The 72,089-nt window shown below is 43.6% G+C and overlaps 1 protein-coding gene across 1 annotated transcript; it reads left to right on the plus strand.

Annotated features, from left to right (window-relative positions):
- Positions 1–12,741: 12,741 nt before the first annotated feature.
- On the plus strand, positions 12,742–42,930 carry LOC114513473 (arachidonate 5-lipoxygenase activating protein). The gene is made up of 5 exons (XM_028532791.2): positions 12,742–12,967; positions 19,488–19,587; positions 26,444–26,514; positions 33,002–33,083; positions 42,448–42,930. The coding sequence occupies exons 1-5, from the start codon at positions 12,898–12,900 to the stop codon at positions 42,608–42,610; spliced, it is 486 nt and encodes a 161-aa protein (XP_028388592.1). The 5' UTR covers positions 12,742–12,897; the 3' UTR covers positions 42,611–42,930.
- The last annotated feature ends 29,159 nt before the right edge of the window (positions 42,931–72,089 follow it).

The following is a 72,089-nucleotide window of genomic DNA, read 5'->3' on the forward strand; positions in this document are numbered from 1 at the left end:
TCAGCTGTAGGTTTTTCATGGATTTCTCTATCAAGTTGAGGAAGTTCCCCTCAATTTTTAGCTTGCCAAGAATGTGTTGATAATTGAAAGTATCCATGTTGCATACCAGCCAATTGAAAATCTAGGAGAGGACCAGAGCATGTGGCAGAGCTTATAGAAGGTAGAAACTAGACCAGAAAAAGAGCTCGGTTCTGTCTTGGAGTTATGCCATTTACTAGCTTAAATCTTGAGCAAGTTACTGTGAGTCTCAGTTTCTATCTTGGCAAAGTGGACTAAATAAGATAATGCATGTAAAATGTTTAGCACCATTCTGAGTAAAAGGTGAGCCCTCAATAAATGTTAGCTATTACTGCTTGCTGTCTTATGGAGTATCAGCATGTCCTTTCCCAGTGCTCTCAGATCCAGGCTTAAGTAGAACCATTCCAATTCTCTCTTGTGAAGCCTTTTCTAATCAGTTCCTAACAGAATAAAGGAAACTGCTGTTAACTGATGTGCTCCTTCTCTGAGCTAATTTGTAGTTAATACCTTCCTTTAGCTTCTAGTTGCCTTTTTTCCTCCCCTCACTCTCCTTCAAGGATTTGGCAGGTAATCCAATCTCACAGTTGGGTGGCTTCTTGCTAAAGATAGAGGAGATCTGTAGCAATTTACAGCTATTTCATTGATTTTTTTTTCTGTAGAAGGGAAATCTATATGTTGTTTGGGCCAGTCCAGGATAACTGGTCACAGACCTTAGAATCTCAGACAGGTGGTCATACCACCTGCCTATTTAAAACAGAGGCCAAAGCAAACAATGGAGCAAGGGAAATATACTAAGATTCTAGTGTTCCTGCTTCTGGCCTTCATGCAGCTTAGCTGGTTTGTGAAAGAAGACTAGATTATGGAGATTTCTGTCACCTGATATTTCTAACCCATTTGAAATGCAAAGCGAGAAGATCCTCTAATTCATTGGTCATAGTTAATATAAATTCCTTTCTTGAAACTTTATTAAATAAACTGATTGTGTATTTCTATGCAACTTATTTTAACCTCTATGTGAAAAACACTACTGAGCTACTAAACCAGACATTTTTAAAAATGCTGTTTTAATATCAGTTTTATTGAGGTAGAGTTTACACACAATAAAAGGTACCCATTTTAAGTGTATGATTTGACAGATTTTAATAAATGTGTATATCCATGTAACCATCACCAAATCAAGATCTAGAATATTTCCACCACTCCGTAAAGATTCCCTAGTGTTCTTCCCCAGTCACTATCAGCCCAGGCTCAGCTCCAGCAACCACTACTTTACTTCCTAGCAATATAGATTATACTGTTTATCTTTTCTAAAGCTCCATGTAAATGAAATCATATAGCATGCATTCCTTTGTGTCTTTCTTCTTTTGCTCAGCATAATGGTTTTGAGATTCATGTATGTCGTGAACATCAGTAGTTTATCCCTTTTTCTTATCAAATAATTGCACTGTAAAAATATAACACAATGTATTTTTTCCACTCACCTGATGGTGGACATTTGGGTGGTTTCCAGTTTTGGGCTATTTTGAATAAAGCTGCCATAAACATTAGGCCATGTGTCTATGTGGAGTGAATTTGTATTCCACAAAAACTCTGGGCCTACCCTTGCTATGAAATTCCTCAGGCATCCAATAGTCTGAACCATGTCAAATTATATATTCCAAGGTGAAGGACAAGTTCTTACATCTGGCCCATCCTTCCACTAAGAAAAGTCATAATGTGTAGTAGGTCTTTGTGGATCTTAGAGGCAACATATCCCATATTTGGGCATGCTAGTCTAACCCATTTACCTAGTGCCCTAAAAAGCTGTCAATGTTGAGTAAGACTCTATAATAAGAGAAGGCTCTGTATACAAATTCAGGCCACCATGCCACTTGAGCCTTGAACAATCAGTAGCAGATGGGGATGCTGTTTGGAGCTTTCGGCAGCCACTATAGTGAACCCCAGTGTAGTTCCTTAGGATTTTGAAGCAAAGCTATATTACCCTCTGAAAATAATGATTTTCCTTTTGATAAACACCTAGCTTACTATTGATAATAAACACTGAACACTGTAACCATCAGCCATCATGCCATCTTGTGACCTGAATTGTCCGTAACAAATAGAATATCATCTGACCCAAGCCAAGACAATGGGTTCACACAGTAGCATCATCAAGGGGAAGGAATGTATGAATAAGACTGGACTCTAGAAGGCCCTGAAGACATGAAAAACTGCCCAAGCAAGAAGCACATGCCCTTGGCCAGTACCATTGCCAAGTTGACTGCTCCTTTCAATCTGAATCAATGGCTTCATGAGGAGTTCTCAGTGATTAGTCAACTGAGTAAGAAAAAAACTGAGGCATGGTTTACAAGTGTCTGTACAGTATGCTGGTATTACCCAAAAGTAGATAGCTGCAGACTATAGCTTCCCTCTGGGGACAGTAATAAAGGATAATCTCCTCAGTGGGTAGATGCTGAGCAGTGAAAGTGAATGTTCCTTTTGCCCAAAGGAAAAAAAATGGCCCTAAGCACAAATCTGCATACACTCATGGACAGTGTACAATGGTTTAGCTGGATTGCCAGGAACTTGGAAGGGACCTGATCAGAAGACCGGTGACAAGGAGATCTGGGGAAGACATGTATGGATCAATTTCTCTGAATACACAGAAAATGTGAGAATAGGTATCCTATGTGAATACTTAAAAAAGCAACTGAAGCAGAGGAGGAGCTTAGTAATCAGGCAGACATGATGAGCTCTTTTAGTGGCATCAGTTACCCTCTTTCCCTAGATACCCTGGTTCTTGCCCAGTGGGCTTACAAATATAGTGCCTGGGGTTGGGACAAGGTTGTGTGTTGATACACCAACATGGATTTCCAGTCATCAAAGCTAATATAGCTCTGGCTACTGCTAAGTGCTCAACCAACTGAGCATGAAAATCTATAAAAATATGGTGCCATTCCCTGAGTTACAGCCGGTGAATAGAAAGCCACCTGGTGGAAGGGTAGTTATAATGGACCTCTCCTGTCACGACAGGGGCAGTACTTTTTCTTCACTGGAATAGACACTTGCTCTGGAAAATGACTTACCTTCCCTGATCATAATGCTTTTGGTACACTCGCTATCTCTGGGTTTGATCCCATTGTCACAAAATTCTATCCATCATTGCTTCTGATCAAAGAAGTATTTTACAGCAGAGAAAATCTAGCAACAGGCTCATGATTATGGCCTTCATTGGCCTTACAATGAAGCAGTTGGCCTACTTAGAACTCTGGAATAGACTTTAAAGCCTCACCTATAACACCAGCTGGGTGGCCACACCTCATAGAGCTGGGGTTATGTCCTTCATGATGCAGTATGTGCTCAAATCAGTGGCGCATAAGTGATGCAATTCCTTCCATAGCCAGGACTCAGGGGGTCCAGGAATAGTGGGTTGAAAATGAGAGTGACTTTTCTCACTATCACCCCTGGTGGTCCAGCAATGATTAAGCTTCTTATCTTTGCAACTTTTAGCCCTGCTAGTCTAGAAATCTTAGTTTCTAGAGGAGCAAGCTTCCATTAGAGAACACAAAAACAGTTCCATTAAACAGGAAGCAGTTTACCATCTCTTCTTGCCAGTGAACCAACCAGCAAAGAAAGGGTTCTTTTATCTGCTGGGGCAATTGACTGATTATAAAAGGGACATTAGACTGCTACTATACAATGGGGGCAAGGATCCCGTATCCTGTAATTCCTGTCAGTGGAAAACAGCAATAATTCAGTACCTACAGGACTGATAATGGTGTGGGCTCTTCAGGAATAAAGATTTGGTTACCTGTCCAGGAAAGGAAACTGACCAGCTGAGGTATTTGCTGAGAGAAACACCTCAGAGAGCTGGGGTTATGGGTAACCCATATGGTATGGGCAATAGAAGGTGATTACAACGAATAGCCAACACCTACTACAATCAATTAAATAAATGAGGATTATACTAGAGTAGAAGATTTCTTCATCTTGATCTGAATGTAACTGTGTATATATTAATCAGTTTTTATTCTTCTATTCAATTCCCTACTGTATAACATAACCCATGTTAATAGTAGTTAACCCTATATCAGCATTTAGGTTGCCAGCTATCAACAGGGAAATGTGACTCAAAAGCAGAAAGAATGTCACCTAAAGATGAGCAAAAAGCTTTATACCATTTATTCAGGGGACAGGATTAATGCATTTTCTGTTTTATGAGAGAAAGCTTCATTGTGTTAGATGGAAGCATCATTTTGCCATTGTCTTTTTTAGAAGTTAACTTCTGCTTGGTTTAAAGGGGTATATATGGCTACCAAATTGACAAGGGGTGGACTGTGGTAGATTTGTATTGTGTGAATTTGCCTAGGCTGCAGCCATATTTTCCTCAGTTCACTTCTCTGCATAGTTCTGGGTTAGTGTGTGCCACAGGAGGTTTTCTACAAGGTCAGGAAGGTGGGAGCAAAGTAGCAGCCTTCTGCTTCTGCTGAGGAAGGCAGGCAATACCCATGGATCTGTTGCACACATGTGGTTGTTTATGCTGACTCATCCAGTTGGCTGAGCCCTCAGTTGTCCCAGTTTCTACCAGAAACCCCTTTAGGTTATCTGTGGTGAAGGCACCAGGTTCTTCTGCAGAAAGAATGGTGATTGAGGTTTGGGCTTAACATCAGGACAGACATGGGCTCCAGTCTGTCCTCATGGTTTCCTCACAGATTGTAGTCTCAGCTCATCCTTGTAGGTTCAAGTTTTCCCTTGCTTTCCTCCCTTTGTGTCCTTCCTTCCTTTCTGATGGCCTCCCTTTGTAGTTTAGGCTTCAGCAACAGTTGTAGAAATAGCAACTTCACTGTTATGGGCTGAATTATGTTCTCCAAAAATACATGTGAATTTTAACCCTTGTAGCTCAGAATGTCACCTTATTTGGAAATAGGGTAATTGCAAATATAATTTATTAAGAAAAGTCATCCTGGAATAGGGTGGAATCCTAATCCAATACGACTCTTGTCCTTATAAGAAGATGGCCATGTGAAGACAAAGGCATGAGTGTGATCACCACATGACCATGGAGACTGAGACTGACCTGGTGCAGGTACAGCTAAAGGTCACCAGGGACTGTTGGCTACCATCAGGAGTTGGATGAGACAACTCCTTGATTTCAGACTTCTGTTCTCCATACAATCAGCTTTGGTTGTTTTAAGGCACCCATGTATGGTACTTTGTTACAGAAGCCTTAGTAACCAAATACAACACTGAGACTGTTTAAACAGCTTCCACAATTGTGCTGGGTCAAATCCCTATTAAAGTTTTTATTAAATTTTTTAAAAGTATATTTTATTGGTTATGCTATTATAGTTGTCCCATTTTTTCCTCCCATTTATTCCCTTCCACCAGTATTCCCCCTGCCTGTTAGTACATGTCCATGGGTCTTGCATAGAAGTTCTTTGGCTTATCCATTTCCTATACTATTCTAAACCTCCCCCTGTCTATTTTGTGCCTACAAGTTATGTTTCTTATTCTCTGTATCCTTTTTCCCATTCCCCTCCCCGCTCCTGCAGATAACCCTCCATGTGATCTCCATTTCTGTGATTCTGTTCCTGTTCTAGTTGTTTGCCTGGTTTGTTTTTGTTGTTTTGTTTTTTAGGGTTGCTTGTTGATAGTTGTGAGTTTGTTGTCATTTTACTGTTCATATTTTTGATCTTCTTCTTTTTCTTAAATAAGTCCATTTACCATTTCATATAATATAAGCTTGGTGATGATGAGCTCCTTTAACTTGACCTTATCTGGAAAACACTTTATCTGCCCTTCCATTCTAAATAATAGCTTTGCTGCATAGAGCGATCTTGGATGGAAGTCCTTGCCTTTCCTGCTTTTGAATACTTCTTTCCAGCCCCTTCTTGCCTGCAAAGTTTCTTTAGAGAAATCAACTGATAGTCTAATGGGCACTCCTTGGTAGGTAACTGTCTTTCTTTTCTCTTGCTGCTTTTAAGATTCTATCTTTAATCTTGGATATTTTAATCATGATGTGTGTTGGTGTGTGCTTTTTTTGATCCAACTTGTTTGGAACTCTCTGAGTTTCCTGGACTTCCTGGAAGTCTATTTCCTTTGCCAGATTGGGGAAGTTCTCCTTCATTATGTTTTCGAATAAGTTTGCAGTTTCTTGCTCTTCCTTTTCTCCTTCTGGCACCTCTGTGATTTGGATATTGAAATGTTTAAAGTTGTCCTAGAGATATCTAAGCCTCTCTGCATTGTTTTTTGAATTCTTTTTTCTTTGTTCTGTTCCTGTTGAATGTTTATTTCTTCCTTCTAGTAGAAACCGTTGATTTGAGTCTCAGTTTCCTTCCCTTCATTGTTGGTTTCCTGTATGTTTTCCTTTATTTCACTTGTCATAGCCTTCACTTTTTCCTCTATTTTGCAAACCATACTCAACCATTCTGTGAGCATCCTGATTACCAGTGTTTTGAATTGTGCATCTGATAGGTTGGCTATCTTTTAGTTGCTTAGTTATTTTTGTGGAGTTTTGATCTGTTCTTTAATTTGGGCCATATTTCTTTGTTTTGGCACACCTGTTAGTAGTAAGGGATGGATCCTTAGATATTTGCCAGGGTAGGGCAACCTACATCGCTGCTTTGTGGTGCTGTATGTGGGGAGGAGGGTCAGAGAGGGAACAATGCCACTTGCTTGGCTCTCAGCTGGCTTTCAGTCACTTCTCTTGCTACCCACAAGCAAAGTGGGCCCTTCTGGTGCAGATTCCTGGGTGGGTGGTTTTGTCTACATTCTAGGACCCTAAGGGTCTCTCCAACAAAACTCCTCCTGTAAGGCTAGGAGTTTCTCCCACCTCCACAACCCCCACAGGTTTTTACGGCCAGAGGTTTTTAGGCTTCTTTTCCTGCATTGGACCCCTGGGTTGCATGGTCTGTCTTGCTCCTCAGTTGTTCTTCCTCGTTTTTCCACATGCAAATGTGGGACTGCCACCCGCTGCCTCACCCAACTAGTCCTCCAGCCACTTGCCATGTGTCCTATCTGCCCTTTCTACCAGGCTGGATGAATGTTTCTTTAACTCCTTGGTTGTTGGACTTCCATACAATTCAATTTTCTGGCAGTTCTGGTTGTTTTTTGATTTTAAATTTGTTGTCCTTCTTTTGATTGTGCTAGGAGGCAAAGTATATCTACCTACACCTCCATTTTGGCCAGAAGTCTAAATTTTTAATGTAGATATAATCTTTTAGTGGTTTTGCTTCTTTGGTGAAACCCTGGCTGATACAGGACATGTGTTTTCATTTCTTTTGGAAAACTGCCAAACTTTCTCCAAAGTATTTAATTTATATATTGCCATATTTACCTCTCACTAGCAATAGATCAGAGTTCCACTTGCTATACATCCCTGCTAACCATGTTCAGAGGTTTACAGTGGGACCTCATTGTGGTTTAATTTGTATTTCCCTGATGACTAATGATGGTGAGCATATTTTTGTGTTTTTATTGGCCATTTTTATATCCTCTTTCACGAAATGCTTGTTTAAACATTTACTCATTTTTTAAAATGGGGTTATCTTTGTATTATTGACTGGAAATAAGTTCTGTATATTGATATATTCTGGATAGAGGTCCTTTGTCAAGATTTATGCATTACAAATATTTTCCTTCTGTCTGTGGCTTGCCTTTGTATTTTCTGAATGGTGGGTTTTTAAAAAGATTTTATTTATTTTTAAAGAGAGGGGAAGGGAGGGAGAAAGAGAGAGAAATCAATGTGCAAAAGTTACATCAGTTGGTTGCCTCTTGCATGCCCACAACTGGGGACCTGGCCCACAACCCAGGCATGTGCCCTGACCTGGAATTGAACCAGTGACCTTTCAGTTTGCAAGATGATGTACAACCTGCTGAGCCACACCAGTCAGAGCAATGATGCCTTTTTAGGTGCAGATGTTTTAAATTTTGATGAAGTCTAATGTATTCGTTTTTTTCTTTATAAACTTTTTGTGTCTTATCTAAAAAATCTTTACCTTCCTCATGGTCACAAAGTCTCTCTCCTATATTTTCTTCTAGAAGCTTTATAGTTTAATTTTTACATTTATGTTTAAGACTCATTTCTAGTTATACTTTGTGTGAATTTTGGGTATAATTTTCTCCCAGTCCCTGCATATGGATCCAGTTGTGCAAATATTCTTTGTTGATAAACTTTCCTTTCCTCATTCAATTACATTGTCAAAAATCAGCTGAGCATATATAAGCATCATGATTTTTAATCTTATTAGAACTAAATGTTCCCATATCAGTCTGTGCCCACTGCTGGCCTCCTCTCCTTAGAGAGTCTGTAAGACAGATCAAGCTGATACTCAGCGAAGGAAACTATGTTTAACATCTGCTGTTGCGCTCAATACATGGCATGATATTTTCTGCACTTGCGGATTGTTTGCTTTATTTTCCTTCAAACTCATAACAATGTACTGTGTGGTGTGTCTTTGTGATAGAAGAGGGAAGAGGCTTTCTGCATACTGTTGTGACTTCTTGCAGTTTGTGTGACTGTCTGTGGACCTCTGCTCATATATGTATGATATATATTCTATATATATATATAGAAGCTGATTATTATTTATTATTATTATTATTATTATTATTATTATTATTATTATCAGCTTCCAGCTTGAGATTCTGGGGAATAAGGGTCATATCTGTAAATATTGTTTAGATTTGTAAAGTACCTAACTTACGGTCCTGAGCATGGTGTGAAATTTAGTCAACAGCCTTGAGGTTACAGTGAATTCACCATCCCTCAGTTTCCTTATCTATATAATAACATGAGGGCTCATTTCTGTTTAGTTCAATTCAGTTCAGAACCATGGCTGTTAACACAAAGAAAGACCATCTGACTGTGGCCAGGAAAGGAGACATAACATTCAACCAGACCGATTTGGTTTTCCTGGAGACTATCAACGTGTAACAGACCATGTTTGACCTTTGTTCACACCACGTATCTTTTGGATCAATATTAGTCTGAATAGTCTTTCAACTGACTGAAATTAAAGGAACTGCCTTGTAACTATCTACGATTTGTGCCTGTAGATTTGGGCAATATCTCTATGTACAGTCTAGTGTTGACACCCTAGCTCAGGAAAATTCTGTCTGCTCCCTACTCCCCACCTTATATACAGGGAAACCCTTGTCCTAATGAGCACTGAGGGTGACAGGGAATGGAGAGTGAAGGGAAGAAATGTCACGAAGTGGTGACACGTGCTCGAGGTGAGATGGAAGATATGTGGATGTTGTTGCCTAACTGCCCAACGGAAGTGGCCCACGTTGCCATGGTGATGGAGGTGTGTTGCCACTAAGTGCATGAGCAGCTCCCACGTTTCAAAGAGCTGCTCATTAGTGTCACTGCCTTCTCTGAGTTGCTGTTCCCCTGAGTCTCTGCTTGGCCCTCGCTGTCCTGATCTTTGTTGACAAATGGTTGTCCTTCAGAGAGAAATTACTAAGAGCACTCTAATTAATGAATGTGCTAATTACTCTTCCCTATGCTCAGCACATTTGTCTGACCAGCCTGTCACACTCAGATAAGTGCAGCATATGCGCTAGCACTGAGAGCACTGGAGCAGGGGTCTGGGGGAGCACAGCTCACACCTTGTAACTGTGGGACAGTTCTTGTTAAATTACCTTTACTAATGGCCAAGTGTCTGGGGAATATGTTATTTTTCTGGGAAATGTATATGCTTTCCTTTCTTTTCTTTTTATAAAAAAAATCTTTCTTTAGGGGCTGAGGAACCATTGCTCAATTCATGAGCCTCTGAGGGGACTGCCCAACACAGGTGGAGGAGAACCAGGGAGTCCCCAGTTCTGAAAACCATTCCAGAAGCAGTTTCTGAGGAGGGGGGATAGTTAAAAGCCAGACTTTGAAGCTACACAGGTCTGGGTTTGAGTCCCAGTTCTGCTCTTTACTGCAGGTATGTCCTTAGGCATGTGGCTTTAGCTGTCTAAACCTCATTTGCATCCTTTGGCAATGGGAGGGAGGAATAATTTGTACTCAGACAGTTGTGGTGAAGAGCAAATACACAAGCGAGGTCCCCAGGACTCAGTGTCTCAGAGCCTCTGGTCCCAGGCTTGGTCTGGTTGAGTGCTACCTGTGGAAAGCCGGTGACTGCAGGGCTGGAGATCCTCCTGTTAGAGATCCAGGATCTGGTGCAGGCAGTGCTCCCCTCCCCTGCTGCCCAGTCCTTGCCCTTTTTTTCCCCCGTCTCAGCAGCTTTCTGTTGAGATGAATGCCATTTCCAGAGGCTTCACCCCGGATAAGTGTCCCTCTGCGCTGCAGCCAGAATCTTAATGTGCACCCTGGAATTTAATGGCTAACTCAGCTGACTATTAAAACACTCTTTCTGGGGATGTGGGCTCACTCCACCACACATGCTGTCCACTCTGGCAGGTGACTCCAGAGTCTCAGCTGTGGGTGTCCCATCATGGGAAGGCTGCAGCTACTGGTCTCCTACCAGACACCTTTACCGGGCGCTAATATGGAAATTGCTGCCCCCACCCCCATTCTTTGTGGGCACCTGGGGGCTTGGAAAACAAGTGGGAGACTGCCCCTTCCTGGGTCCCTGAATTCCACAGAGCTGGCAAGATTCCAGTGGCATCTGGGCAGACCATGTTGGATTCCGTTCATGTGTTTTCCGTGTACTTGCAGATCAGGGCACACATGCAACACCATAAATGTTAAATGCCAGGCAGGAGGGCAATTGGGTGAGCCTTACAGACACCAGACTATAGGACAGAGAACCTTTTTTAAAAACTGGGCATTTTGCCCTGCCCAGTGTGGTTCAGTTGGTTGGAGCATTGTCCTGTACACCCAGTCACTGCACATTCCCAGGTTGTGGGTTCAGTCCTGGTTGGGGCACATAGGGGAGGCAACCAATCTATGTTTCTCCCTCATTTGATGTTTCTCTCTGTCCAATCAATAAACATATTTTTTAAAACTGTGCATTTTAATCTGGGATTCTAGGTAGTGGACAGTCACGATATGATAACAGATTTACCCAGTACTCCTCCCAACTCTCCAAACTTTCTTTAGGGAACAATCTCCCTCAACCATGTGACAACTATAGAAATGACCAGGTTTCTTCATGTTCCTTCCTTTGGGTTGTCCTAAGAATGGATATCTGATTAGCCAGGGCCAATGAGATAGTCCTAAGAACTTAGATGAGTCAAGTGAGTCTTTCACAGGTGACAGAAGTTGTAAGATGTAATACTCCAGAGTTGGAGGTGGGCATATTGTCCGCTATGTGAAGTAAACTGGTCTGTGGAGAGAAAAAGGCTGACAAGCTAAAGAAAGCTGAGAGAGAAAAAGAATTTGAGAGAGAGAACCACATGAGAGAGAGAGAGAATACCCTGGCTTCGTGGCCCAACCACATCTCTACTCTTTTCAACTTTTGGTTTTTCAGGACCTTGGATTCTTTGAGTCAATAAATTTCCTTTTTTTCCCAAAGTTAGTTTGAGCTACGATTCTATTGTTTGCCATCAGAGCACACTTGAGGAGACTGACCTTCACTTTGAATGCATTGTTGCTAAGTTATGATGGCTGTTGGCAGGCTAACTCTTTGTAGGGGTCAGACTCCTTGTCTGCTAGGACCCAAGCATCCCTGAAACTTAGCAAACTTCCACACATGAGGTATCTTTACGGAGATCACAAAAGTCTTGCTGGTGCTAGGCACTCAGTGGGTACTCAAGTGTCATAACCAGCCAGGACTGCCCTTGCCAGGGGCCTCTGTGCACCCTCGTGTGGCATGCTGCCTCTGCAGGGCTCATTCTCCCTAAGTCAAGCTGGGACACTCTAGCTGGCCTCTGTTGCCTTCCAGAGGTGTGAAACTGCTTCCCTACACTGGCCTCTCCTACACCAACAGGCATACTGGCCAATGTTCTCTTTCTAAGTGAGGTTTTGCTAAAAGCTCCTCTTCAAAGAAAAAAATATTTTATTTATTTATTTTTAGAGAGGAGAAAGGAAGGAGAAAGGGAGAGAGACATCAAAGTGTCGTTGCCCCTCACGTCCCCACTACTGGGGACCTGGCCCACAACCCAGACATTTGCCCTAGACTGGGAATCAAACCACTGATTCTTTGGTCCATAGGCTGCACTCAATCCACTGAGCCACACTAGCCAGGGTCCTAAAAGTTCATTTTAATCACCGCCAAATGGTTGTTGAGTCTGGGATGAAGACTGCAGGAATCTTGCATTTTTTTCTGTAACTTCCAAGGGGTTGCCATTTACCAGAGAAAGCTGCTCTGTAACTGCCAGGCGACCACCTGCCCCGAGCAGCAGGTCTACCCTCACACCTTCTCTGTACTCTTGTCAGTATGTTGAGGAGACTCCAGGGAAGGTATCTACACAATTGCCTCATGGGAGCCAGTTGCAGGGTTTAATAACACCTCTTGTTTGGAAGTTTTCTTTAGGTTTCACCTGCAACCCCATTTCTCCCCCTTATCTTAATTCTTTAGTTGAGTTTTAATTCTCTTGTTGCTTTCAACTATTTCTTCTCTTCCTCATTCATTTATTTATCCAGGCCTTATTACTGGGGTGCTACTGTGGACCCTGTGTGTGTTAGGTATTCCTCCCCCACCCCTAGGAATTCTAGAAAAGAAAAGCAGTGCTCAGGACACGGATCTTTTGGGTGCTCTATAAATAAAAAACAAGTTTTAATTTTCTTTCCTTCTGCTCTTCTCCTGAGCCCTGTTTCCCCTGGCAGGTCACACTGAGCCAGGGCACTTTGGTGCCTAGCTAAAAAAGAAGAACAAGGCACTGTGTAATTGTGCTGGGACCTTCAGAAATTCTAATGATGAAAGAGACTGCAGGCCCTCACTTCCCCTTCCTGCACAGTGCAGACGTGAGTGCCTCTGAGCAGTCCTCGCTGGTGAGCCTAAAGCAAACATGGACCAAGAAACCTTGGGCAACATTGTCCTGCTGGCCATTGTCACCCTCATCAGCGTGGTCCAGAACGGTAAGTGAAGCCCCTCACTTGGGAGGGAAAACAAGAGGAGATTTTATTTGTTAGTGGTTTGAAAGTCAGGCTTACACAGTTCTCTGTGTGTGTGTGTGTGTCTATACTTTTGCTTTATCTGTATTTGTTTCTTTTTATTTGAGTGTGTAGAGGTATTTCTGCATGGATTGGGGGTTTTCCTTGTCCTAGTCTTTCTTTCACTTTAATGGCGATGAGTAATCAGGTTTGCAGTGTCAGAACAGCTGCCTGGAGGCTTTACAAAGACCCTCACCAAGGGCCTGCCATCATCATTTTAACTACTGTTAGTTAGTGGGACTAGAGGGGAAGGTGAGAAGCCTAGAAAGGGAAGATGAGACATATGCTCACTTAGACCCTGGGCTTTACTCTGTGCAGCTGGGCTGGCTTCACTGCATCTGAGGTTGCGTGTCAAGTGTAAGCTAAAAAAAGTAATTTGGGGGTTTGTGAAAGGGATATTACCTTATCATTATTTTATGTGTTGCTTTTTTCTTTTGAAGAAACATGTTCTTTGTAATACTTTTTTTTTCTAACAATGTATAATTTTTGAAGCATTTTTAATATGCATTATATATTTACACAAAGAGAGGTGGAGGGGATTTTTTTGTCTGTTTGTTTGGGGCTGCACATGCATTAATCTGCTATCAGTTTAACAAAAACCAAGTAGGGTACCCAGACCTGAGAATGGCAGAACTGTGTAGTACTCTCTCTTTAAGGTTCTGGACTAGGACTTCATCAGGCTCTTTTTGTAAGTATCTCCAGTGGCTTTGTTTTTTTGCAATTTGTCAAGACAGAGAAAAAAGGAGAGCACTTACTAAGGACATCTCTATAGCTCAATGGCAATAAATGTTCACACACTGTCGCACTTTGGAAATTTGAGTATTTAATCAATTTGGGATATTCTGATATTTTCTCCCAATTTGAATGTAGACAGAGGCTTGTGATTAGCCTTCTGGGCACAGAGTGGCCCTCCCTCTCCCGCCCTCCCCCGACCAGAAGCTCAACTTTGAGTGCTCTGAGGAGGTTTCCTACAAGGGACAGCACTTCACAGATTTCTGAGCCAAATGTATTCATATGAAGCCATTCTCAGTAGACCTGCTGCCCAGGAGAGAACAATGGGATTGTTTAGGCCTCCATTTCCTCAAGTCACTCTTGTTCTATGTGGGCACTGTGCCGGGGCTCCCTCAGTTTGTCAATGAGCATGGGATTTGTTCATTCCTGCACACACCTACAGGGTCCCGCTCTGTGCCAGACAGTGTCCTGGTTACATGGAGAGACAGCAGTGAGCAGACAGCTCTGGTTCCTACCCCCCAGGGAAGGAAAGGCAGTGGAAGAGATGACCAGCCATGGTCAGCAGGAAGTCTGCAAGGACCCCTCTGGGAGGCAGTAGTAAGGGTGGTAGGTGGGCTGTGCTGGTTCACCTCTGCAGAGGATCTTCCTCTGGCCCTCCCCCACAGACCCAACCTCTCAGCTGGTGAGTATCATGGCCAGGGAGCCAGTGCCCTCTCACCACCTATGAAGATAGAACTGAGCTCAAACTGCGAGGTTGGCCTTCACTCTGACCCGCTGGCTCCCTCTCAGTTTAGGGCTGTGGGTGGGGTGGGGAGTTGTTGTGGTAGAATCTCCTGTTATGAGAACAGTCTCTGCATCTCTCCTAATAAAGATGTACCAGGACCTGGACCTGAGATGTCGAGTGGGTGCTGGGCTTTTCTGTAATGGCATAGCAAACCCTGAACAGACTTGACCTAGATGGTGATATTTTCACTATTTTTGGCAGATGGGATTAAGATGTTCTTTGGTACAAAGGTAGAGGAGGGATTATAGGTGGTCAAATGTCTAAGTCTGAACCACAATCTAAAGACCATTTAAAATAGATAGAGAACACTGTGGCCTCACTCACAGAGTTCCACCAACTGATGAATGAATGGGATGGAGGTTTCCTGGTGGGGGAGATATACATATGGAGGAGCATGGAACTACTGTTTTGGGCTGGAGACTTTTTCATGCTGGGCAGAACCCACATGGCCCCCCATCACAGTCTCTGTCCCTCCCTAGCCACCTGTGAGCAGCTGCAGCAGCATGGGGGCAGAGTGACCTTGTACGGTGCTGCCCCATCTGTGCTTGGGGAAGGGACAAACTGAAGCCATAGAAATAGCCCTTGCTGAACCCTAAGTGGCTCAGGACAAGCTGTGCTCTCCTGTGAGGCCTAGACCTGGGTTTCTGTGCAGTGTGGAGCTCACTGTGTGAGGTCTTTTTTTTTTTTTTTGTAACTGTTAAACATGCCATGGAGGAGAATGAGAAAAATTCCAATGAATTGAGGAGACAGCACTTCTGCTTGTTTTATCTGTGAGTTTCTAGGCAAACGCAAAAGCTCAAATGTATGTTCAGAGCCTCTCTTTGCAATTCTAATCAACTTCAATGTGGCAACCATAGCTTTACCTTACAGGGTTTGGAAAATATGCAAAAGCTGTGCTTTTCTCCCCCTCACCCACAAAACATCATTCCAAATTCTTCCTGTTCATTTTAAGTATTCAGATGTTGTTGCCAGGCACTGTACACTAGGTCTTTGTCCCAGGACAAGTCCATGTGCATCTGCACTGGGGTCCAGGGCTCTGTGTCTTGATACACCATGTGAGCTCATTTTCCTGAGAGGCCAGGACCCGGCCACCTGGTGGAACTTCCTCCTCTGCCTTTCAGGCATTCTTTAGTCATCGAGATCTTTGAACATGTGGCTGGCCCTCTTCCAGCTTGATCCAGCAAAACACAGATATCGAAATGCAGAACAAGTTTGAAATATACCATTGTAAGAAAGCTAGGCCAGAACTACCAGAGCCCGGTTTCCTGGGGAGGATTAATAGATGCATTTCCTATGAAAACTATCCAGAAAACTTACACCTTCTCCTGCCCAAGTGCCAGCAGCTTTGACATGGAGCAAAGGTAGGACACAGATTTGGAGAAAGTGATTTCCACAGGAAGCCAAAGTAATTAGATTGGGAGCAGAGGTGAATTTAACTGATGACAGCAAGGAAAAGGTGTCCTCCAGCAAGGGAGCTATTCCTGCAGCCCTTCTGGTGGTAAGGAAAGTGGCAGGAGTTAGCATCAGCATCTGTCTTCTAAAAGCAGCAACCTCTTCAACCGTCTTCTTACTCTGAAGCCAAGAGCTGGTAGGGACCACTTACCTTTCCATGCCTTCCCTGATACTCCCACCCTAATACACATGCTCACACTGTGAGTCTCATGGGCCTCCATATTAGGAGACCTCACAACCCACCCTGGGCCTTGATGGGTTCTAGAAACAAGATCAGGGACTCATCAAGTTCCCCAGGGCAGAAGTCTTTACAGGTCTTCAACAGCTTCTACCAGAACACTACTGTAGTGGAGTGCTCACGACCCACTGAGCATGCCCTGCCCACTGCCAGGTATAGTGAGAGTTTGCTTTGTGTCAAGCACAGTCCTTTATGCTCGAAATAATATTAATATTATCTCATTTGATCGTTGTACTCTATGAAATATATACAGAAATGATATTATTATTCCTATTTTACAGATAAGCAAAGTGGGTAGACCTTATAAAGGATAGACCACTGGTTAGAGGTCTTAGAGTCAGTGGTGGTGAAGCTGGGATTCGAACCTCCTCCAAAGTGTAGATGCTTGCACTATGCATATTGCCTCAAATTCTTTTATTCAAGAACTCACTACCCAGAAAGTTCTTTCTAATATTGAGGTGAAATATGACCCATAACTGCTATTGGTCAATCCTGTTTTTGTTCTCTGGAAAAGTCTAGACTATGCCTGCTGCTTCTGTGTTTACAAAATCAGCTGTACCATTCCTTCTTCAACAGATCATTTCTCATAGGTCTTGGTTTCTAGAGTCCCTTGTCATTGCCCACTCTACCCATCTTGCCATGTTCTTTCTAAAATGCAGATAGGTGTGTCCTGTTCCTGAGATCTAGACACCAATTCTATTAAAATAATCTATGTGTGAGATATTCTTTTGAAGACTTGTATCACACTATTGGCTTATATTAACTTTGCAGTTAACTAAAATCACACAATTTTTAAATGTAACACTGAAAAAAATTATTTAACTTTTCTGACCCTCAGTTTCCTCAGATGAGAAGCAAACTTATTAATAACTTCCATGTGTGGTGGTTAAAGATATTGCAAGAAATAACATAGGTAAGGCAGCTAGAAGTGCCCAGTGTATGACTGATTCTCAGGTATCTCTGTCTCTCTCTGGTTTGGCCTAATGTTAGCAGCTGCCTGAGATAAGAGTGTTAATGGTCTTTGCATGTACAGTTTCTGCAACATAGTTGAGGATAACAAAGGGTTGGGGTTAGAGTCAGTAAATGTAGCCCAACCCTTCCAAGTCTAGTTTAGAAGGAAGGAGAGGTAGATCCAGTGGAATATTGGATAGAGACAGGTTTGTTTTTGTTTTAAGAGTAGGAAAAATTTGAGTATGTTTCCAGAGTAAGGAGAAAGAGAAAAGAAAAGCCTGAAGTTTCAAAAAATAAGAAAAATAACAATGAAACAAAGATCTGAAGAGGTGGCTGGAGCAGGGTCAAGGTTACAGGTAGAAGGCAAGCCTGGGGAAAGAGGAAGGGGTTTGTTCTCTGACCAGGGAGAGGAAGAAGAGCAGACTCAGGGAAGTAGAGTCAAGTTGTGATACCAGTTGCAAAAACCTCTGACTTTCTTAATACTGTCCCAGTTTAATGTTCAGAGGCCATGATATCACCTTAGGTTCTGGAAAGACAACAGTTAGAGTTTTCTACTGGATTCTGTGTAACAAGAGACACTCAGAATGGGCAGCCATGTGCTTAAACCCTGTGAAGCTGAGGGAATTATGCAGTGAGCATTAGTGTGACAGCAAGAGGAAAACACATCCTTGTAGGCCCAGCTGGAGCTGATCCCCAGCTTTACTGCTCCCCAGAAGAGTGACTCTGACATAGTTATTTAGCCTTCCTGAGCCATAGTCTCCTTGTCTACAAAGTGGGGATAGCACTGGCCCAGTAAGGGAACCTGTGTCACATGTCTACCAGAGTGCCTGCAGCATGGTAGATCCCCCTTTATACAACCTGGCCCTAGAGACAGTCTCAACATGGGCTCATTCTTGGGGAAGAAATGCACTTTTGCCAAATAGAAAACCATGAAAGGCTTTTATTCAAATATACAATTGATAAGGCACGTTTTCCACACCTTTTGGAAGGGTACCTTGTGGATCCCTGAGAACCTCACTTTCCCTCCCCTTTTCACTCTTAAAATGGAGTAAGGAAATAAAATGAAGTGGAAGGAGGAGCGAGCGAGAGAGAGCTTCATCTACCCTCCAACATCTAATCTATAGACAAACCTCTGGATTCTGCCTCCTCCACAGCATCTCTTACATTCCACAGCCATCACCCTCATCAGCTCCCTCCCATCTTCTCCCCTGTCCTGGTCTCACCCCTCTCAATGGTCCTCACACTAAAAAACAGGGTAACTTTCTGATTATGCCATGGATAAGTTTATAAGTATCCCTAACTCCTCTTTGCTCTTGAGATAGAAATAAATTCCAAATGTATTAATGTGGCTCTCATCAAAGTCTCAGTCCTACTGTTAAATCCAGTGGGCACTTCTCAACCATCATCATCTTCAAGCCTTGGCTTACTTACTGCTTCTTCCCCGAGGCTCACTCTATCTACCCTGTCAGGTATTTCAGTGGCCCCATACCAGGCTCTGCTTCTTCTTTGCCCACAACTCCACACATTGTCTAATTGCAATTGATGTATTTTGTTTGCTGTGTATGGCCTGTATCCTCCTCTTCTATCCTTACCAACATCTAAGACCCCAGGCCAAGGGTCTTTGTGTGTTTTGTTTCCCATGAAAGCTAACTGTCTGGCTCATGGCAGTGATAATAGATAAGTGTCACTGAAAGAACCATTCACCACCTGTCTCTCTGGCTTCATTTGTAATTCAGCCAGGTTCTACTCCCCAATCCCCGTCATGAGCTAGACATATTGAAGTAGGGGCAGTTCTGGCCTCTGGATCTTTGCATATTCTATTTCACTTGAGTAGAGTGATCTTCCCTGCTGTTCCCTGTCCCTGTAACACTTAGTGAATTCCAACTTATTCTTCAGACTTTATTCTAGGTGTCACTTACTTTAAGAATTCTGTTGTTAACCTGAACACTGAATTAAGTTGCCTCCTTTGCCCCTTCATTGCATTGTGTTCTTACTCGATCTCATCTTAATGTAAATCACTATAAAGTAATTTCTGCTTCACTTCTTTGTCTATTTCCTCCAGCTGTAAGGTCCTTGAAAGGGGGCTGTCTTGCTCTCCGTCACATCACCAACACCAAACACAGTGATCGGGGGGAGTAGCTGCTGAATACATTTTGCCTAAATAACCTTTAATGGAGGACATTTAGGGCTGTTTGGAGGTTAAGTCAAAAAAATTTAACAATTAATATGAGACAGAAGACTCATGAGTATCCTGGTTATAACCCAAATGCAAACCTTTTCCCTGGCAGCATTCTTTGCCCACAAGGTGGAGCATGAAAGCAGGACCCAAATTGGAAGGAGCTTCCAGAGGACTGGGACACTTGCCTTTGAGCGGGTCTATACTGCCAAGTAAGTCCAAACCCTGACACTGTTGACCAAAAGAGTGGGCGCATGGGGACAGGGGCCTCTCTACCTGAGTGACAACCACCCTCAAGGCCACATGTCTGTCTGGGCCAACCTTCAGAATACCGGGGAGACGGGGTTCCCAGGAGAGATTGAAGCCCCCTGGGAGGCTTTGTGGACACCCCTTACCATCTCAGTAAGGAAATTAAAGAATGGAAGTGGGGACCCTAAAAGTGAGGAGGTAAACTCTCCTCAGCTCCCCCTTGTTCCAGGGGGCCAGTCATTTAGTCATATAGTGGACCAGTTTCCTTTTGGGTTAGTGCAGAGGTAATACCACAAAACCCAGCTGCGTCTCACCCTCTGGCTGCAGAAGCAATGGGCAGGACACCCTGGCAGCAGTCTGCCATTCGTCAACCCTGTGGTCCCTTTGGTGGAAGCCTGAGGGTGACACAGTACATTTCACAATGCTGTTCTCCTTGAGCAACAAGAACAAGAACAGAAAGAATGGGGGGATGATGCAATGGCTCTCCTCGCTCTCATTCTTTGCTTTTGAATATAAATGCTATTTGAAAACACCTGACCAGTCCAGTGAAGGAGCTGGGGCTATTTGGGATGCAACAGGTGTTATTCAAACCCTCATTCTCCCCTGTGCAGAACAGGTGCCTGCTCCTCCTCTGGGCCTGTGACTAGAGCGAGGCCTGTAGGTTTTGACTGTTAACCGGTAAAGGGCCTTCGGGCTTGACTTGGAGGTGACTCTGATGTTCCTAGAGATCCTTCCATGGGAGGAGTCGTGGCCACCCAAGAAAAGGACTTTTAGACTGGCAAGAACAGCACAAACAAATACAAGGACAAAGTCAGCTTGGAGGGTCAGAGGCTCTGTGGGACCAGCTGGGAGGGGGTCTCCATACTCAGGGCTGCTCTTGGCTTCTGTGAATTAAAGTGACTTCAAAGGCTATCCACTGGGAAGGCCTCCACCATACTCCCCAGACACACTTTCTATTCTGTCCTTGCCTCACCTAGCTGTTTGTTTGTTTGTTTGTTTAAATGAGGTATAGGAATGGGGAAGTCAGAGGGGGAGTTCACTCCTTTGCCACTTTTCACCATCATCCCATTTTGTCACCCAGCTTCTAAATTTCTGCATACATGGTCTGAGCCACTCATGGGCACATTTGCAGGGTCACCTCAGGCTGATTTTCTGCTTCCCATCCTGCCCCTTGTTGTTCCAGGAGCCTGATTTCAAAGAAATCCTCTCCTAAACTGCTTATAGGGAGATTTCTATTTTAACATTTGGGCCTTTAGGGTATTACTTCTCAGAATCAATTGAAGAAATTTAAAGATGTAACAGTAGGCATTTTGGATCCATTTAAAGGAAGGTAGTGAATGCATGCAAGATGCCACCCACCACTTGCAGGGAGAGAGAAGAGCTCCCTACAGGTACATCCCATGCACAATAGCTATAATGGGGGTGTCTGTGACCTGGGGAAACATCAAAACTTCTCTGAATGTGGAGTCTAAAGCAAAAATTAATACTCTTCCACAGGTTTGGAAAGAGGAGGTTTTTCCCTCCCAGACTACTTTCTTACCAGTTACATTGTGTTATTCGGTAATCCTCAAATCGTCTACTTTGGAGAAGTTAGGCATTGAGGCCATGCAGTAGAATTCCACTGTCCCTTGGGAGAAATTAAATTGCCTGTTGCTGGCAATGAAGGAGAAACAGAGCAGGTCAGGCCATCTGTCTATGCCTTTCCCCCCAGGAGTGAACTAACTCTGCTTCCAAGAGGTCTCTGTGTTCACACCTGGCCCTGTTGCCAGCCTCCAAATTGCAGAAGTACCATTTGGTAGTAGTTGGAGGGTGGTTGGAGGTTCTGCAATGGTGTGGGGTTCCTGATATAAGGAGATAGGGAAGTGTGGTGGGCAATTGGTTCTGCCTGGGGTCTCCGGCAGCCTAAGCCAGCATCATCGGGTGTCTTTCCCACTTAACCTTTATGACAGGAGAAAAGAAGAATGAGAGGAGGAGAGAGACCTGTGGGGAGGGGCAGGGGAAAGAAGAATTTTCTGTAAGATAAAGGTTGACCAGACACCTCTGTGGTTCTGTTACAAAGACACTTCCTCCCTGACCAGCTAATAGCTGGTGTGTGCCTGTGGTGGGCATAGAAAGCGCTGGGGCTCAATGCAGCAAGACACGGTCCCTAGTCTGCTTGCCTCTGGAAGCTACAGGGAAGGGTGATGGGTTAGTCCACCAGGGAGCCAACCCCAGCAACAGCTTCTCCAGGGGCCTCCAAAATCACCAAAGAAAGGTGCAAGGAGAGTCCTGGGGGTGCAAGAGAAAAAGACATGTCTTTAACCTTGCTATCTAAAGAATAGAAACTTAAAGGAAAAGATACAACAAAAAAGAAATGTACCATATAATCTTATTAGCCAATGTCATCCCAATAAATTTAATATACAAATAAAGTAAAATAGAATATTCAAGATAAAAAATAAATAAATAAAAAGAGAAACTTAAGATTTACTCATTTTAAACATGCAGATGGAGAGTAGTATGTGCATGTAATTTATGTAAAATATACCTGTTATAAGTCTGCATGATCAAAACTTTTGGTTGATGCGGTACAGGATCACAAATGTTTAGTGACTATGACTATGAAGAAAAAGTAGCAGGAAGTATAAATGATGCTAGTGATCTAAAAGTCTGATGTATATTTTTCAGTATAGAATATGTCCGTGGGCTGATACAGATAGTTCAAGATTGTGGGGCAGTTGATAAACAGACATCACAGCCAGGTGTGGCCCATCAGCTCAGCCTTGGCATCTGTTATTAAGTGGTCTGCTCTTATGACAGCAGAGCTAAGCCAGTATTTGAGAGAGAAAAAGAATCTTGACCTTGAATCTCTGTTCCTGGGTAGAAAACATAGTTCAAAGTCCTGTTCACAGGTGATGAACACAGGTAGAGCAGTTAAAGTTTGTTTTTTGGAAAAATTTTCAGTTAACTAACCTAAAACTTTTCCCCACTAGTGCAGGTAAGCACAGGTTGCAGAGAGATGTCTAAATTTCCTGGTACACATTTCACAGATGACAAGTTTTGTGGGCTGTTAACAGTTATTACAAGAAGAACAATTTCTGTACAGCAAGACTTTTTGAGAGCCTTCGATGTTCTAAGGCACACTGTGATTCTTGGTTCTTTAAGCAGGGGAGATCTTATTTGACTACAGACCTTCCCTTCTTTGAAGAGCATATCAAGGGTTTAGTATTTTACTAAATGCATTTTGGGAAATGCCACGCTCATGCTCCTTCTTCCCTGTACCTCTCAGAATCCACTTTAGATGCACTTTCAATCGTTTGAAGGTGATACATCTACATTGAGTCTATTAATTACTATTGATATGATTACTATTATTTACTTAAATTAACCCACACCAACAAAACACTAAGAGTTTATATATTTCATTCTGAAAGGCAGAGAAAAGTGAATGGGAAAGGAGTAATGAGTTCTTTCTCCATCAAAACATTGGCCCAGCAAACTGAACATAGCCCAGTGAGCTGTTGCGAGATGTGCCAAGTACCTCAGACAATGAGAACAAAAATGGGTTTGTCCATTTTGTTTTACAGAAAAAAATGGCACAGAAATCTCCACAAAAGAAAATTTGGAATAATAAATATGTCAGTAGGAAAGACAAATTTCATTGGGGAATCTAAGAAGGAAGACACTGGAGCAAGAATAACCACCATTTCTTGAATGTCTCCTGTGAGCAAGATACTGCTTTATCTTGTTATTCCCATGACAATCCAGAAAGGGAATTACTAATGTCTCCACTCACCTCCAACAGATGAGAAAATTGAGGTTTCATGAGGCCAGGAGGTGCATTCACTTTCACATAACCACTAAGTGGCATTCCCACATTGGATGCTGGCTTTTTGACTTCAAAGACCATGTGAATGCTCATTTGGCTCCATGGCAAGAGGCACTACATCACTGACCACAGCTGCTTGAATTAATCCCAGCAGTTGCCATCTGTCAAGGAGGGGCATGTGTGCATGGAGCTTCAGGTAGAGATGTGTCAGAGGCCCTGGATGGGGAGAGGGTACTGGCTTGAGCCAGAGTGAGGAACAGGATTGGGGCATATTCTGGAAATCCACATCAGGAGCCCATTCTCTTACAGCTGGGAAAGTTTCATTTGACTCTGTAGATGTTATTTTATTAGGGACCATGATGACTTGAGACAATAGGCAGGGATGACTGAATGGCTGATACAGTGTCAAATCACTAGACAGTCTGTCTAAGGAGCAAATACCTTGGACAATGAGGAATTATTAGGAATGTTTCTCCACCCAGACAAAATCACTACTTTAAAACCAACCAACCAACAAACCAGCTAACCTACCAACCAACCAACAAAAGTAGAAGTTTGGATGATCTTTGTATTAATAGACTTTTAAACTAGGATCATCAGATATTAGACCCCATCAGATACAGAATGTTATTCAACTAAATTAAAAGAGTTTCCCCGAACTGGGAAATGGGTCACATTCTCAGTCCTGAGATTATAATTTTGTCCTCTCATAACATGTAGAATAGAGGTCATATTCATATATAATAACTGCTGCAGTTTTCACTCTGGGTTAAGTGCTTCATCCCGGGTGGTACTTGTAAGGAGTTTCTGCCCTGTCCACTAGATAAATGTCAATCCTGGGCATCCAGAACACATGGCGAGGTCAGTGGGACTCTGCTCTCTCCTGTGTCTATATCCCAGTGTGGGACATGCTGGTTTCTTATCTTTTACATTCATTGACTCCTCTAGTAAAGGCTGTTTTGATAGTTAGAGAGACAGGAAGGCCCCTGTTGCAATAACACTGCTGGCCTCTGTGGGTTCTCTGCAGAAGGTGGCCCAAGGGCTGGTCATTCCAGAGTTCCTGTGGCACCCTGAGGTGCAAGGCCCCATAAGTTTGAACAGGTGTTCACAGCTGATTGAGAAGGAAAATCATGAGAACCAGATCAAGAGGGATCCAGATGAAGGAATCCAAGGGAGGAATTTGGATGAAATGCCAACTATATTTTGAAAATTGCCTCTTGTCCTTTTACCTGCATAGTTTGCATTACATGAGACCAATGGTCCTCAAACTTGAGCATACATCAGGATCACCTCAAGGGCTTGTTAAAACTCAAACTGCTAGGTCCACCACAGAGTGTTTGATTCTGGAGGTCTGAGGTGGACATTAACATCTGAATTTCTAACAAGTTCCCTGGGGATTTCTGTTGATCCAGGACCACAGCCTAAATCACCTAAAAATTAAACTACCAATTCTGAGAACTTAAATGGATCTTAGAGTTATTCATGATCAGTCTCTTAGTTTTACAGGTAAGGAGAGTAAGTTTAGAGAGATTGCGGTGCCAATGACCAACAGCTGATCAATATCAGGTCAGGGACTCAATCCTAGTTCTGTGCCCTTCCACTCTATCCTGTGGCCCCTCCCCCTTCTGTGCTTCCTTGTACTGTTGGGTTGTTTTTCTGTGGACATTTGTATCAGTTTCTACACTTTGTATCTAGATCAGTTATCCTGATCTAGACCGTAAACTCTTCAAGAGGACATGTGCTATTTAATTTCTTATAGTCAAAAAGGTAACAGACCTGATTTAGAGTTGGACTGACCAATGTGTGAATCCTAGCTTTGCCACTCCATAGCTGGGTGACCCTGGACCACTTATTCTAATTTCTTCAGCCTCCATTTCTCATCTGAAACATGAGTGTAGTTGTAGGTAGAATCATGACCCCTCAAAGATCATAGCCCCTATCCAAATCCCAGTACCTGTGAGTATATTATGTTACACAACAAAGGGGAATTTAGGTGATTAGTCAGTTGACTTTAAGATAAAGAGAATCTTGATTATTTGAGTAGGACCCAATGTTATCAAAATGTCCCTTTAATTGTGGAGGAAGGAGGCAAAAGAGTTGGTGTCAGAGCAATTCAGTGTAAAAAAGACTTGATTGGCCATTGCTGGCTTTGAGATTGGAAGGGGCCACCAAGGAATACAGGTGATCTCTAGAAGCTGGAAAAGGTGAGGAAACACATTCTGCCCTAGATCCTCTGGAAGGAATACAGACATGCTGACACCTGGATTTTAGCCCAATGAAACCCATTTTGGACTTGTGGCCTCCAGATAATAAATTTGTCTTGCTTTAAGGCAGTAAGTTTGTGGCTGCTTGTTACAGCTGCCATTGAAAACTCATGTAGTCACCATGCGTACTCACAGGATCCAGGTAAGCTTAAAGGAGATGAAGGTGTAAAACACCAGCCCAGTGCCTCATGTAGAAGGAAAGCCCTTCCATGGGAGCAAAGACTGAGCCCTACACCCAGCAACTGCACAATCAGCAGGATAACTTTCTGAACATCAGCTTTTCTGAACTCCCCCTGCCCCCACTGGGGTTTCTTTATGATGCATGACCTCACCTTTCCTTCCTCAGCCTGGCCTGTGGGTCAGCACTGACCGTGTGTCTGACATGAAGGTCTCCTTAGCCAGGCTCTTCTCCCTGCCACTCCACCCTGACTGCTGCTTTTGGAACTGACTGCATTGCTTACTTGTCAGTTCCAGAAGCACTAGGCACAGCCAGGAGTAGGATCTCTGCCAAAGCCAATCCATCAAGAAACTGAGTCTCTGATGGGCTTAACCTAGGACGAGAGTGAATGGGTTCTGAACATGTGTCACTTTATAGAGATGTCTGTTTCTGATGTGGAGACTGGTGCCAGTCTTTGCAGGTAGATATATGTGGAATTATAAATGTGGTTTGTGCCCCATGTAATTTTCAGATGACACTGTGATAACATGTTTGCTGATTTCTCTTTTTTGTATTTATTTATTCTACAGCCAGAACTGTGTCGACGCATACCCCACTTTCCTTGTCGTGCTTTGGAGTGCAGGGCTGCTGTGCAGTCAAGGTAATGCAGCTTCTCCCTGTGTTCTCTTTCTGAACTATACTTGAGGAGGCTCCAGCACAAGCTCTTTGTTCAAAAGGCTCTGCCTGACCTCGAGCTCCAATCTGTGAAGCTCTGGAGAGGTGAGACCCCCAGTAGGCCATGTTTCTGTGCTCTGTGCCTGTGGGTTGGTGCCATAATGTGTTGCTAATGCTGGCTCCCTGGTTGAGAGTGGCTGTACTGACAAGGGTGGTTTAAGGCTAAGTGTGACTCCGAATCTTTAAGCAGTGGTAGCTCAGATACAAGGGCATTATAAATGAGAGCAACAGAGGAATCTATTCTGGGACTGCTGTCACTTGGCTTTCCTGCTAATAAGCTTACAGTCTGGCAGTCCTTCCTTGGCCCATGTCCACAATCACAGGCTGGATTCCAGGTCTCCAGACTTCCCTAGTTTCCTATCCCACAGTCTTGACTTCAGCAAGCTGACTCCCAGAGTGTATTTAAAATTAAATGGAGACTTCTGGTCAAGATGGTGGCACAGGTAAACACATCTTGCCTCCTTGCACAACCACATCAAAATTATAGCTAAACTATAGAATGAACATCACCAGAACCATCAGAAATTGAGGTGAATGGAAGTCTGACAACTACAGAATGAAAGAAACCACATCTGTCCAGACTTGTGCCAGGGGCAGAAATGCAGAACGGGCTGGTCCCACACCCATGTGTGATAGATAAAATTTTGGGAGGCACATCTCAGGGCACCCTAGCCCAGGGTTCCAGTGCCAGAAAGATAAGTCCCCATAACTTCGGACTGCAAAAACCAGCAGGGTTTGAATCATGGAAGAAACTTCAGGAGTCCCAAGCAGCTCCTCTTAAAGAACCCACACATGGACTTACTCAGATTCTCTCCCTCTGAGCTCCAGCACTGGGGTAGCAGCATGAAAGATACCATACCAAGGTAGAAGCATAGGGTAGTGGCATACAGGGAGGAACTGAAGTGTCTGGAATCAAAAAAGATGGCCAAGGTACAGCTTTCTCCCTGACAAAAGATGGGCAGAGGCCATTGTCCCTTTTCTGAACCCTCCCCCTAAAGAGCCACAGAGCCGGCAGGTGGATGTCATATCTGAGTCTCCATCAACCTGGCTAATGCTGTTTGCCCCACCCTGGGAATTCCCTGAGACTCCATCCCACCCAATTTATAGGCCCATCCAGCTGTTAACAGTAATTTTTCCATATAATGGCTGGTCTAGTTTCATACTTCATAACTTCCTAAATCCTCCCAAACAAACAACAGCAGGCCTTAGTGAGCCCCCAGCACCCCTGTACCTCTTAATAAGTGGTCTTAGGCCTGGCACTAGCAGAAGCTAGCTTTAATTCACAGCTTGGCTTTGCCTGGGAATCCCCAAGCCCAGCACAAGTAACAGTCATCTAAGATTGATTTATAGCTCATGCAGGGTGGCCCTGGGCAGAACACAGGTGGGGGCTGAACTTGGCCTGCACCACCTGGGAAACTCCACAGCCTATGCATCCAGTGGACAGGTGCAGACCATGTTGGAGCACCACCATCCTGCTGCCACAGAGCTGATCCTCCATGAAGGATGAAGGTTGGTGGTCAGTGGACACAGTCAGTCCTTGAAGCTAACTGGCCTGGGTTAATCCATCCCATTGATCTGCCAACAGCAATCAAGGCTCAACTACAAAAGGAGGGTGTACTCAGCCCACACAAAGGGTGCACCTGGTACCTAAATTGAGTGGTAGAGGAGGCTATGCCACTGGACTCTACAGGACACCTACTACATTAGGCCATGCTACCAAGACAGAGAGTCATAGCAGCTCTACCTAAGAATGAGAAGGAAGGAAGGTCTACGTGCATGTGTGCATAGCACTCTTGGCCAGAGATCCAGGGACCTTCCCCTAGGTACAAATAAGGAACTAAGTCCTCTGTCTATAGCCTAGGAAACAGGCCTTCAGCATGGAGTGTAGCTCTACCTAATACATAGACACACACACATTGAAGCTGCCAAAATGAGGAGACAAAGAAACATGGCCCAGATGAAAGAACAGAACAAAACTCCAGAAAAAGAACTAAACAAAATGGAGATAAGTAATTTGTCAGATGCAGAGTTCAAAACACTGGTTATAAGGATGCTCAAGGGACTTAGTGAGGGTCTCAACAGATAAGAAAGATCTAGCCAGAAACCAAAGATACACCAACTGAAATGAAGAAGAATTTACAGGGAAAGAACAGTAGAATGGATAAAACCAAGAATAAAATCAATGATTTGGAACATACAGCAACTAAAAACAACCAATCAGAACAAATAAGAAGAAAAAAAATACAAAAAAAAATGAGGATAGTATAAGCAGCCTCTGGGACAACTTCAAGTGATCCAAAATTCACATTTTAGGGGGGCCAGAAGGAGAAAAGACAAAGCAAGAAATTATAAATCTACTTAAAAAAATAACGAAAGAAAACTTCCCTAATTTGACAAAGGAAATAGACATGAAAGTACAGGAAGCACAGAGAGTCCCAAACAAGATGAATGCAAAGAGGCCCACTCCAATACATATCATAATTAAAAGATAAAGAGACAATCTTGAAGTTCCAGCCAAGATGGAGGTGTAGGTAGAAACTTCCTCCCACAACCAAAAGGACAATAACAACCAATCTAAAATCAATAAACATCCAGAAATGCCAGGAAATCAAACTGCGTGGGACTCTAAAAACCAAGGAATTAAAAAATCAGCCAGAACAACCAAACTGGTAAGGTGGTGGACTGCATGGGTGGGGCTGGCTGAAGGAGAAACTGAGCCTGAGAGTTGACTGTGGACTACAGCAGGAGTTGCCATGGTGGGAGAAACTCCCAGTCTCACACCAGAGTCTGTTGGAAAGTGTGCTAGAGATGAGCAGGCAAGCTCAATTGTTCCCTTTCTGGCCCCTCACCCACAGGCAGCATCACAGTGCAACAAAGAGGGTTGCCCTGCCCTGGTGAATACCTAAGGCCCCACCCCCTTACAACTTATCAGGTGCATGAAGACAAAAAAATATGGCCCAAATGAAAGAACAGAGCAAAGCTTCAAAAGGAGAGCTAAGGGTTGAGGAGATAGCCAACCTATCTGGTGGATAATTTAAAGCCCTGGCAATCAAAATGCTCATAGAACTGATTGAGGTTGGTCAAAAAATGAAAAAAACAAATGAAAGACACCCAAAATGAAATAAAGCAAAATATTCAGGGAACCAACAGTGATGGGAAGGAAACCAGGACTCAAAGCAACAATCTGGAACAAAAGGAATTGGAACAGAATGAAGAAACAAGAATTCAAAGACGAAGAGAGGCTGAGTAATCTCTGGGACAACCTGAAACATTCCAATATCCAAATTATAGGGGTGCCAGAAGGAGAAGAACAACATCAAGAATTTGAAAATTTATTTGAACAAATAATGAAGGAAAACTTCCCCAATTTGGCAAAGGAAATAGACTTCCAGGAAGTTCAGGAAGCTCAGAGAGTCCCAAAGAAATTGGACCCAAAAAGGAACACATCAAGGCACATCGCCAAGTTACCCAAGATTAAAGATAAGGAGACAATCCTAAAAGAAGCAGGAGGAAAGGAGAGAGTTACTTACAAATGAGTTTCCATAACACTATCAGCTGATTTCCCAAAAGAAATCTCACAGGCAAGAAGGGACTGGAAGGAAGTATTTGAAGTGATGAAAAGCAAGGACCTACATTCAAGAATACTCTATCCAGCAAAGCTATCATTTAGAATGGAAGGGAAGATAAAGTGCTTGCCAGATAAGGTCAAGTAAAAGGAGTTCATCATCACCAAGACCTTATTTTATGAAATGTTAAAGGGACTTATCTAAGAAAAAGAAGATAAAAAATATGAGTAGTGAAATGACAACAAACTCACAACTATCAACAAATGAACCTAAAAGAAAAGAAAAACAGAAACTAAGCAAACAACTAGAACAGAAACAGAATCAGAGAAATGGACATCACATGGAGAGATTTCAGTGGGGTGAGGGAAGGGAGGAATAGGGGAAAAATGTACAGGGAAGAAGAAGCATAATTAGTAGACATAAAATAGGTGGTGAGAGATAAAAATGGTATAGGAAACAGAGAACTCAAAGAACTTATATGTATAACCCATGGACATGAACTAAGGCGGGGGAATGTTGGAAGATTGGGGGGCAGGACAAAGGGGAGATAAAGGGGGAAAAATTGGGAAAACTGTAATAGCATAAGCAATAAAAATACTTTAAAAAAGAGAGAGAGAGAGAGAGAATCTTAAAGGCAGCAAGAGAAAAGTAGTTAGTTACCTACAGGGGAGTTCCCAAAAACTGTCAGCTGATTTCTCAAAAGAAACTTTGCAGGCTAGATGGGATTGGCAAGAAATATTCAAAGGATAAAAAACAAGGACCTACAGCCAAGATTGCTCTAACCAGCAAAGATATTATTTAGAATCAAAGGGCAAATTAAGAGCTTCCCAAACAAACAAACAAAAAAACTAATGGAGTTCATCATCACCAATCCATTATTATGTGAAATGTTAAAGGGACTTATTTAAGAAAAAGAAGATCAAAAGTATGAACAATAAAATGGCAAAAATACCTGTCTATTAACAATTGATTCTAAAAATCAAACTAAGCAAACAAGAAGAACAGAGATGGAATCATGGACACGGAAATCGTTTTGATGGTTGCCAAATGGGAGGATGTTATGAGGGAATGGGTGAAGAGTTGAGAGGATTAAGAAGTACAAATGTATAATTACATAATAGCCATGGGGGTGTAAAGTACAGTATAGGAAATGGAGTAGCCAAAGTTCTTATGCATAAGATCCATGGACATGGACAATGGTGGGGGGATTGCCTGAGAGGGTAGGGGGTGCTTAGTAGAGGGGGGCAAAGGGGGAAATATAAGGACAGCTATAATAGCATAATCAATAAAATAAAAACTTAAATGGAAACCAGAGTAATATTTTTCAGTCCCCTTTGGAGGCTGGAACTGCGTCAGGTAGAAGTGTGGTATGACCTGGCCAGTGTCCATGCTGTAGCCCAGTAGGTATATCAGAAAATGCTGCTAGTGTTCTTTAATGACCTATTTAGTCCTAATCACCTTCTTCCACTTCATAAAGTAGGTAGAGTGGATATTATTTTCCCTAGCATCTTTGAGGAAGGACACCTGGGTTCAAAGCGATTAGGTCATTTGCTCAAGGTTACTCAGCTGGTGAATAACAAACCAGAAGGAGAGCCCCAGTCTTTTGGGCTATATCCCGGATTTTTCACAAGTAGCCTTTTACTTTATTTATTCACACAATACACATATTCTGTGACAAGCTTTGTGCTGGACACACAGTGACCAGTAAAGAGATGGTGGAGATGCCCACAGCAGCTGGCAAGGTGAACCACAGAAAATCAGTGAATGAATAAATTATAACCAAAAGTGAGAGGTGCTGTGCGGGAAAAGAATAAGGGCAGTGATAGAGAAGCGAGGTGAGGGATGGCAGCAGAAACCACTCAGGGGCATCTTGTGGCCTCACTGTGCTCCATGATGCTGTAGTAAGCTCACTATTTATTTTCCACTTTCTATCCTGAGTTAAATGAAGAACAGGTTCAGCAAGACTTGAAAAACCAAGTCAAAATATGCTCATATTAGGAGTTATGATGCATTTTATATTTTTGATGGTACTTGATGTAGATGACTCTCAAGCTGTTCCAGCTGGATGAATACAAAGGGATTGTAGGTATGTCATAGCCTGGGACTATGAATTCCCTTTTTAAATACATGTTAGCATTGCTAGGGAAATAACACGTCAGCAAACCCTGTTTGATAATTGTCATATCTTACTAATGTAGTAATGTAGAATTTCTTAGTTGAAAGGAACCTCAAAAAACACCTCATCTCTAGAAGCTGAAAAACGCAAGGAAACAGATTCTGCCCTAGATCCTCCAGAAGGAATGCGGACATGCTGACACCTGGATTTTAGCCCAATGAGACCAATTTTGGACTCGTGACCGCTAGATAATAATTTTATCTTGCTTTAAGGCAGAAGGCTGCTTGCTATAGCTGCCATTGAAAACTCATGCAGTCACCATGTGTACTCACAGGGTCAGTTAAGTGAGATGATCTACATTCCCACCAACAGTGTACTAGGGTTCCCTTTTCTCCACATCTGTACCAACATGTTGTTTGTTGATTTATTAATGACAGCCATTCTGACAGGTGTGAGGTGATATCTCATTGTGGTTTTAATTTGCATTTTCTGATGATTAGTGATGTTGAGCATCTTTTATTATGCCTTTTGGCTATCTGTAACATCACTATTATTAAAATTCTCAGGTTTCTTCCAGCCATAGGTTGTTTGCTGAAGCTCACATCAGCCTGGACAGTCAGAGCCTGAGACCTCTGCTAGATTTTGTGATGAACAGTAATTGCACAATGACTGTGTTTACTTAGCCTGTTTTGACATCTACAAAACTAAGGTGTTTTTCTTTTTTCACTTAGTTCCTGCTGCCTTTGCTGGCCTGATGTACCTGTTTGTGAGGCAAAAGTACTTTGTTGGCTACCTAGGAGAGAGGACTCAGAGGTAGGTTCTGGGAGTTTTTAAGAACCACAGAGCAGTCACATTTGTTGAGCAGGAAAAGTGATAATTCACAACCGTATTCTGCATAGCATTTGAAGGCCTGGGGGACCACTTGGGATGGGAGGGCCTAGGCTGACTAGGATCCCTCCTCCTTTTCTCCCTGAACTTTGTGAGCTCTGAAAATACAAGTGGGGGACTTGGCTAGTGTTTCCATTGAATGATTCCTGCCCCTGGTGTTGGACTCACAAAAGGTGTTTTAATGCCACGTGCTGAACATTCCTTGCAATCCCACACCCACTACCCCACCCATCATAGTCTGGGGCCTGAATGAAACATTTCATTGTTTTCCCAGAGGAATGAGAACTAAAGCTTGCACCCTGTAATAAGTTCTATTGAGTAACAGATCTTCCAGGGACCACCAGAAGGAAGGTTGAGAAAGTAAGACACAATCACAGGCAGAGGATGGAGACCCAGAATAGAGTCACCATTGCATGGGTTATAGATGGTGCCAAAGCACCAGTTAACACTCCCATTCCACCTGGACTGGGAAGACTGATTCTAGTAAAGTAAATGATGGTTTTTACAGAAGAAACAACTGAGTGGTATGCCTAGGAGAACAAAATTCCTAACATTGCAGAGGGCATCCGAGAGCCAGAAATTTGTTCTGGGAGGCCAAGCCCAGCCTCCCCCTCCATTTTTCTTCCTTGTCTAAGTTTCACACTCCACCTGGCCTTTTACAATAGCACACTTCTTTAGTGGCCAATGGGCCCTCCATTTAGATAGCATCCTTCAGTGGTGACAAAGTGGTAACATCCCAGGAGGTCCGCAGGTGAAAGCATTACTTCTGAGGAACTAGGAGCTCCAAAGCTAAATGACTTGGTGACTTGGTGGTGAGCAACAGCTGGAGAAGAATGGCTTCTTCCAGAAATTCTTTCCCAGTGCTCAGATCTCCTTCACTCTTCACTCCTGTCTAGAGGTCATTCCATTTATTTTCTAAAACCACAATTCCATTATCTCTCTTATCCTTATCAACACTGTCCTGATGATGTCCTTTATTCTCTTTGACCTTGGGAAATCTTTATTCTGTCTTCCCCAGGAGATACCTACTGTCAGGAGTTGGGTCAGGCGGAGTGTCTGTCAGTAAAATAAGGAAGCTCTACCCTTGTGGGCTGGCTCCCCAGGCAGCCCTGTCTTCCTCTGCAAAGTGCTAGGGATTTGACCAGGTCAGAGTTTTTCTCTTTATCTGTCACTACTTGCCTGAGACCTTAAAGTTGCTTTAATGCTAAGGCAATCTGTGGTACATGACAACACTTTCCATTTACTCATAGGCTCTTTTTATTTTAAAGGTAGTCGCTACTAGGAAATGGACAATAGAATATGGACTTGAAATCTGAAAAATATTTGATTTCTCCAGACCTCACTGAAATATAAATGGCCTGACCTCTTAAATCCCTCCCTGGTCTCTCCAATCACATTGTATAAGAAGATTCTACCACCCCTCCCCATGGTCGGTGCTGGCAGCGGTTACTTATCAGTCATGGGACTCTTTCCTGCTGATACCAAGCATGGCCTCACAGTGCTTCTTAACACACAGTTCTGAGCAACTGTCTTCCATAGAAATGATACACTATACACTGGATGAGATGTCCAATCCTAATCTAGACCAAAATGTACCTGGGGTAGATGCAAGCTTGAGGGGCTTTGTGGTTAGGTCCAAAGGGATTTTAAATAATGCCTTGGGGATCTGCTTTAGCTCTTGGCCTCACCATGGAGGAAAGTCCTGCTCAGTGAAGCTCCTTCCATTAAATCTCTCCCTTGGGCTCTAGGTCATCTCTGCTTCTCTCCATAAAGTTGCTTTGGACTGTCAATTTGGCTCCCCTTCAGAAGTTCCACTCTCAATTTTGGTGTAGTGGGTAGGGAAGATGTTCCTTGGCGTATCTCCCCTTCATTCATTCAGCATTCACTTAGTAAATGTCTAATGACCACCTGCTTTGAGCCATTCTCCCAAGGAGACCCTGGGGATCAGGGGAAAGGATAAGTCCAGAAATGCTAAACTACCAACATAATAATGGACAGTTTCAAAAGAACTGATCCCTCCCAGTCATTTTCCTCTTTAGGGTCAATATTTTAGAGCCTCTGGCCCTGCCCTCCCCAAATGTGGACCATGGGGTTATTTCATCATATTTGGAGAAAAAACATGCTTCTTTTGGAACTCCTAGGTGAGCATATGCGTGTAAAGGCTAGAATTTTCAAAGTGAAACCCACTAGCCAACTGCACCAGACTCTCCTGGGGTGACAGATTCCTAGGCACCTCCCTAGATGTCTGGAACGAGACTCTCTGCGGTAGAGGCTCAGGAATCTGCACATTAACAACCTTTTTTTGGTGATTTTTATATACATGGAGTTTGGGAACCACAGAAGGCTGCTCAGGCTTCTTTTCTGAGAATGATCCATTCATGCAACACACATTTATGGAGGGCCTGATTTATTGGGGACAAGCAGGTGAATAAAGGAGATAGCATCCTGCTTTCATAGGTCGTACAATTCTTTCCCCTTTAGAAGTTATCAGGCTTATGGTGATACTTCATTATTGAAAAGAACAGAGTTTAAAGCCAGAGAGACCATAAAGTTTTCTTTTTCCACCCATAGTTTATGTACATTTTTGTGTGAAGTGGGGAGAGGGTCTGAGAGTCATCCAAGGCCACACTGCAAAGAGCTGCAGCTGGAACTCAGGTCTCCAAATGCCTGGGTTCACCTCTCCCCACCATGTCTCTGCTTCCTGGAAGTTTTAGGCACATTCAAGATGGAAATTGTTTGGCACAATGCCTCTTTAATGATTTCCTGTAGATTTTATGTTGCATGTGTTGAGGGGTGAGGGCACATTTGGCCCCACCAAAACTTTTAAACAAATGCTAGTCTCTGGAGTCTGAAGGAGTCCTCAGGAAGCCAGTGTGGTAGGAAGAGCAGGACTCATGCAGGCAGGTTTGAGTTCCCACTCTGCTTCTCCCTGGCTGCGTGACCTTAGACAAATCATTCAACCCATCTGGTCTCAGTTTCCCCGCCTGGAAAATACGTTAATCATACCTCACAGAATGGTTCTGAGAGTTAAATGAAGACACAGGTATAAAGCACCTGTGACTTCTATAGATTTTAACGACCCTGGTTTCTCCAGATGCTTAATTATTTCATTCTAACCTCCTCCACCCATGTAGAGAGAACTATGCATAAATATTTGTTTGTTTATTTATTTATTTATTTATTAAAAGTGTTCAATCATGGTTGAAATTCAATATTACATTAATTTCAGGCATATAGCATAATGGTTAAACATTTATATAACTTGTGAAGTGACTCCCCCAATAAGTCGCGTACTTACTTGGCACCATACATAGTTACTACAATATTATTGACTGCATTTCCTATGCTGTACTTTACATCTCTGTGACTATTTTGTAACCAGTAATTGGTATTTTTTAATCATGCCACTATTTTTACCTCCTAACCCCCTTTCTTTTTTTTTCTTTTATTTTAATCATTGTTCAAGTACAGTTTTCTCCCCCTACTCCCATTCCAGCCCACCCACCCAACCCTCCCCCCTTCCCCCCCATTACCCCCCACCCCTAGTTTTTGTCCATGTGTCCTCCAAATTTGTTCCTGTAAACCCTACCCATTCCCCCCTGAAATTCCCTCTTCTCTCCCCTCTGGTCACTGTCAGACTATCCCCTATTTCAGTGTCTTTGGTTAAATTTTGCTAGTTTTTTTTTGTTTTGTTGTTTAGATTCCTGTTAAAGGTGATATCATTTGGTATTTGTCTTTCACTGCCTGGCTTGTTTCGCTTAGCATAATGCTTTCCAGCTCCATCCATGCTGTTGCAAAGGGTATGAGCTCCTTCTTTCTTTCTGCTGCATAGAATTCCATTGTGTAAATGTACCATAGTTTTTTGATCCATTCATTTACTGATGGGCATCTAGCTTGCTTCCAGCACTTGGCTATTGTAAATTGTGCTGCTATGAACATTGGGATGCATAGGTTCTTTTGAATTGGTGTTTTAGTATTCTTAGGATAGAGTCCCAGCAGTGGAATTGCTGGGTCAAAAGGCAGATCCATTTTTAGTTTTCTGAGGAAGTTCCAAACTGCTTTCCATAGTGGTTGTACCAGTCTGCAGTCCCACCAACAGTGCACTAGGGTCCCCTTTTCTCCACAACCTCTCCAACACTTGTTGTTTGCTGCTTTGTTTATGATGGCCATTCTGACTGGTGTGAAGTGGCATCTCACTGTGGTTTTAATCTGCATCTCTCTGATGGCTAGCGATATTGAGCGTCATTTCATGTGTCTTTGGATTTTCTGTGTGTCCTCCTTGGAGAAGTGTCTGTTCAAATCCTTTGCCCATTTTTTAATTGGGTTACTTGTCTTCTTAGAGTGGAGTCGTGTAAGTTCTTTATATATTTTGGAGATTAAACCCTTGTCTGAGGTATCATTGGCAAATATGTTTTCCCATACAGTTGGTTCTCTTTTTATTTTGATACTATTTTCTTTAGCTGTGCAAAAGCTTTTAATTTTGATGAGGTCCCATTTGTTTATTCTTTCCTTTATGTCCCTTGCTCTAGGAGACAAGTCAGTAAAAAAGTTTCTGCGTGAAATATCTGAGATTTTCCTACCTACATCTCTTCTAGGACTTTAATGGTGTCACGCTTTATATTTAAGTCTTTTATCCACCTTGAATCTATTTTTGTATAAGGTGTAAGTTGGTGCTCGAGTTTCATTTTTTTGCACATAGCTGTCCAGTTCTCCCAACACCATTTGTTGAAGAGGCTATTTTTATTCCATTTTATGTTGCTGCTTCCTTTGTCAAATATTAATTGACCGTAGAGGCTTGGGTTTATTTCTGGGCTCTCTGTTCTGTTCCATTGGTCCATGTGCCTGTTTTTATGCCAGTACCAGGCAGTTTTGATTACAGTGGCCTTGTAGTATAGTTTAGTGTCAGGTATTGTGATCCCTCCTACTTTACTCTTCTTTCTCAAAATTGCAGCAGCTATTCGGGGTCGTTTATGGTCCATATAAATTGTTGAAGTGTTTGTTCTATGTCTGTGAAATATGCCATTGGTACTTTAATAGGTATTGCATTGAATGTGTAAATTGCTTTTGGTAGTATGGACATTTTGATGATATTAATCCTACCAATCCATGAAAACGGTATATGTTTCCATTTGTTTGTGCCTTCCTTGATTTCTTTCCTCAGTGTTATGTAGTTTTCTGAATACAGGTCTTTTACCTCTTTGGTTAGGTTTATTCCTAGGTATTTTATTTTTCTTTTTGCTATTTCAAATGGGATTTTTTTCTTGATTTCTGCTTCTGCTGTTTCATTGTTGGTGTACAGAAATGCCTTTGATTTCTGGATATTGACTTTGTATCCCGCTGTTTTGCCAAATTCATTTATTAGGTCTAGCAGTTTTTTGGTGGAGTCTATAGGATTTTCTGTGTACACTATCATGTCATCTGCAAACAGTGACAGTTTTGTTTCCTCCTTTCCGATTTGGATTCCTTTTATTTCTTTTTCTTGTCTGATTGCTGTGGCTAAAACTTCCAGTACTATATTGAACAGAAGTGGTGAAAGTGGACATCCTTGTCTTGTTCCTGTTCTTAGTGGAAAAGATTTTAATTTTTGCCCTTGAGTATAATGTTGGCTGTAGGTTTCTCATATATGGCCTTTATTATGTTGAGGAATGATCCCTCTCTTCCCACTTTGCCTAGTGTTTTTATCATAAATGGGTGCTGTACCTTATCAAATGCTTTTTCTGCATCTATTGATATGATCATGTGGTTTTGTCTTTGCTTTTGTTTATGCGATGTATTACATTTACTGATTTGTGATACCATCCTTGCATACCTGGAATGAATCCCACTTGGTCATGGTGTATGATCTTCTTAATGTACTGTTGGATGCGGTTTGCCAGTATCTTGTTGAGGATTTTAGTGTCAATGTTCATCAGCGATATTGGCCTGTAGTTTTCTTTCTTTGTTGTGTCTTTATCTGGTTTTGGAATTAAGATGATGTTGGCCTCATAAAAAGAGTTTGGGAGTCTTCCATCTTTTTGGATTTTTTGAAATAGTCTGTGAAGGATAGGTGTTAGTTCTTCCTTAAATGCTTTGTAGAATTCTCCTGTGAAACCATCTGGTCCAGGGCTTTTGTGTGTTGAGAGTTTTTTGATTACTGCTTCAATTTCTTTTGCTGTTATTGGTTTGTTCAGGCTTTCTGCTTCCATTTTATTGAGTTTTGGAAGATTATATTTTTCTAGAAAGTTGTCCATTTCATCTAGGTTTTCAAATTTCTTGGCATACAGTTCTTTGCAGTAATTTCTTACAATCCTTTGTATTTCTGTGGTATCTGTTGTAATCTCTCCTCTTTCATTTCTGATTGTGTTTATTTGGGTTTTCTCTCTTTTTTTCTTGATGAGTCTGCTTAAAGGCTTGTCGATTTTGTTTATCTTTTCAAAGAACCAACTCTTGGATTCATTGATCTTTAGAATTGCGCTTTTAGTCTCTATGTCATTTAATTCTGCTCTGATCTTGGTTATTTCCTTCCTTCTGCTTGCTCTGGGCTGTCTTTGTTGTTGTTCCTTGAGTTCTTGTAGACGTAGGGCCTCCTAACCCCCTTTCCATCTGGCAACCATAAGTTTGTTCTCTGTATCTATGAGTCTGTTTCTCTTTTGATTGCTCATTTACTTTGTTTTTAAAAATTCTACATATAAGTGAAATCATATGGTATTTGTCTCTTTCTGTCTGAGTTATTTCACTTAGCATAATACCTCTAAGTCCATCCATGTTGTTGCAAATGGTAAGATTTTATTCTTTTAAAATGTTTCATTGCATATACATATACGTACCACATCTTCTTTATCCATTTGTCTATCCATGGACACTTAGGTTGCTATTATATATGAAATGTCTTTCTTCATCTCTTGTTATAGCCTTTGTTTTAAAGTCTATTTTGTCTGAAGTAAGTATAGCTACCCCAGCTTTACAAATGTTTCTATTTTCATGAAATATCTTTTTTCATCCCTTTACTTTCAGTCTGTGTGTGTCTTTTGACCTGAAGTGGGCCTCTTATAATATGTAAGGGTTCTGTTTTCTTATTCATTCAGCACCCCTGTGTCTTTTAATTAGACCATTTAACCCATTTACAGTTAAAGTGATTATTGATAAGTATGTAGTTATTGCCATTTCATTTTATATATATATATATATATATATATATATATATATATGTATATCACACACACATATATATATACACATATATAAAGATTAATTTTAGGGAGAGGGGAAGGGAAGAAGGAAAGAAACACCAAAGTGTAATGGCCTCTCAAACACCCTCTACTGGGGACCTGGTCTGTACTGGCAACCCTTTGGTCTGCAGGCCAGCACTAAATCTACTGAGCCATACCAGCCAGGGCTGTTATTTGTTTTTGATCTTTTCTTCTTCTTCTTTTTAAAGAAGTCCCTTTAACATTTCTTGTAATACTGGTTTGGAGGTGATGAACTCTTTTAACTCTTTCTTGTCTGGGATGTGCATTTCACTTTCAGAAATACTAAACGGGAGGCCATTGTGGTTCAAACGCTGATGGGCGGCATGTGCCTGGTTGGGACCCCTTGCTCCTCCTCTGTGCTCTGCCTCATTGCAGGTTTCCTGTGGCTTTGCTTGAGCCTGGGGAAGCTCTTTATTTGTGCATATCCTGGCCATTCCTAGGGCCATAGCCCATCTCTAAGCTTGAGACACTGAAAAATGCATCAGTGAAATGCTCAGCTGGGGACCCCATTCACACTTGGCCTTGCACATCGTGGGCATGTGCTGAGTTCTCCTTGCACAGCCTGAGAAGAGTTAAAACACCATGGACATATCTCTTTGGGGGTGATTTGCCTTGAGATCTTTGCAAAACCCTGCCCATAGTGAAAGGACAACTATTCCATGAAGAGGAGTCAGCATTCCATTCCTTACCACAGACTCACCTTGAGTACATTCTGAACAGCTTCACAGAACCACCCCCTTGCTTCTGTAATGAGCATATGATGGCCTTATTCATGTGATAAATTGGAGCCACCACAATATTTGACTTTTCTTAACTTAATGCCTGTGCACGCTCTGTTCTCTGCCTGAAAAAATAGACTCCTTTACTTTCTCTTCTCTTTTTTACCAGAATTAGGAAGTCACTCAGCACTTGCTTGTGAGGGCCACCATAATACAGTGCCACATACTGGGGGGCTCAAACAACAGAAATTTATTGTCTCACAGTTCTGGATATTACTTTCTTCTGAGGCTGCATTCGTTGCCTTGTGTAGATGGTCATCTTCTCCCTGTGTCTTCTCATGGTCATCTCACCATCAGATTGAGTCAGAGTCCACCCTAGTGCCCTCATTTTATCTTCATTACCTCTTTAAAGATCTTATCTCCAATATTCTGAGCTACTGAAGTTTAAAACTTCAATGTGTGAATTTGGATGGGACAGAATTCAGCCCGTAACTCTTTCTTTGGGGACCATATCCCTCACCCTCCCAATTTGGAGATAGGAGTTCTCAAAACATGAGCAGGACTGTGAACCAAGAAAACCAAGGAGAGAAGAGCATTGCTGGCCAAGGAGCAAGGCATCTCAGTGAGCAGGTGCTTCTCAAACTTGAGTGTGCCCAGGAGTCACCAGGGAGCTTGTCAAAATGCATATTCTGATCCCATAGACCTGGGAGGGGCCTGGGATTCTGCCTTTCTAACAAGCTCCATGCTGCTGGTCCACGGATCACATTTTCAGTAGCAGAAAGGTTGATACTCAACTGCTGAATGCTTTTCAAACTCTTGACAGAGGACATTATGGGTTACGTTGTGAAACTTTGGGGTCCCCTTCAAAAAGATAAAATTTGTAACATGAAACCTGTGGGAATCAAATTTTGCTCTGTGATTATAGCAAAAATCAGGCTTAGTGGCATTAACTCACCTGTTCAGCTGAGTTAGCTGTTCTTGTGGAGGAGCCCTGGTTGCCAAATTGGTTGCCTATATCATGCCCCCAACTGGGCACCTGGCCAGCAACCCAATTCTGTGCCTTGACCAGGCACCAAACCTGTGACCTTTTGGTTCACAGGCCAGCACTCAACCCACTGAACCACACCAGCCAGGGTGAAGTCTAGGCTCTTTAGCTGGGTTTTGAAATATGTTCAATGACTAATAGTAGCTAAGACACTTCCATTCTTCATATGAAGTAAATGGAGCATTTGTGAGTGAAAAGAGCTATAATTTAACTCCCTGTATTTCAAAATGATGATGTCTTTTTGTTCAATGGGTGTCATCTGTACAGCTTCTACAGGTTTCTCTCTCCTTTTTCAGCACACCTGGCTACATATTTGGGAAGCGCATCATACTGTTCCTGTTCCTCATGTCCGTTGCTGGCATATTCAACTATTACCTCATCCTATATTTCGGAAGTGACTTTGAAAACTACATAAAGACGATCACCACCACCATCTCTCCTCTGCTTCTCATTCCCTAACTCTCCACTGAATACAGGCTTGGTGCTCTCATCTGATCAATACCTAGGAGTCATTATCATTCAACCCTTGGAGAGATTCAGCTCCTCTTAGATACTAAGTAAATCTAATGACCATCTGGGCCTCACCGCTTGAGTTAACCTTGCTTTTCCTGGAAGAAAATAATTCTGCGTCAACTCTGTCCCTTGAAAATGTTGGTGGCCCCAGATGTGTTACTCAGACCCATTCTGTATGTTCCTTGGCTTACCCTGCTTTCTGAAGATGTTTTGGGACCGGATTTGTGTTTTCCTACAATAAAATGCAAAGGCAGGTTTTAAGCTGGTGGTTGAGTTTTTTGTGGGTCTTTTGCTACAGTTGGACAACTAATCTGTTTTCCTGAACCTAAATGATGATAATAAGACATACACTATCTTTAAACACCTCCCCCCCCGCCCACACACACACACACACCCCTAGAAGGGTATTCAGCAAAATGCCAACTGTGATTATTGATTATTTCTGGGCAAAGAGAGTTGGGGTAAGTTTTATTCTCGTGTTCATATTTTCATGTATATTTGAAATTTCTTAATGGGCAAATACCACTAAACAAAGAAAGACAAGAGAAACAACCAAAGCCTTGCCTCTTCCAAGAAGCCTTCCCTATCTCTAGGTTGGTTTATATGTTGTCCTCTGACCTCTTCCAGCACCATATACACATCTCCGTCACAGCAAATCCATATTACCATGTGAAGATATTTATTAGGATGCCACTCTGCTCCACCAAATCATCAGCTTTGTAACGTTCTTAATTTCCTGTTTCTTTTTTAATGCTATGCTCAGGGACAGGCATATAGCAGGTATCAATGACTACAACTATTTGGGAACTTGAACAAATGTCCTGATAAAGTATTATATTGTAGAGGACTGTAGGTGTGAGTTTTATGAGATTAAAATGTGTTTTTTCTAAAGATTTTAATAACATAAATTGCAGAGAAATGCAGAAGAAAGAAAGAAAGAAAGAAAGAAAGAAAGAAAGAAAGAAAGAAAGAAAGAAAGACTATGCTTCCTATAGGCAAACAGACTCCCTTAAGAATTATTTGTTGACCATGAGCTCCTCATTATATTATTCAGTTTAAAATGTGCTGTAACTCAGTGTCAGTGCCTGTGATAAGGTCAGGCCCATTGTAGGTGTCCCAAATAGTGGTTGAACATGTGAAGACATAAATGACTGGGCTCATGGATTGCAGACTGGCAGCAGTTAATAAAATAGGTGTGTTGAGCCTTTAACCATATTGTGGGCAGACTCCAGTGATCCAACTACTGTCATACCAAGTGTCCCTTGGCACAAAAAGCACAATTTGGAAGATGGCCGGGTGTGATTAAAAGTCTAGGACATCCGACAAAGAGAAGCCAGCTCTTACAGGGGAGGCAGCTTATCAAGGTTTAACTCTCTTGGTTGAGAGGACCAGCAGTAGGTGGGTACCCTTAATCCCCAGTTGAGTCTTGTGAGGGTCCCAACCTTAAGCAGGAAGTGGCAGATCCAGGGGTCAAGTCGCTCCCAACTTTCCCTGAGTTGTCTGGTTGAGGGGTGAGCAAATGGAGACGTGGAGTCTGGCCTGTGTGACATCTGGGTCAATGTGCTTCATGTATGATGTCAAGGCAGCAGACCTCTGGATTCAGGGCAAAAGCCCCCATCAGGCAGTTCCCTAGGCCTGTCTGATGGTCCTGGCTGCAGCTCCACCTGAGCTTTCACTCCAAACCCCACCAAGCAGAAACTTCTTAGTGTCAATTGCTTTTGTAGAGTTGCTTCTACTTCTAGCTCCCTGTCAAGAGTAGGACTTGACTATTCTAGTTGAGCACTTATTTTCTCCTTGGTGACAGGAAAGGTCATGGCAAGCTGCAGGGTGGAAGTGACCCCTAGGCCTGCCTCAGCCTGGGCTTGTTTTGCACAGTGGCAGGGTGATCGATTGTCCCAGCCTGCCTGTGGCTGAGGAGTTTCTGGGAGGTGGGGCTTTCAGTTTTAAAACTGGGACAGTCCTGGGAAAACCAAGATGAGTTGGTCTCCCTAAGGGTGGACTAGGCCAGAATATTCCCAGTGGAGCCTGGGGACACCTTAGCTCCTAGAGGCCACACTGTCCAAAATGACCATGGGACCTTAGAGTGCAAGGGGGGGATATGATGAGATGGCCCATCAGAGGCTCTGTGGACAGTAGCCTGGATAGAGTGTGCGGAACTGAGAGAACTCAGGGTTAAGATGTGGCTGGAGCAGGTTTCCCAGTTACAAAGAAGGGGGTTTCAGGTGCACAACTCCTGCAGGAAGGGCTCCTCCTCTGACTGGAGGCAGCATTGAAATGGTGAATTCTCTGTCTGCAGAGTTCTGGGCCTGGGCCAAATCCACCCCATCCTCAGTTCTGTGACTTATTCCTAAGCCTCAGTTTTCTATGTGTTAAACTGGGATAATAGTGCCAAGTTTATAGAGTTGTTATGAAATATAGTGAGATAAAGCAATTAAAATGGTTAGCACATAGTAAGTGTTGAGTATTACTATTATCTATTATTGCTATATTGGTTGTATTTATTATTATCTTATTGTGTTAGTTTTCTATTGCTGCATAACAAATTCCCACAAAATGGCTTGAAACCACATACGTTTACCATCTAGCAGTTTCTGTAGGTCAGAGGTCATCAGGGCTGAGCTGGTCCTCTGCTCAGAGCCTTCCAAGCCTTAATCAACGTGTCAGCCTGAGCTGTGATCTCTGCTGAGACTTAGGGTTCTCTTCCAGGCTCACCAATTGTTGGCTCAGTGCTTTTTGGTAGTAGGGCTGAGGCCCTCAGTTACTGGAAGCCCCTTCCCTGACTCATGGCCTTCTCCACAACATAGTGGTTTTATTCTTTCAGGTCAAGAAGAAAGCATCTTTGGTGTTTTGTTTTGTTTTATTTTAACTTCTGACTTGCAGACCCACTTTTAGAGGGCTCACTTGATTAGGTCAGGCCCACCTGGGGCAAGCTCTTCTTTGATTAACTTAAAGTCAACTGACTGGAGACCTTAGTTACAGCTGCAAAATCCCTTCACCTCAGTGTTATCATGTAGCTTAGTAAAATCACACTCACAGGGTGGGGATCATGCAGGGTGTGAGTCAGATTAGGACTCTGATGCCCTCTCCTGCCTTCTAGCCTCACAGAGGCCAAAGGGAGCTGCACAGACAATGAGATTGTGGGTGCTCTGGGCAGAAGCAGGCCAGAGAGTATGGCTTTATTGTGTTAAATAAAATGTATTATTAGAATTAATTCCACCTGTTTCTTTGTACTTTTCTTAGTGTGACTATTAGAACATTTTAAATGACACATGAGTCTTGTATTATATTACTGTAGGACAGCATGGATCTGGTTCTGCAGGAGATGGCAAGACCTCAGGGCTGAAAACAAATGTTGGCCCTTCCTGGCCTTAGCTATGATTTCTCGCAGACGATACTAAAAATGGTGCCAATAAAAATTACCATAGGACGCCAACCAGTTTTGTCAGAATCTGGAAAATAGTTCTTTGAAGCTGGTTACTGTTATCACAAGGGTGTTTCATTAAGTATTTCTGATCGCAGATGTGGCACATTATTAAAATATCCCTTTTTATGGTCACCCTAGAGGCAAGGGCTGTCTGAACATGGGGAGATAGGCAGCTTGTGGAATGGCCGTATGAGTGAAATTACTGGAAAGCAGTGCACTTGACTGAACCTTGGCTCTGGGGCTTATTCTTATTAAAATGTTTAGGTAGCAGTTTCTGTTAATTTCTGTAGTATTGCTCTCCAAGTAAAAATTTGGCTTGGCACACCAATAGACCCAAGTCCCGGGAGAAGTTTGGCTGCTTCTTTTCTTGCGATCCTTGCCTAAGCAGCTAATGCTCTACTGGTGGGTAGTACAGGTTGTCAAATGGAGCAAATGTAGTAAAATTTACAGCAACCCTGCAAACTGGCACTCCCCCACCCCTGCCACCTCAAAGAAGTCAGTGCAGGCTTCAAGAAAGTCAGGTCTTTCCATAGAAAAGTGACAGCTATATCTCTCTTTTGATTATTTTTGGAAACAATATTTAATGAAATTTGGCCTTAATAGTTGAAGTTGCTGCAAAAAATGGACTTGCTATTAATAGACTGGAAACTACCACATAAACATAATGACATATAAGCCTTCTCAGAATTCAAGTTAATAAATAACTGCTCAGCCAATCAACAAGAGGACAAAAGAACGGACATTTGGTGCACCATTGCTTAGTTCCACGCACATACATGTGGGTCCTCGATGGCAACCAGGACATGGACACAGCACCAACTGAAAATGTCTGTTCTCACCTGGAGCTGGGAAGCCACCCTCTCTGGGCACATAGCTCCCTCCCTGCCCCACCCCAATTATATTTAAGTGTATCAATACACTGGCCAGTGACAAAGAAAGAGTGCTGGCTGTTGTGATTAACGCCAGGAGGCTGGAAGACTCTTGTAATTTCCAGCCCCAGAAAAAGCTGGGGGAGGGATCTGAGGAAAGGATGTATGTGTGTGTGCAGCCCCCACCTACTGAAGGAAAAACCACAACAACATTTTGTGATCCAGTGAACACATCCTTTCCTTCTCCCTTTAATCGTCTGGGTTAGTGGGGACCACAGAAAGCATAGCTACTGCCTAAGCCTCATCTCATTGTAACACTTATTTCAAAACCCTTCCTTTACTACATTCCCTGCTTTTGTTCTTCCTGTGTCTTGAAGCTATAATTGAGAAATTGAATGAGAGAGGCCAGACCAAGAAAGGAAGTAAGTCACCAGGAAGCTGAGAGGTGCTTGTGTACTCTTCTAGAATGTTCCACTTTACCTCAGTGAGGGACTGCCAACTGGTTATCATGAAACAAGTCAACAAGTCTCTGAGCCCAGGGCTTGACCTTGATAAAATGGTAAAACAATAAAAATAAATAAATAACTGGGCCATTATTTATTCCTCTTATCACTCTTTTTATTGTTCCGTTGGAAGCATTTTAAAACATAGCATGAGAAAAACTCCCATCTTTGAGAGAGAATTCAGTATTGGATTCACTCAGACCTGGACAAAGGAGAAGGAAATGTTACTGAAGGGACAGGAAATAAGAGAAGAAAAGAGGAGAAAGAAAAAAAATTGATAAAATGAAAATGTTAAAGAGATAACTTTAAAGCATATGAGGAATACAGAATACGTTACTGTTTTTGTGCAAAGATCAAAGCTGCTACACCTGGAGATAAACACTGGTGTAACAGAGGGTCTTTGTTTCAAGGAGGCTAACTTTTATTTGGAGGAACAGAATTGTTTATGACCAGATGATCCATAGCTCAAACTATCAAACTACTGTGGGCAGTAGTAGGGACCATAGGGTCTCAGAGGACAGTGGCTGAGGTCTAAAATAGTCTGGGGTAGGAAGGAGGGACTTCATGGGGGCCCAGGAGAACAGACTGTGTGATTGTGACAGTGAAGAAAATGGTGCTTCTTGGTGAGCTACGGAACCCACAAATCACTTAACTGGACATCTTCTTGGACCCTGGAAACTGGACTCATCCAATTTTACAGGATGGCTATAATCTAAAATGTTTCAAAATTAAGACAAAGAAGTGATAGAAATGCAACAATCATACGAGTTCTAAATATAAAACACAGGACTTGAGCCCCGGCCATTGTGGCTCAGTTGGTTGGAGTGTTGTTCCTTGGACCAAAAGGTCATGGGTTCGATTCCTGGTCAGGGCACATGCCTGAGTTTTGGGTTTGTTCCCCAGTGGGGGCATGTGCAAGGAGGTAGCTAATAGATGTTTCTCTCTCACATCAATGTTTCTCTCTCTCTCTCTCTCCCCCACCCCCCCATTCCCATCTTCCTCTCTTTCTTAGAAAGCAATGAAAAAATGTCCTCAGGTGAGAATAAAAATAAAACACACACATAAGACTTAAAGCAACATCTTCCTCTATGTTCTGGAATCACCCTCCCCTGTGATTTAGGGACACTTAAATCACAGGGACAGTTTTGAGAGACTGGACTGTGAACACAGGGGCTAGGAGGAGATAATGAGCAAACCATTTTGACCAGAGGGAAGGATTTCCTGAAAGGAAGGTCCAGGGGCTAGGTTGTGAAGATGGCAGGTGACAGCCAGCCTATGGGATCTAGATGCTCTCAGTATAGTTGTTGAAAGTGTTTTTTTTTGTTTGTTTGTTTTTTGAGAGAGAGAAAAATGATGATTTGTGCAAAAAAGAGTTTTAATAGAATTATCTGGCAGCTTTGTAGAAGACAGTTTGGTGAAAAGAACTAGCTAGATGCGAGGAAGGAAACAAGATAGAGATAGTTGGTAGGTAACAATTTTAATGGTCTAAATGCAAGATGGCACCTGGACTGAGATGGCAGCTAAGTGGAGCATATGGCATGGAAGACATAACATTCGGAATAAACAAGCAATAGGAAGTATGATTAGTTGAAGGAGAGCAGGGAAATGAGAAAACTTGTGGTTTTGAACTTGGGTGATAGGAAATTCACATACAATTAAATCCTTATCTGTCCCCTACCATATTCCTGGCCCAATGCTAGATGCTGGGCATCGGCAGTGACTTAAGAGAGACAAGACAAGGAATGTTCATTCCAATGAGGACATGAAATGTCAGAGAGTTATAAAACACCAGAGCAAGCCTCTCATTTTGTCAAGAAGCACTCATTCTGACACTCACTGTCTTAATTTTCAAAGACTCAGGTGATGATCAAGATTCAAAGATGCGGTGCCTTTCTGATATATTGCCACCAGACCACCTCTGGAGGTTGAGTTTTCTATCTGAGCATCTCAGTGCCCCAAGAATCAAGGCTCCAACTAACATAAACTCATGTTCCTATGCACAATGTCAAACTATTGTAAAGTAAATTATGGACACTGTAAAGTAAACCCATACTCTTAACTGCTACTCCATAAAACCTGTAAAATAGATTTTTTAAAAAGAATTGACCCTGATAAACTATAAAGTGTCTATTATTATTATTATTGGCTAGGGAATCTTAAACTCATAGCCCGGACATGAAAATAACAGCTAATGATAACCAGCTTTCATCATGGGCAAGGCACTGTGTCAAGAGCTTCAGATGTACCGCATTTATTCTTCAAAACAAACCAACAGCCGCGTTATTGCAGACCCATTGTACAAGTGGGGAGTGCGCCTTGGAGAGAGCAAGTACTTCGACTCAGAGCCCACAGCTCAGAACTAATAGATGTGGGATCAGGTTCTGGGCGTCAGGGGTGGGGAAGCTGAAAACCCTGAAATTTTCCTCAAAATTGTGTGTGGGCATCCATGTTGTTCATGTTGTTCTGGTGAATGGGGGAGGGGAAGGGTTGTGGTAAGTTTCTGTGACTTTCAGTGAATTATTGACAGCTTTCTGCACCGCGGTGGAAGCAGCTCTGTCAGAATCCAGACGCCTCGCCTGACAGCTGCCCATCGTAAGTCATTGTCCTAATGGAGGCACAAAGCACATGCTTCATTTCCTCTTCCGTGGATGAATATATTGAACCAAGTCTTTAAATCTAAAAACGCAGCAATGTTGTCTTAACTTATGGAAAACATGTCAGGTAAGAAAAATCACAGGCGTTAGAAATCAATTGATCCTTTGCATTTTCCAATTTAGGGGTAGGCTCAAAGAGCAGCATGGGTCCACACCAGGGACATAACAGCACAGGTCTTTTTCTCATTGTTAAAGAAATGCAACTTTCAGGAATTTCCCTGACAATGGCCTTACAAGTCTGCAGTACAGGTACGAGTGTTCAGTTCTTCAGAGCATTTACCTGCAGTGCTTTGACCACTCTCTTCTTCTGAAACGCTTTCTCCATCTGGCTCTCAGCATGCTTTTCCCCCAACCTTTTGCTGTTTGAAAGAAATCATCTGCTCTGTGTTTATTTGCACCAAAGCAAAGTGACATGTTTCCTCTGGCCTTGGGGCCATGTCGACAGAACAGATAATCCAAATACCTTCCTGTTGCTGAAGCAGACTGACTTGAAAAAAGAAGGTGAGGCAAGGCTGAGGAAGTAGACATTTTCTTGACATACTTTGTCCTTCTATGTTCCTTCTGAGGAATCTCTAGTTTCATGGAATAGTATTTGAGGAATTAGTACAAAAGGAAAATGTATGGTTTTATTCCTTCTCAAGTGGTACATATTTATTTTAGAAATGGCCTGAAAGTTTTATATGAAATGTAAACAAAATTTGCAATAACTTGAGATGTATTCTACCTACATATACTCAGCAACCCACCAATTTACTGCCCAGCTCATACTCTAGAAATTAGGCTAAAACAAGCAGATGCCTGATTTTCCCTTGAGTCCCATCTCCCTGTCCCTTATGCAAAGAGTTCCTGTGAGCACCAATGCTTTGCTCAATGTAATATGAAGATTTGGGTACATTATACAAAAATTCCTGAACTTCCCCTATAGTGCTTGGGTGTGCAGAATTGAGAGGCATTTTGGGTTACTCTATCAGAACTGAGGGAGAAATTGGTGTGGAAATTGATTTTTCCAAAACTTCAACATTTTAAGTGCAAAAATCTTTTATCTGATTACTTCCAGGGAAATGACAGCTGCGAGTTAATAAATGGAAAGAGAAACTAAGAGATCTGGGCTCCATCATGGTCCTAATTCCGCTTCCACCCCCAGTTCCAGTGGAAGCTTCACCAGGAGGCTGAGCACCCAGGAAAAACCTCTGACTACTGCCAGCAGGTGGCCACTTTGCGGTCAGTTTCTCAGAGGATGTCACCATCATGCTGATTCATTCACACCCCTTTGCCTGATCCTCAACTTCCTTGGGGTCTCCATCCCCCCACGTACATGTGAACCAGAGCAAAAGGGAGGCACTTCAGGCTGGGGGACAGTAAGAGAGCCTTTTAATCGGAAAGGTTTCTTCTACCACTGCATTCCCATTCTACCTATGAGGGCCTTTATTTCCCCTCTAAATCTTTCATTTGTTTTTACTTCAGTCTCTTCAACTAGACTGAAAAGTCCCATGAAATGAGGCCTTTGACCTAAATCTCTCTTGTATATTTTCAGCCACAAGCAGAGTGCTGTGAAGTAGCTGCTCAGTGAATACTGATGAACTAATTCCTTCTTTTGATGTGGATGTTATATTTTCTCTAGTAGTTAGAAAGCTTCATGAGGACAGAAGCTCTATATTAATAATTTTTACATTTTGTGCAACATCCAATTTAATTATTGACTGGAGTCAATGCTCAATAATTACCCTGGAGAGGCTGAACGGACAAGGCAGTGATGAGTGGACCAAGCTGTGTGAGGCCTCACTAGAACAGTTTACAGTGTTGGAAAAAGAGGATAGGGTGGTCTTTAGATTTTCCTGCTGGCATAGGAGGATTTACCTGGAGTGCTTTGACTGTTTTCTTCTCCTGAAATGCTTTCTCCATCCGGCTGTCAGCAAGGTCCACTGGCTGGCATGCTGGGCCCTCCCTGACTCCCTCCCTGCAGAGAGCTTGGGCTTGGTGCTGGCATGTGAAGGGTGTGCTGTCATGCTTACAACGAATCCCCAAGTTCTTTTCTTCTCACTTGCCGGTTTCTAAAATTCTGCCTCCTACCAAAGACACTTCTTCTTCTTCTTCTTTTTTTTGTCTGCCAGACTAAAACACCCAAATTGCCTTCATCTCTGCTTAGTACACCGAAACACAACCCCTGGTTTCTGGAATGACCAAATCATCACCCGCCCTTGCCTGCCTCCGCCATTAACCCTCCCCCCTTCCCCCACCCCCCCACCCCCCACCGTGGTCCTCATCTGTGTAAATGACGACTCTGTGCTAACTGCTCAAGACAAAGCCTCGGGACAATGCTGACTCCTCTTTCTCTCATACTACACATTCAGTCCTCAGCAAATCCTGTCAGTCTCACCTTCAAAAGATGTTTTAAAAATCAGACCATTTCCACCACTCTGCCACCTCCACCCTGTTCTCAAGTTGCACCGTCCCTGCAACATAAACTACATGAAGGCATCAATCTTATCTGTTTTGTCTGTTGTTGTATCTTCAGTTCCTGGATCACTGCCAGATGCATAGTAGATGTTCAGTACTATTTAATGAGTAGATCTCTTGCATGGACTATTGTTGTAACCTCCTGACCCTGATTTCTCAGCCTTGGCACGCCTTACATCTTGGGCCTTGTGGGGGCCTCACATGCACTGTGGGGTGGTCAACAGTGTCCCTGGGCTCCACTCTTCAGATGTCAGAAGCATACTCTGACCCACCCCCCACCCTAAGTTGTGACAACCAAAATTGTCTTCAGACATTGTCAATGTTCACTAGGGGACAGAACCACCCCCCTAAGCTGGTCTTTCACTCTCACACTCACTCCCCATAGTCTCTGAGCAGCCAGACTGACTCTAAACATGGAAGCCAAACCATGCCAACTCTGGGTAAAATCCAAATACATTTCAACACCTATTAGGCCTCTCCTGTCTCCTCCAACCTCATCCATCTCCCCTGGCCCCTCTGTCCCAGACCCACTCTTTGCTTATCCTCTGGACACACTAGGCACATTCCTGTCTCGGGCCCACTATGCTGGCTGTGTCCACTGCTCGGAGCACCTTGCTCCTGAACCCCACATGAAGCCTACTTGTAAAGCAGTGTCTTTCCATCCTGGTCTTTCCATATTCTGCTGCCTTGTTTCTGGGCCTCTATAGCACTTACTACCTCCTGATAGACAAATGTGCCCAGAATAGTGCCTGGCAGCAGTTAGGTGCTCCAAAAGCATCACTGAGTGAACGATGAATGAACAGGTGGGTGGATATAGGAGACAATGGTTTTGTTGGCAGTCTTTACTGGCCTCCTTTCTCTTCTGCCTTTGGCTCTGTCCTGTCTTACGGAGCCATGGTTGGTTCTCTTTCCTTCTCACACTAAACATATGACCAGAACTAAACAAATGATACAAAAAGAAGCCCACATAGACAGTCAACAGTCTCATAGGGAATATCTTCCAGAACCCAGCTTTGACCCAGTTCCCTGTATATCCCAGAGTTTGGGCTGTATTTGGGGTCACTATCACAGCTTGTCTGTGCTTAGAATTTGGAGTTGGATGCCTAGATGCACCCAGGCATCCCATGACACCCTGTGTGGTCATAGGCAACTTACTTTTCCCTCCTGTGCTGCAGGCCCTCATCTGGAAAATGCAATAGTAATAAGACAATTTCCCAGGGCTGTTGTGAGGATTAATTATACATGTAAGGGGCTTAGGTATGTAGTAGCCCTGGACAAATGTTTTCTAGTATTATTGGTCTGTGTATATGCTGTCTGCATGAAATTTGGTGACTGGTGAGATACTAGAATATTTTCTAGTATTATTGGTCTCTATATATGCTGTCTGCATGAGATCTGAAACTTCCTGCAAGACGTTTGTTCATCCAATCCATATGTATTGACAGTCTGCTACGTGGTATGTGCCGTTCTAGGTACTGGAGGTACTGGAGATATGGGTGAATGGGACAAACAGGGCCCTGTCTTCTTGGGGTTTACATTCTACTTTGAGGATACAGGCAATATACAAATAAACAAGAAATCATCAGATAGTGGTCAGTGCTATGATCAAAATAAAAGGGAGTGATGAGATGGGAAGAAGAGGGGATGGGGGATTGCTGTAGGTTTTACCATCTGGACAAGCTGCTTTGACAGGTGACTTTTAAGCTGTTACCTGAATGACATCAAGGCAGCAACCAACCAAACACCTGAGGCAAGAATTTTCCAGGCATTGTAAGGGGTGGAGCCTGGTGTGTTTGAGGGAAAAAGAGGCCAATAAGAGTGGGGGGAATGAGTGTTAGTACAGAGTGGGAAAAAGGAGATCACAGAGGTTGAGTTGAGGTACACTGTAGACCACAGGAAAGGGTCTGGGTATTTTTGTAAAGGGCTGGGGAGTCATTAGAAGGTTTAAATATGAGTAATAACATTTTACCAAGATTTTGCTGGCTGTGGTTGGAGAATGGACTGAGAGAGGCAAGCACAAAAATAGGGACACCAATGGGGGACAGTAACAAGTAAAACATGTGACCAGTGGGGAGTTTTGATGTGATGTTTAGAGGCAGTTCTCAACCTTGTTAACATGACATGTCAGCACACAGGTGATGATGCTGTGCCAGGTAGCTGATGGGGCCTCCCACCCCAGGAGGGAGCTGGCTTGTCCCCTGGCCTCTTACTATTCCTCTTCAAGGAGGTGTTAATGTACACTTGTAATGTCATCAGTGTGGGGCAAATGGGTAAGACTAGATTCTCTTTACTTCTAGAAACTTCTCCCATGGCTCCTAGGAATTAAAAAAAAAGCTAAAATAGTATTGAATTGAACAGGAAAACAACAGTGTCTATATAAAGGGTGACCAAGAATTTCATGATGACAGTGGGCTGTATTTATTAAATATCAGCTTTTGAAAATGATGTAAGTACATGTAGGAGACGTTTGTCTTAAGAGTCTTTAAAAAACCCAGAGATTTCTTCCAAAGGTTAAAGACAGAAAGGCCCCTGTGCTCCTGTTGTATGAATTCTATGTTTCAGATTTTTCACCGGGAAGGATTTCTTTTTTGGATCCAGTGGACCAAAGGCCAAGTTTGTTATTATTGTTGTTTCTGTGTTATTGGTTTTTGCTATTCTAATTGATACTGCTGTTTATAAACCTGCCATTTTCCATACTTAGAACACTTTCCAAAATGCAAGGAAGAGGCCAAATAAAGTTTCTAGAAGTCTCCTCCTTTCTGGTTACTCAGAGGAGGCATAGTGCCCCTGAAACAGTGGTTTGGGATCAGACTCTGTGAGCTGTCTCCCCCTTGGTCTATCCAAGATCACTTACTAGGCAGCCTATTTAGGGTTGCCAGATCAAATACACAGCATCCAATTAAATTTGAATTTCAGATTTTAAGAAATGAATAGTTTCTTGATATTGGGGACAGGCATGAAGCATTCCCCGGAGCAGGAGCCATGGATGCCACACCTCTGCTGTCTCCTTGGGCCTGTCCATCTCTGGTCACCCAAATGGACTTGTCGACATACAGCAAGAGGGTGTTATCTCTGAAGTGATCAGCTCTCTCTCTTTATCTATTTTCTGTGTCTCAGTTAGACTCCATTTAGGACATTCCCTCCTTTACTTGCTCTATAGTACAAGCCATTTTTCCATTCATCCATCCATCCGTTTGTTCATCCATCTATCCATCCACCCACCCACCCATCCATTTGATAAGTATTTATAGAACACCTTTTAAGTGTTAGATACCATGCAGCAAATCCACAATCTCCCTGAGAACATGTCATGTGAACGATTTATATTCTGTCTTAGAGCCAACTCCTTGGAAGCCATCCAGAACATAGGAAGCAGCTGTTGTGATGAACACAACAGCTCTGATCCCAGCATCTCTGGACCTGTCCAGCTGAGCCTCCATACCTCAGATGCCACTAGTTGCCCTGGAACCAGTCTTTACCTATGAGATGCAGTACAGGGAAGCTGAAAGATAGGCAGAGCTGTCCTGTAGTACCAGTTAGGGAAGGCCTTTTGTTCTAACAAACAGACCTCAACCATGTATAATCACACTAGAAGTTTATTTCTTCTTCAGGTAATACTCTGGGCAGGTGCAGAGGTTGGTGGGAAAACTCTCTTCAGCACATTCATAAAGGGACTTGAAATGGCATAGGCTCTTCTACCTTCATGAGGTCCCTGGTCACTGGTCACTTGCAAGGTTGCCCAGAGGCCATCACTTTCCTGCCAGCCAGAAGAGAATGGGAGCATGGAGGCGTGCACAGAGAGTTTAAGACCTGGCCTGGAAGTGGCCCACATTGCTTCCCGTCAGAACCCCTGGCCAGCCACAGGGTAATAGACAGTCTGAGTTGCAAGGAAGGCCAGGTATGTGTGACCAGGAAGAAGATAAGAATATGTACTTGATTAACTTTACTGAGCCTCAGTTAATTCATTTGTGGAATATTCTGAAAGTCAATTGGTAAAATTTGCTGGGACCCACCATTGGCAGGTCTGACAACATCACCTAGTATTCCTTTCCCATCCTGCCTGCTTCTTGGTTTTGTCTTTCTTAAGCAATCTGTCAACAGTGAAGTCACTTCATGTCACAGAATGTTCTCTTGGAGTTCATTTATAGCCCAGCCACTAGGGAACTCTGAATGCATTTCTCCATAAGAGCGGCCATAGTTGGGGTGGTTCTGGCCCAAGTCAACTCCAAGGGTTGGGGTGGCAAGGAGGAAGCAGGAGGCTCTGGCATCTGGGCAGTTTCCATGGCATCATCTGAGCAGCTCACAGCAGATAGTGGGTGGAGAGTTCAGGGGTCCCAGAAGCTTTTTAAGGGGCTGATTCCCATGGCAACTGTGGGGTGGCCTCCAGGATGCCAGGAACCAGTAACCATGGCTAGAAGCTGAGTGGGTAAGTTCAGAGAGAGCTTTTAAATTATTCTGGAACTGCCTGTGGACGCAACTTTGAGCAGGGCACCCTTTCACACTAGGTTATCTCCATTACCAGAATGCCCTAAATAGCCCTGTTTCCATTTCATTGAAACAAACATTTATTTGTTGAGCATCTGCATGCCAGATACTGCAGAGGATACTGGGAATCTGAGAATTAGACAGTTACTGGCCCTGGCCTGGCAAGCGTCCCATCCTAGAGGTTGAGTTCAATACACAGTACAATAGAGTGACATTGCCCACCTATATCTGACCCAGGCAGGGAGGAGACTGTGAGGAGGCTCTGGGAGGGAAGAGATGTGGACAATGAGGAGGGTTTCAGGAGGAGGGGTACACTTTTGTCTAAATGGTGACCACAGCACTTGCAGAATGCCATGCGCCCGGTGGCTGTGGGTGATAGGTAGCTCAGGAGCTGTTGGCAGCTGAGGAACAGGAGCAGGACTTCGGATCATGTCCTGGGATGGGGGGAGGTTTGGATCCTGAAGCCTTTTCTGAGATGAGCATTTGAGGATGTTGAGTTCAATGGGTTCATGAATATTTTCAAAAAATTTAACTACCGTATTTTTCGGACTATAAGACACACTCCCCACCCCCTCCACATTTGGGAGGAATAATAGTTGTTAATGTTGCTGTTGAGTTCTGTTTACATATACATTGGTGAAATATTATGTTGCTTATGATATTAAATATTTTACCACATTTTTTGCTTCAAAAATTTTGTTTTCTATTTTCCTCTTCTAAAACCTAGGTGCGTCTTATGGTCTGAAAAATATGGTAGTTATAGATCTCTTGGATTTATAAAAAAGAAATAAAAATTCAGGGACATTTCTCTCATGTTTGGAAAATTCTGCCCACTGTCTCCATCCTCTAATGCTCATGGTTTTATCTGGGAGAGTTGGCAAGCTTTAGAGTGCAATCCCCGTTCTGCAGGTGTGTTTGTGTGTAGTGATGCTCTTCCCTCCTGCTCCTCACAGCTTTGTGTCTGAATCTGTCTCTGAGTCCCACGTTAACATCCAGGTGTCCACACTCCCTCATGAGCTGACCAACAATACTGGTTCTAGCACCAAAAGTCCTGTGTCCCAGGAAACCCTCAGTCCTAGGGAGAAAAGGCAGAGGCCAGACTTCATGCTTCCAGGATGGGGACTTGCAGGTGGGGTTACAGGGAGAAGGCTGGCTCTGAAGCCTTCAGAAACTCCCAATGGAAGCTTGAGTTCTCTGCTTGGCTGTGTGATCTTAGAGACATTACTGCATCTTTTGAACCTTAGTTTTCTCTTATAGCGAAAAAAGAACATGCATCTTATGGGCTTGGGAATAATGAGTGTTAAAAATTGACACATAGGAAATACTCAGGAAGTGACAGTTACTGTTTTTCAGGGGAAGTCATGTCAATAGTCCCAGTGTAATGTGTTGAACTCTGTGTTGAACTTTTTCATTGAATGTTGAGGACACAAAGCAGGAGCATATAGCTGCCTCAAGTGGTCAAGGAAGTTTTGTAATAGCTCATGAGACTCTTAGGTGGGGCTCCCCTCCCTCTCACACAACCACTGTGGACTGTGATTACAAATTAGAAAAAGAGGAGATGCAGTAGAGTGAGAATACACTGAGGAGTACAAAAGTGTGAGCTGCAAAGTTTGCAGACACAAAACACATGCAGTCTCTGAACTGTCTTGATGCAGGGGAAGAACCTGTAGCTGGGAGATTCCAAAGCCCACAAGCTCCCTGGTGCAAAAAGCCGGGTTGCTTAGTGGGAGGGTACAGACATTCCAAAATTATTAGAAAGTTCTGGAACATTCTAGTATATTCTGGAATTTTCCCTGTGGGTAAAGCCAGAGGGCAGGGAGAAGTTTACATGATTCTGTTTGTGAGGAAGAGATTGAGTTTGTGAACTTGTGGGGTGCCCTTAGGAGGACCATGGCAGCAGCCTTAGAGCCACATCTGCAGAGTTCTGCCTCTCTAGATGGAAACAAAACAAACTTCCTGCAAGAAAGTAACCAGGTTTACACTGTACTGTGATTTCTTCACCCCTCCAAATCTGGAGAATGTTAAATCCACACCTTCCACCCATCCCCCTTCACACATGGAGGTCTCCTCTTAAGGTCATTTTCTGTGCTGAAGCTGTGGAGAAGGCATTTTTCTTTCTTGTTCTGGAATCACAGCTCCTTGATGCCCAAGGACATCCTCAGCAGGCACATGAAAAGAGATTAGTGATGAGCAGGTGTCTAGGCTCAAGAATGTTCTGTCTCTCCAGACCAGTGGCTCCTATAGTGGCAATGGAGAACCTGAAGTTGGAAGGGATAGCTGGATACTGGGCTTTTGCCTTACCTACCACCCTGAATGGCAGATGACTCATTTACTAGCCACATTTTCCTTCCTGGTGCTGTTTAAGGAGGCAGCTTATTAACAAGGGCAGGTCTGGGTCTGCTGTCCTGTGTTCTGCCCCAATTTCTCTGTTGAACCATCTTTCTACCCCTCATCTCTGCAACAGACTGAATGCCATCACAGGGTCACATGCATCCATTTTAGCTATTGACTTTCCATCTCAGGGATCATCCATTAGAGGCAATGACCTATGGGCATTCAAAATCTGAGCTCCTTCATGTGGAAGTGTCCTTGACAGTGGCATCCATCTCACCAAAGTGGCCCTGGCAGCTGGTGGAGGGTGGTTCTGCCTGCTTTGCCTTTTCCTATGCACACTTCAGTTCTTAATGTAATCTATCCCAAAGTAGGGCCCTCCAAATTCAGTCTCATAAAATGAAGGCTTATGTTACAATTGGGTAGATGGAAGGGCCAGGTGGGCTTGGTATAGTGGCAGGAATCAACCATCTTTCATTTTATATCCATCTGATCACATGTTATTGTGGGTGCATTATCATGAGGCTTCATTAGGTAACAATAAAGACATCATTTCCACAAAGTGTGAAGGGAGCAAACCCAAACTGTATTTTTCAGAAGCAGTTATGGGTAATGAGAGATTTGGATGCAGGTGGGTCATGGTTTGTGCTGGGGAGGAGTCCATTCCGATGCTTGACCCCAGCACCACACTGCCTTTTGTCACCCAAGCAAGGAGTCCATGTGCAGGATGGGGCTGACTTTGGTGCACACTTGCAGAGCCCTTAGTCCAGGCGGCAGGCATGTCAACCCCCTAAGCAGGGCAGGGAGCCCCTTAGAACAGCTTCTGCTGCCCCCTTCCCTAGGGCCTGCTTCTGGACCTCATTAGGCCACAGCTGCCCCACAGCCTGGATGCCAGGGGCAGAACAGGCCTGCTTTCATTCACTTGGATGTTGATTTGGCCTGTGATCGTCATCAGAGGGCACATTCCAGGTCCATGGTCTAAGAGAAAAATGTACCTTTGTCTGTGATTGAGGAGCCTTTGGTTCTGAGTGTTTCGTGATTTTCTGAGGCTCAGCCCCTCTCCTTCTGTTGGAGTCTGACCACAGCAGCTTTGATTTCAGAGGGAGGCTGGCAGAATGCTTGGAAGAACACATGGGCCCCAATCTGGATCTGCCTAAGGGATTACCATGAAAATGTGACCAGATGGGTGTGTGCTGGGGACTCCCCAGGGAACCTGGGTTCTGCATCTTTGTCAGAAACACCCAATAAACCACTTGCTTCAAAGCTCTGTTATTTTAGTGGAGGGCTTAACTGCAGTCTCCTCCAGGCTGCCAGGGGAACCTTGGACCACATTGCTGCCTGCAGCCCTGCACCAAATGTGGCCCCCTGACCTCCCAGCCTACTACAACAGAGCCAGCTGGGACCAGAGAAAGCTCTGGTTGGCTCTTTGTGTGTAAGGGCAAGTTCATAAGGTGTTAACTCACCAGGGTGACACTGGGCCCACCTATCTTCAGGAATGTATGATGGGACTCTCATCAGGCAAGTCCCACTCACTGTGAGACTCCCAGTGACCCCTGTCAGACTGTCAAAACCAACTGGCTAAAGCTCAGGTTGTGGCTGGGGGCCAACGAGCAAAGTCTGTCTATGAATGCGGTAAACCCACCTGTGACATTTCTTTAGGTATATCCAGCCCTGGCAGGACCAGGCAGCTTTTGATAATTAAGGGCTGATAGAATTTCTATTGGCCAGTTAACCAGGATTTTAAGGCCTTTTTGTTAAGTAGCTTCGCATAAGAGAAAACATTCATTTAGCTACACCATTGCCACTGAGGACCTGAGGAGGCTGCTCCCCTAACCGTGGGCTCAGCTGATTCACAGTTGGAGGGTGGCCCTGGAGGCCGAGTTCAGTGGAATGCAGGGAACAGCAATGTGCACAGGCAGCCGGCCAGCCATAAACAAGTGTGGGCTGGATCCTGGCACTAAGGAATCTGGGGTCAACATGAATCAGTGGTGCCAGAGTTTAAAACAATTGCAACCAGCAGGCCAGGCTCTGGTTGTATCAATGGTGGGATGCAGAGTGTGCAGATACAATTGTACTATTCTTAAATGGAATCAAGGCCTTTTCTCCACAAGTGGTATTGTCCCTGGCTAAGGTTTAAGCAATGGTCAGGGCAATGACTAATGACCTAATTGGTAACTTACCCTTTGCTGTTGACGTCAGCTTCACAGTCATGAAGGGAGGTGTCTGCAAACTTCTGTTGAATAGTTGAATCTAACTAAATCTGATTTCACACACATTTGACATCTTTGAGCTACCAATTTCTGTGATTCTGTGATTCAACTGACAAGAATGTTGGGTCTTTGTATGTCTCTCTCATTTCTCGTTGTTGTGTCTGTCTGACAAGATGGCAACTCAATGGGAAGGCTGGGTTTTTAACTGCAGTATCAGTGATTTGAGAAGACCCAGTGCTGATTCAGGGAGGGGGAGGGATAAAGGGTGTTCTTGGCCTGCAGGAATCAGAGACAGCCAGACAGGACCTGGAGACCCAGGCAATCACACCTAGCAGAAGACAGAACCCTTTCAGGCCACCCCTCACTACCAGCTGTTGAGCATATTCTTAAGTTCACTTCCTTGCTCAGAATGATTCCTTGATGTTCTAGCTATCCAATCCCCTTTTGTCTCCTGACTCTAGCCAGGTAGTCTGAATGGGAGCTGTCATCCCTTTTCATGATGCTGTCCCCCCAAAACCCCCAGCCACAGTCCTCTAGAGGGGAAGACATTGAAAGTGCATCTGGTGGGGAAGAGGTGTTCTTTTTGGGAAGAGGGAGAAGAGGAGAGAGCAAGTATGACTGAGAGCAGAGATGAGATTTCCCAATTCTTCCTAGCCTGTCCTTCAAATCTCAATTCAGTTCAAGAAGGAACAATGGAGCACATACCACACTGGAGGCATATGTTAAGACAGAACTATAGTGTTCCTTACACACTGATGTCATCCTACCACTCAAAACCCCTTCAGCAGACAGCCCTCCAAAAGCCCTCAGAGTAAAGTGTTCACTGGAAGTGCCTTTTGAGGCTCTACATGACTTCCGCACCCAACCTGTCCTCTGTGCCATCCCTTGGAACCTATCCAGCATCCTGCCTGAGCATGGGCTAGCTCTACACTGACAAGCTTCTTTTTTACTCTCTCCTCCAACTATTGACACCTACCCACCTGTAGGGCCTGACTTGCACCCCTCCCTCTTCAAATCTTCTCCAAGTCTGGTTCTTTTACATCTGTCTAGTGGAACTCCCACCATGTATTTTTAAACTCTCTCAAATAGGGACTTGTGTGGTTGTTGTTAACTGTGTCCTCATCACGTATCCGGTTGTCCCTACATGGACTGTATACTCCTTGAGGACTTCCAGCAGCTATGTCTTGTATGGGGTATCTCACAGCAGCAGAAAGGGCAAGGGGCAGAAGAAAGCTGAGGTTCGAGTCTTAGTTGTGAGACCTTGGCGGATGCCTTATCCTCTCTTCTGCAGAGGTTGCCTTTGTGAGGCTCCCTCTGCTCCCTTGGCCTGCATGACCCCTCCCTTTGTCTGCTTGGTGACCTCTCTTGTCTGCAGACCTTAGCTCAAGACTTTCCTCATTAGATGGATGTCCCCCAACTCCCCCCCAGAGATCCTTCCTCTGGTCTCATAATCCTGGGCATACCTGCAGGTCTTGTCACCTATGCTAGCCTTCCTTGTTGAGATGTCTGCTTCCTTTATGTGCCAGAAGCTCCTGAGGTCAGAAAAGCCATTCAATTCCTCTCAGGTGCCCAAAGTTACTAGACGACCTGGTGTCTAGCAAGGACTAATACAGGTTCATTTTAGGGATATGAAGTGACCTGTGTACCCCACAGGATAAGGTCTCCCAGATAAATAAATTAATAATTCTATACTAATAATAACTAAAAAATGTGCCTGATACTGTTCTAAATCTTTGTCATGCATGTCTGGTCTACGTGTGTAACCCACAAGGTGGGGATTACTATTATCTCCATTGTAAGGATGCATGGGTTAGTTTCCATATTGTGGCTGTAATAAATCACCACAACTCTAAAAGTCTAAAGTCAAAGTATCAGCAAGGCTGCATTTTTTCTGGATTCTCTGGAGGACAATCCTCTCCCTTGCCTTTTTCAGCTTCCAGAGGCCACCTGCATTCCTTGATTCACAACCACATCACTTGAATTGTTTGCTCCTCTAGTCCCATCTCTTAGGAGTGACTTCCCTCTTATAAGGACCCTGGTGATGATGTTGGGTCCTTCTGGTAAACCAGGGCCATTTCCCCATTTCAAGATCTTTACTCACAGCTGCAGAGTCCCTTTTACCATGTGAACTCACATATTCACAGGTTCTAGCTTCCAGGACGTGGGCATCTGTGGGGGCATTATTCTGTCCACCACACCAAGAAAACGAAGAAATACTCAAGTGATTCTGGACAACTGTGCTGAGAAGTATAAAGCACTTTATAAAGAGATCTTAATAATTTCTCCATAGCATGAAGCACTTGAGGCGTGCTCAGTAAACACTTCTGAGTGATTGAAATGATTCTTTGAAAGTGAAATGAATTGTCCCAACTATATACAGTTAAACCTCGGATCTCAAACATCTCCCACCTTAACAATTTGGCTCTCAACCAAGTTGTTCATAGAAGAAAATGTCTCAATTGTTGAACAAAACTTCAGTTTTAAACCTGACAACACATTCATACTGACATTGTATTTGTAATGGGAAAAAAATTATTCTGTTTTCAAACACATTGCTTCTAGAGCAGCCTTCCAGAATGAATTAAGTTTGAGAACTGAGGTTTCACTGTATTAAAGTACTATGTGTGGAGACTTAAAAATACAGTTTTTTTGTTCAGGGTTGTTTAATATCTTTGAATTCTAGAGATTGATTTATTCTGACTTTTTTTATCACCCTGGGAACACTTGATTATTATTTAATTACTGTTTATTCTTTAGGAGATCACTATGACTCCAATGTATTTACTGTCTGAGGAAACAGTCATACGGGCTGACTGTCTTTGAATGAGAAAGCTGTGCATTGGGTTTTCAGTGAGAACGGGGATCAGATGTTTCCTGTCATAGAAGACAGGCTGGAAATGCAAAGTTTCTGTTCTCAGGCCACTATCCTTTCATTTGGTCCGCCACTTAGCATTTATAGAGCTCCTTCCATGGACCGAGCCCTGGGCAACATTTGAGAGGAGCATATTTGGACACAGACAAGGCATCTTCTGAAGAGCTCACAGTTCACAGCAGGGGTCGGGGGAGAAAGGTGTAAGTGTGCAGTTAAGATGACACACAAAAGGAGTATAAACTGGGTGGGAATCAGCAGGGTGCACTAACACCTGGAGCATCTGAGCTGCTGAGAAGGAACCACTGCATGTCAATGCGGCTGTGCGATCTGAGGAGCAGAGTGGAAGCGACTGTGGTGGCCGAGGACCCCTGAGGCCTGTGAGAAGCAGGGGGAGCTGCCTGGGAATGCGTGGGAGTTGAAGATGAAGGTGGAGTAGCCTCCATCTCTTACATTTTGGCTTCGGGGGTTCTGTTCATTAGGGGCATCCTCAACAACTTCCTGCATTGTTCTGTTTTCTTTTGCCCACAATATCTTTCCATTCCCTTGAGTCTTGATAAATATATACTTTGAGATGAGATAGAATGTATTTGCCTGATAGGTGTCCATGAGGCATCAAGATGTGTTTTGGCACTGAGCCCATAGTGAGGCCTGAAGACATTCCCTGTAAACATGAGCTTTCTCTCCGGTCCCTAAGTGCCCAGCCTCTGAGAGCACCTTTCTGACTAATAAGGCTTCAGGGTTAAAAGAGCTTCATTGATTTTCTTTCTCTAGAGTTACAGTCCCCAGCCAGGCTTCCTCCCTGAGTTCTGACACTGAATAGATATCAGTCTAAATAGGTCATTTAACCTCTTCTAGCCTCTGTTTCTTGGTGACAATAATGGCCCCTTCTCTGCCTGTTGTTAAGGCTTAAAAATTTAGTATACATGTGTAAAGTTTCTAGCCCTGTGCCTAGAGCATAAGTGGCACACGAGAAATGTGCCAATTCCCCTCACTAGCAAATTCTGCCCAAGGAAATCTGTAATTACTTTCTCTTTCTCCCAGTTCAAGGATTTGCTTCCAAGAACATTAACAGTCCACAGAATTCTGGTGCCTGTCAGCCACTGGTAGCCAACAGTCTCCCAACACTGGCATCCACACCCTCTCTTGAAGCTGACACCTGGCTAGGAGCCAGCAAGTTGCTCCATGGCTCCTGGATCCCTGCGGTTACACAAGACATGTGCTTAAATATTCACCATGCTTGGAGTTACCCTAGCACTGCCAGGCTCAGAAGAAAATTCGAGAAGCAAGGCAACTTTGGCATTGCCACTTTTTGGTGGAGCATATGCCTGGACTGTGCAAACTGTTGCTTTAAAAAACTAACAATAATGATCTCCACTCAAACTCAAGAACAGATATCAAGCATGACAGAACTGGTCATATTTAGTCAATCAGAATAGTTCCCTGGTGTCATTTCCCTGGGTGTCCAGGCACTTGCCCCTGGGTGGGTCATGGTGGAAGGCTACAGGTGGGGTGGGGAAGCAGTGGACATGTTCCTGTGCCAGCTAAGCATCTAGCATGAACTTCTGTCTCATTAATGCTGCAGGAATATCATCATTACAGAAGTCCCCTCTTACCCATCATTTTGCTTTCCATGGTTTCAGTTACCCACGGTTAATTAATGCTGTCTGAATGTATTAAATGGAAAATTCTGAGATAAACAATTCATAACTTTTAAGTTTCATGCCATGCTGAGAGATGGTGATGAAATCTCTCGTCTTTCAGCTCTGTCCGCCCAGATGTGAATCATTCCTGTTTCCAGTGAATCCTCCTGCGTGTGCTTCCTGCTAGTTGTTCACTTTGCAGCAGTCTTTGGTCATCACATCTGCAGTCGCTGAATCTCAGTGCTTATGTTCAAGTCACCTGCAGAGAGGCTGAAGCTACATCACAATACCACATCCTTCACCTCACCTTGTCTCATTATGTGCCATTATACCATCTCACATCATCACAGGAAGGGTCAGGACAATAAGACAGTTTGAGACAGAAAGAGACCTCACTCACATAGCTTTTATTACAGTATATTGTTATATTTTATTATTAGTTATTGTTAGTCTCTTACTTGCTCAAGTTATAAATTAAACTTTATTATAGGTGTGTATGTATAGGAAACAACATTGTATATATATGAGGTTCTGTATCATCTGTGGTTTTGGCCTTCATCCCCTCAGATAAGGGGATTGTGTATTATTATTATTATTATTATTATTTTACAGATAAGAAGAATGGAGGTTACTCAGAAAGGTGAATAATGTACCCAAGTTCACACTGATATAAAAGGCAGGGCCAGGGTTTGGCTCTCAGCTCTTTGCCTCTACAGGCATGGTGCAGAAGAGAGACTAACACCAGAACAGTGTCCACTGTCCTTTTGAAAGGCTCTCTAAAGGAGATGGGCCCCCAGAGGGTGGCCTGGGGGTCAGAGGTTGAGAAGTCCATTTGCTAAAGGCAGCCCTGATCCCTGTGTCCTTCTGCAATTTTTTCTCCACCCAAAACATCCTGTACAGTGTCTCTCTAGGGATTTGAAGAAGACAGGACCAGACCCAAATGCCAAATAGGCAGCAGAGGGGCCCAGCCATCTTCCAGGGTAGCTGAAATCCACGCTCTCCAGGGTTCTATTAGAAATTCTGGTTTTCTGGGATCTGAACCAGGAGCACTGAGGTGAAAAACCATACCAATGCTGTCAAGAGGGGCCTGGAGGGGAGGGTGGCTGACACAGCCTGCTGACCATCACACCTGGAGGGCACACCTTGGTGCTCTCCTATAGCTTCCAGGCAGGATTCCCTCCTTCTGGACCACCACACGGGCCCCAAGGGCTGCATGTCCCAGGTGCCCAGAGTCAGGTACAGAAATCTTTGGGACTCTCCCTTGTCGTTCCCCATGTCCTAGGGTCATTCTGATTTTGTAGGTCATGGTGCTGGTGGTGATAGTGGGGGTGTGGGAGCCTGCATTTTAACAGGCTTTCCTAAGGCAGTTTTGATGTGGGAGGTCTGTGGGCCCTGGTTTTTTTTTTTTTTTTTTAGAGAGCTGCTGCTTTACCGGCCAACACAGTTTCCATCCGCTTCCTCTCTGGCCCCAGCAACACTTCTTACAACCACAAAGTCTCAGAGCGTCCTTCAGAAATGCATCCTCATGAAGTCAGGAGTCCTTACTGTGTTTACCATCATCTATGGAGGACGCACTAAGGCCCTAGGGGAGGGTTGTTCCTCTGATTCTGCAACAAACAGTGTCCCTCTCCTGCCCCCCGGAGCAGTGTCACCCTGGGCTCACCCAGATGTGAACAGAGAAGTGCTTACAGCAGGAGGGTCCCTGCAGCTCTGTGCCCTGAAGGGGTTAAGGCTGTCTCTGGAAGCCTGGATTCCAGGGGTTATTTGAGTGGGGAGAAAACAGGGCCCTTTCTGTCTGGCACCGGGGGCACCCCAGCTCTAGTGCCTGCCCTGGGGGCTGAGGCCCTGGGCCCCCCACAGCGGGCACTCTCAGTGGTTAGTTGAACCCAATAAACAAAGGACACCTTCCCTTGAGAAACATATAGATGGAGGAGGAATGGGTCTGTGTCTACACACCATTTCTCAATGTTCTGAAAAGGAAAATAAACAAATGCCTGAGGTAGTGATTAAGACATTCAAAATATTTCCATTTAAAGCAGGCGACAGCTGATAGGGAAAAAGAGGGACCTATTCTGCTGCTTCCTCCCTCACCCCACCCCCTACAGTCACTGAGGCTCCTTACTACTTGCTTGGTCTTTCAGGGTTATAACCGCTGCCACAGTGACTAACATTCTTCATGGGGGAATTAACGACTGAAAATTTAGTGCTTTGTAAACATAGTAGGGAAAGCATTTCCCCTGGGCTCACAATCCCAGTTGGCAGGGAGGGGGCTGGATGGAAAAGTCAGCCTTCCAGCTGCTGAGAGGCCACCAGCACTGTCTGCTTCTTGTAGAGCTGCCCCTGACACTGGGGTGCTCAAAATCCCCCAAAAGGTCACACAGAAAGCAAGAGGAACAGGAGCTGGGGACAGTGAGACATAGCCCTGGAGCTGAAAAAATTCCAGCTGGTGAAATATTCTCATACAAATGCTTATTTTCAATAAAAATATGTGTCCTTGGCAAGTCCAGTTTTTGACCTGAATTAGAGAAATTGGTTGTTTATGCAGCCCATATGCACAGATGCACTACCCTCTTTGTTCTTTTAAGCTGTTAGGCCCGGCCAATGACATGAACTCCTTGGAAATACAAAACCTCTGAGGACAAAGCATGGGAAGAGGAGCTATGGCATCCACACTTTGGGGTTTCACTGCTGCCATCAATATGCATGTTTCTAACACTTGAGGGGAGTGGAGGGAAGGGAGGAGGCTCATTTAATAAAATATTAAATATGGTGTTCTTTTGTCTTCTCCAGAGATATTTCCTGGTCAGCCAAGTCTTTCTATTTTAAAACCACTTTTTCCCAGAGAATAGCCTTTTGCTACCCAGTCCCCTTCCTGAGAAAACCACAGTAACATCAGTTTAGGAAACCCTTGCTTCTTTGGAAGTTGAACACTCCCACTTGCAGGGCTGGAATAATGAACCTGCCAAGGCCTGACCCAGGGCTTTCATTTACTCTTCCCCAGCATCTGGGCTTGGTCGTGTTAACTCATTTATTAATTTAACAGATAGGATTGAGCACCTACTATGTTCAGGTTTTGGGACCAGTCTTTGAGATTCAGGAATTGAGTTCTTCACAAAGTGTCTCACTGCTTGCAGTAGCAAGAGCAGCAAGAAAGGACATTGTTTTGGGGAAAGGCGAGTTTTTAGTCAGCCTGCAGAATCTTTCTTTGTACTTTCATGGGTTTCAAAGGTACCAGCCAGACTGGTAAAATGGTTTTGCTGGTTTGCAGCACCCAAGTCATATGACAGAAAAGTTGTTCAATTTGTAAACCTACTGAAAATTTAAAAGAAGAAACCTGCCACCTAAGTCTTCTTAGAAGTGAGAATACACTTTCTGAAATTAGAAAGTCAGAAAGATGAGACTTTATATATTACATGCAAAAGAGAAAAGCCTACAAGATACTACTTGGAGGTACCCAAGTAAAGATTAACCCAAATCAAGGGTACTCGTAAGTAGCATTGGAAAGTGAAGTTTGGCAAAGAATTTTAAAATTATTTTTTTATTTCAGAGGATTACAGGTAACAAATCCTCTTGTGCCCTTTAACCTAATGCAATGCCACAGAGAGAATGATGATGTTTTTTGCTTTTGTATTTTGCTCTGTTCCACAGAAGAATTAAAGGCAATTTACAAAAAAAAAAAAAAAAGACACAAATGTAAGTTTAATACACACTAAAACAGGAGCAAGAGAAAAAGGAAGGATAAGTGGTGACATAAAACGGCGCCAGGAATGAGGTGAGGAAAACCACAGTAGACTGTGCAGGCTCATATGGTTCCTTCGAATGGGCCACAGGTTTGCACTAGGAGTAACAAACAAAGGGAACTGATGGGTGTTTAACATAAAAGCAGAGCAATTGCTTCAGAGTCACTATTTTTGGAACCAAGGAAAGACAGGCATTTCTCCCGAGGCCCTTCCTCCCACCTGTGTAATGTCCAAGCCACAACCGTAATAGCATCCTGTATTTGACTCCCCTTGAGCAGTTCAGAAAGTAGAATTGTGTGTCTTGCTTAGGACTTTAATCCACTTTCTCTTGGTGCACAGTCTGCTCTGCACCTGGGCACCTACTTACTCAGTTTGAATGGACTTTGTTCCAGACCACGGCACTTTCCAGGATCTTTCCTACAGATCCAGTGGCACAGTATAAAAAAATATCACCAGTACCAGTGACATATTTCTCAGCACCCAAATTGTAACAAACACCTTAGCAAATGTATGTTCATGTGGGACCATTAAGAAAAATTAGTATGAGGCCAGGCCACCTGATATGCCTGGAGTATTCAACCTGTGCCCCCAACCCTCAGCCTGCCTGGGGAGTGGCAGGGCTCTGCCAGGACGCAGGAGCCTTGAGACCCATCCCAGGACCAGTCTGCACACCACAGAGACCACGTGGGCTCTTTGACAGTCTTTAATGGCAACAACTGTATACTCTATCTTCAGATGCTTTCTCACTCTGATTACGTCAAATGTGTTCCATTACTGCTGCGTGGAAGCCGTTCCCTTCAATAGAAGTCTGGAGACTTCCCCAGAGCAGGGCACTTGGGGAGCAGCATTCCCATTCAAGGGCAATGACAAGCTTGGTGTCATCCCCAGTTGCAACGCAGTGTTCCCAAGCAGGGAAGGGCGGACGCGCCACCTAGTGGCCGCCTTTAGGACATCTGGCGGACGCGCTCCGGGTGCTCCGGCGCTTTGGGATGACACAAACTGCTGAGTCTGTGCCTTCAAGGGTGAGTGAGCTTTGCTGTGGGTGCATCGGGTAGAGGCAAGAAACTCTCTTAATAAAGAGGCACGTGACTTCCCTGCACAGGGCATACACCCTTTGCCGCAAAGGCCTCTTTGCACACACATCCCTGTCCCTCTGCAAACCCCCATCTCTCTACTGCTAAGCCTCTCTGCGCATGCTTCTCGAATCTTGGGATGCCCCTGCCACCTTGGCTCCCTCAGACTACTTCTGCTCCACGATGTTGGCCAATTACTCCTTGTCTCTGCTTCTGCAGGATTCCCTGGGCAGCTCAGGGGAGCTGAGCCTGGGGCTCAGCCCAGGCCTCAGATCTACTATTTGGACAGCATTATAAATTTAATATGGTTTTACAAAAACAAAACAAAACAACCCCAGAGAACCTCTCTTTCAATTTATAATAGGAGTTCTATGAGAAATATTTCAAATTCTAAACAACCACCCATGTGTATAGATTCATTAGATAAAGATTTTTTTTTCTATGTTACTTCTCTTGCCCAGTATCTCCCTTAATTATTTTCCCCAGGTCAAGTTCAGGGTCCAGAACTATTGACTATTTCAGAGGCGAGGGCCCCAGTTCGGTTAGGCTGGATCATCTGTGGGATTTGGATCTGCCTAGGCAAGTCTGGTGAACAGTGGGGTGGCCTGGCTGGGAGCTGCGTGCAGTGAGTGGCTCCAGGGGCACACAGCAGGCACAGAGACGCGTGCCCACATCCCCTTCCAAAAAAGGCAAGGGGACAGTCATGAGAAGTGAGGAGTGGCTGGCCAACAGCCTCCAGCTGTCACTTCCTTCAAGATATGCTCAGCTTTCAGGCTGGTCACACCACTTTTAGAACAGATGGCCTAAGCCAACATCAGAGCAAGGCTGTGGCCCAAAGACACAGGGGTCTGTGCCCAAAATTCCTATTGAGCAGCTCCTGGTTAGGTCTCCCTCTTCCCTCCCTGACTGCTCCCAAATTCTGCTTCTCCCCTGTCATTTCCATAGGAGTCTCTCAGCTACAGGCCCTCAGTAGTCCTAACTCCATCTCAGGGTCTTTCCTGGAGAACCTCATCTAACAGGTTGACTACCACATGGAAGTCAGTGCCCTTGACATTTTTGAGATCATGGACCCTTTTGAGAGCATAATGATAGCTGTGGAGGTCTTTCAAGGAAATTTGCACACATGTATTCAGGTTCACAGAGTGCAACCCCCACCCAGGCCATCCC

Source organism: Phyllostomus discolor, chromosome 2 (assembly GCF_004126475.2).
Source record: "Phyllostomus discolor isolate MPI-MPIP mPhyDis1 chromosome 2, mPhyDis1.pri.v3, whole genome shotgun sequence".
Taxonomy (NCBI): Eukaryota; Metazoa; Chordata; class Mammalia; order Chiroptera; family Phyllostomidae; genus Phyllostomus; species Phyllostomus discolor.

Coding starts and splice junctions, on each gene's coding strand:
- LOC114513473 (XM_028532791.2), top strand. CDS start 12,898: ATGGACCAAGAAACCTTGGGCAACATTGTCCTGCTGGCCATTGTCACC. Junction 26,515..33,001: donor AGGGCTGCTGTGCAGTCAAG/GTAATGCAGCTT, acceptor TTTTTCACTTAG/TTCCTGCTGCCTTTGCTGGC. Junction 33,084..42,447: donor CTAGGAGAGAGGACTCAGAG/GTAGGTTCTGGG, acceptor CTCCTTTTTCAG/CACACCTGGCTACATATTTG.